The sequence below is a fragment of the Arvicanthis niloticus genome, chromosome 10, assembly GCF_011762505.2.
Source record: "Arvicanthis niloticus isolate mArvNil1 chromosome 10, mArvNil1.pat.X, whole genome shotgun sequence".
NCBI classification, from domain to species: domain Eukaryota; kingdom Metazoa; phylum Chordata; class Mammalia; order Rodentia; family Muridae; genus Arvicanthis; species Arvicanthis niloticus.
The window spans coordinates 43,251,852-43,313,647 of record NC_047667.1 but is presented as its reverse complement, the minus strand read 5'-3'; the positions used below and the strand labels follow the sequence as shown (position 1 = coordinate 43,313,647).

At 43.7% G+C, this 61,796-nt stretch overlaps 1 protein-coding gene across 6 annotated transcripts; it reads left to right on the top strand.

The window, feature by feature from the left end:
• The first annotated feature begins 1,087 nt into the window (after positions 1–1,087).
• Positions 1,088–55,224, top strand: Tdrd5 (tudor domain containing 5). Of its 6 annotated transcripts, none has more exons than XM_076941390.1 (18): positions 1,088–1,242; positions 1,862–2,097; positions 2,664–2,825; positions 4,994–5,187; positions 9,447–9,530; positions 10,594–10,650; positions 13,797–13,950; positions 16,682–16,890; positions 17,785–18,005; positions 19,446–19,658; positions 20,309–20,375; positions 31,345–31,545; positions 32,036–32,173; positions 34,514–34,672; positions 41,514–41,696; positions 42,160–42,303; positions 52,024–52,234; positions 54,705–55,224. In XM_076941390.1, exons 2-18 carry the CDS (start codon positions 1,866–1,868, stop codon positions 54,983–54,985), a joined length of 2,910 nt encoding a protein of 969 aa, XP_076797505.1. In that variant the 5' UTR covers positions 1,088–1,242; positions 1,862–1,865; the 3' UTR covers positions 54,986–55,224. The 6 variants fall into 6 exon arrangements, with proteins under 6 accessions (XP_076797505.1, XP_034368978.1, XP_034368977.1 ...); XM_034513087.2 differs by having other exon boundaries at positions 1,112–1,242; positions 5,048–5,187; positions 54,705–55,169; XM_034513086.2 differs by having other exon boundaries at positions 1,130–1,242; positions 2,664–3,056.
• The last annotated feature ends 6,572 nt before the right edge of the window (positions 55,225–61,796 follow it).

Here is a 61,796-nt window from a genome sequence, read left to right as displayed (position 1 = left end):
TGGCAGTTTAATTTCCAGTTTTAGAGACAGCTGTTTATACCTAAAATCTCTTGATTCCTTTTCTCCTAGGCTTTGTGTAAGAAGGGATTTTTGTTTTAGTTCCGAGGACTCAGTGGGCCCTTAAAAATATGAAGATGTGTTCCTTCTAAAACGTGTCATTGAAATGTTGCAATCTTTGGGTCCATTTTTTACCTTCGGATGTTCTGTTAATCTACTTATCAGACACTCCCACACTGCTATAAACTGAACATATAAATCTTTTCTAGTTTCAGTTTTTAACAGATTCTTTAATATTCCTCATTCATTGATGGAACATTTTGTTCTCTTGGAATATTCACTTATGGGTTTTAGGCAGAAGATTGTGCGTAGGGACCCCACCGCCTTTATGCAACCCAACCCATCTCCAGCTGGGACTTTTCCTCTTCCCACCTCCAGAGTGCCGGCCTCAACAGGTGTGCATCACCCCACCTAGTTTCCAGTCTCTTAATTTGAATCCTTTGAGACTGTTTTAGTTTGTCCATTTAAGAGTGCATAGTGTTAGGAAAAGGTATTCACATCCTGCGTGTCTACTTGCTAGTTTTTGAGGACTCTAGTTTCTCTACAAATCCAACAAACATATCCAAATGAAATTATCCTACGTAGTCTCCCACTTCTTTCCATTGGCCCTGGGATGTTCTTCATTCCAAAAGTCCATCCATCCATTCATTCTTCTCAGGAGTCAAAGTCGCTTCTAAGCTCAGCAGTTAATTCAAGCCAGAACCAGACTCGCTCTTAATCCCGCCCCCCGCCCCTCCGCCCCCCCACCCCCCCAATAAGCGCAGACCTTCGGGGCGGGGTGGAGGGCACCAGTCTCGGCTCAGCCGGATCCGCAGGTGCCTCCGCCGGTCCCCGCCTCCCTCAGGTGCCTGGGGACGAGGCGGCGGGGCGCGGGTGGAGAAGGTCCAGCCAAGCCGGGAGGAGATAGGCGCAGCAGGCTGCAGCGCCACCCGGGAGTGGGAGACGAGCCTCGGCCTCACCCGCACCCGCACCCGCACCCACACGACGGGGTCTCCGCTAACCGTCACACCGGCCGCGCCCCCTCGCGTGGAACGTGGCGCACGGGATCGGACGGCCCGCGGTGCGCAGGCGCACGAGACCCTCGCCGGCTCCGCTTCTCCGCGGCCCTTCAGGAGCGCCCCGGACTTGGGCGGCGCGCAACGGCAGTGCGGGTGCGAGGGAGCGAGGCGGGCGAGCTGTAGCCAGGTAGAGGCAGGCCGCAGAGGGATGCGCCACCGCCACCTCCGTCCTCAGCACGATTTCCCGACTCAGGTCACGGGAAGAGCACGGGGCAGACCGGAGGACCGGGCCGAGGGAGGGGACCCCCGCCCCTTCTCGAGCCCGAGCGAGGCAACTGGGCGGCCTGCGATCGGTTCACACTTCTTCCTGGTCGCTCCTGCACTGCGACCTAAATACCCTTGGTTCCCAAAGAGTGTCTGAGAGATTCAATCTGATACTGAGCTGCAGTGGGGAATGACAGCCTCTAATGAGCTTGAGATCGCCCTTTAAGCATCCTCATCAGCTGGGCCCAGTTGGGACTTATCACCAGCCAGCCGCAAGGATTGGGAGGGCTCATCCCTACAAGCTGAGCTTTGGAGTTTGTAGTGAGTGAGGGCTTGTGGTGCACGTGCCTTGGAACATTCAGGGTATTGCTTCAGCCTTATCGCCTATAAAACTCACATCTGAGTTTTTATATTCCATGGCTGGTCGTTAAAGGGTTTTTTGTTTGTTTGCTTGCTTGCTTGCTTGCTTGCTTGCTTTTGGGTTTTGTGGTGCCATGATTTAACCACTCTCAAGAGCATTTTCCCCCCCTTAAATCCTATAGCACAATGTCTGAACAAGAGCGTATACAGGACTGTCTGAGGAAAGAGATAAGGTCCCTTCTTATTTCCACTAAAGATGGTTTGACTCCACAACAGTTGGAAAAGGAGTACCTTTTGATGGTTGGCAACCATCTACCCCTCCGAATCCTTGGATATCGGTCCACTATGGAACTGGTGTTGGATATGCCTGATGTGGTCAGCGTGTGCCCCTGTGGGGATGGTACTGTAATATTGAAAGGTATGTTTAAGACTTTGGAGGGTCTATATGACCCTTTATAATTAAAATGTGCTACTCAGTAAAGAACTGCCCTAGCTCTTCAGTTATCCTGTATCCCAGGGCAGTGGATCTTAACTGGGGTGGTGGGTCATGGGTGCCTTTGAGGTTGCAGGGCAAGTGAGAGCAAAGGAAAACCAAAACAACTTCCCAAATCCCCATTCTCCAGAAGAATGGATATTCACAAAACTACATTTGCACAGTTTCAGATCACTGATTTTTAAGTTCCAAAGATTCATTTTAAATTTCATTAAGCACAAAAGAAGTCATGATGGGCAAGTTTCTTCAACTCAAGAGTCACGACTCTTTCAGTCACTAAGGAGCAGTAATAGCACATTTTCCAGCTGGTAGAGGAGTTAGGAAGCTATTAGTCAGAATGTAAGAAATGGCGAAACCAAGAGCTTTGTGTCAGCTACATAAACAGCTCTTTGGAGAGTTAAAAACTGCCTGTGTAATTGCAGATACAAAGGGTAAATGGAGTGTGTATTTTACCTGAAAGTGATTTCTCCACCACCCCCATATCTCCTTAGCCATTCCAGATGAATCCACCAAAGGAATAGCTAGTTTGGTTGCGAAGCAGAGAAGGAGCCATAAGGTCCGGAACTCCATGCAAAAGGGAAGAACCAGCGTTTGCTCTGGCCGGGTGCCTTACCGTGGAAGGGTGCCCCCTATTCTTCCAGCCGTAGTGAAGAGTGAGTTGAAAGACCTTTTGGCATTGTCTCCTGTTCTCCTTTCTGACTTTGAAAAGGCATTTGCCAAGCGTTTTGGACGATCATTTCAGTATATGCAGTATGGATTCCTCTCTATGTTTGAAGTGCTGAATGCAGCTTCGGATGTCATTTCTGTAGAGCAGACCAGAGCAGGTTCTCTGTTGACACTAAAAAAGAGTCTATCAGAGGAAAAGCAGAGAGTCTGGCCAGCAGGTAAGCTTGTCTGCCTTAATTGTGTCATGCCCACAAACTCTCGAAAATGTGGTTACCTAAACAAGACCCTGCACAAAGACAACAGCAATTGATCGGTCAGCCTGCTGGGGATGTCTCAGAAGGCTCCATCTACGCCAAGGTGAACAGCTATAGGCAGTTAATGGCTGCGGAAAGCGAATCTGTCTTCTCCAAGGATGAGCCCTGTGATGGGTTTTCTAGTCCCAAGCAGTCAGCCCTAAATATATTTACATATGAGCAACACCAGATGAACTGAGCAGGAGGGGTGTGTGTGTGTGTGTGTGTGTGTGTGAATGAACAGTAATTGAAGAGGTCACAAATTTGAGAGAGAGTTGGGGGACATGGGAAGAGTTGGAGGGCAAACAGAATTAGAAATGATATAAATACACCACTCATGTATAAAATTCTCAAATACTTTTAAATTAGAAACAATAATTGTGGGGCTGGGGAGATGGCCACTCTCCCGGGGAACTCAGTTCCCAGCACCCACAGGGTAGCTCACAGTTACCTATAACTCCAGTTCGAGAGGATCTGACCCCCTCTTCTGGCCTAGGTGGGCACCAGGCATGTATGTGTTACACAGACATATATTCAGGCAAAACACACACCACACAAAAAATATCTTTAAAAATGATTGTGCTGTGGGTGACTGTTAGAGCAGCTCTAGAAAGGGATTGAAGGGTTAAACCCCGTGAGTTTGTTACAGTCAAATCCTGTCTGCTACTTGCAAGTTAAATAATCAGAGGCAAGGTAGTTAGTCTGTGTAAGTCTTGGTCCGGACCTCTGCTGTAGATAGAATACGTGGGATTTGGAGTCGTAGTGAGGGGCCTTACAGGAGACGGGCAGAGGAGAGCCTGGCATTTAGTAAGTTCATACTGTGTTGTAGATGAGGCTCGAGGCTAAAGTGGTTATCACCCTAGACCCTGGACAGAATGGATACGCTACTCAGGGAAGGGCAGCTTGTTTGAGAGAATTTTATGTCTGTTTAGCTGACCTTTTTCTCCAAAGTCTGCCTGTAGATTACAGTAGGTGAGTCACAAGAATGTGTCATGAGTTTGCAAGGCAGTGTTTGAGCCCGTGGGTGAGGTAGTTCTGTAAAGATATGAGGATGTGTTGTGTTCAGAGACGGCTCTGGATGCCAGTGCGCGCTATGAGAGGCCTCTCAACCCTTTCAGTGTTCTTCCAGGGCTCAGCTGTGCTATGGAGCTTACAGAAGGGCTGGGTGTGTAACCAGCCCACTGCTAGGGCCCTTGCCTAGCGTGTGCAAGGCCCTGGGTGTGTTATTTCAGCACTGGAAGAAGAAAACAAACAGAAAACTTATTTTGTAAAGTAGTTTGCCAATCTTTATTGAATGCTGGAGTAGGTATTCTTCCCAGTGATGGGCTCGCTCACATTTCCCGTTCATGGCTCATTTCCCATATCTTCAGATATCTCAGAAGCAATTGATGTATTTAGTAAACTTGATGTTTGGGGTAAAGGAAACACTAGACCATGATGATTTCCAGGGGATCCAGGTACTGTGGAACACAGCTCCCAAGAGAGAACTTAGGTGTCCCTGTGCCATGTCCCGCTGGCTTTTCTTCACACCTACCGTGGGTAGCAGAGCTCCATGCAGGTTGTTTAGTCGGGCACTCTTGGTCTTTGAAATGAAATGCAGTTTTTAAGGTTTTTGTCTATAAAATGCTACTTCTCAGTTACAGTCAGGTGACCTTATATGGAATTTTAGAGAGCAACAATCTTTTCAGTAACAGTTTCCTAGTATTTTTTTTTAAAGAATGACTAATCACATAGTATATAAGTTTTATTGAATATATTCATTTCCCCTTCTAAACTGAGAGCAGTTAGTATACAGTAGTCTTTTTCTGTAAAACTCCTGGGAAATGACTTTTTCACTGTTTCTTCTTCTTTCTTAACAAAAGGTAAAATTTTTACTCAGCCATTTAGAATGAAACAACAGGGGTCATATTCTACAGGATTCCCAGTAACGAAGACACGCTTTCCACAACCCACTTCAAATATGGAGCCCCCGAAGCAAGTTCTGAGCATGGAGAAGATACCCACGTTTAACGCAGTGGAGACTTCAAGGCTGAACCACACTGAAAAATTAAACCAGGTAAGGTGCCCGAGTTCAGGGATAGAGAAATACCAAAACTATGTTTTCAAGTTGAGCAGTGTTATGACTTAGACCCAATGGGAAAGCTGATCTTGGAACAGTTGAAACCTGAGGCTAGAGAGTGGGTGCAGTCATTAAAGGCACTGGCTGCTCTTGCAGAGGACCTGGACCTGGGCTCAATTCCCAGCACGTGGTGGCTCACAGTCCTCTGGAACTCCAGTTCCAGGGGATCTGATGTCCTCTTCTGGCCTCTCCTGACACCAAGCCATAGACATATGTGCAAACATCCACCTATATACATAAAACAATAAAAACAAAAGTTTTTTTTAATCCATTCATTGATCATAGATGTGACTAAGCTTCTTGTCTGGTTATAGGGATTTAGATGTGAGAGGCAGCAGTTTTATCAGCTTCTGGTATTTTTTGGTAGATACCTTCTTGTCTGTACCTCCAGTTCCAGCTTCTGTTTAGAATTATGTTATTTGATTTTACCCTGGAGAATATGTCTAATAACCATGTTAGGTATCTTTTTGTGTACATAGTTGGCATTTGTATATTGTCTTTGGAATATCAGAGTATTTGGTCCTTACAAAATTTGCTTTTGTCATTTTATTGAAAAGGAAGAATTCAGTACATTCTGGGTGTGTCTTTTACATTTAAAAAATGCAGACTTTTTTCTCCTGGTTTATGGTTTGACTCTATTTTTTTATATTTATTTATTTTATTCTATGTGCATGAGTGTTTTGAATGTATGTATGGATGTGTACCATGACCATGCCTGGTGGCTATAGCATCCAGAGAGGACACCCAGTCTGTAACTGCAGCTAACAAATGGTTGTGAGCCAGCAGGTGGATGCTGGGAAATGAACCTGGGACTTCTGCAGGAGCAAATTCTGGAAATCACTGAACTTTTTCTCCAGCCCCACTTTTCCTCTTAATCTGGTCTTTTGTAAAATTGAAGTCCTTGATTCTGGCAGTCTAATTTTCTCAGAGATTTCTCTTATTGGTTCCTGTTTATCTAATAGGTCTCTATTCAATGTAAAATAACAACAATTTCTTCTACATTTTTTCTAAAGTTTTTGAGATTTAAATTATATAGTTAGAGTTATTACCAGTTTCACACTACTTTTTGTCCAGTATGCCAGGTATGAATTGACGTTTTCTGAGTAAGGGCAGCAGTTACGGCAGTGCAGTCTGCCAGACAGGCATCCTTAAACACATCCCAATCCTGTCCTGTTAAAAAGGTCCAGCTTTTGGGCTTTGTTGATTTTTCTTCTTTCTGTTATTTCCTGTTACTTTGGATTGGTTTCTTTGACTCTTTTTTTTTTTTAAATTTTTAATTTTTAGTTTGTATGTATGAGTGTTTTGCCTGCATGTATATATGTGCACCACATACATGCTTGATGCTGGGGAGGGATTCAAAGAGAAGAGGGAGGTACAGATCCCCTGGAACTGGAATTGCAATGATTGTGAGCCTCCATGTGGCTGCTGGGAGCTGAGCCTCGTTCTCTGTAAGAGCAGCAGTGCTCTTGATCAGGGTTCTCCAGCCCCCGTTTCTTCCTACGCTTGATAATTGATTCTGCCCTTTCCTAGTGAAACATCTAAGGCCAGGACTTTTTTCTAATATTGCTTTAATGACATCTCATAAATTTGATGTATTTTTGTTCTTCCTCCTGTGAAATGTTTTCTGAGTCTGTCGTGGTTTCTGTTTTGTCTCAATGGATAGTGCTGTTTAATTTTTTAAACAATTGCGTTTTTTTCCCCCAGAAATTGGTATTTCTGTTGTACTTTAATTCTATTATAGTCAGAAAACTTAGGTTTCATTTCTTACAAAATTAATGAAACTTACTATATAGCCCTATGCTTCTTTTGGTAGATGTTTTATAATTCCAAAGAAGGCATTACTATATTTGAGTAGAGCGTTCTGTGCCGGCCAAGTCAATTTAACCAGCATCATTCAGAATTTCTAAGTTTTCACTGGTTTTCTGGCTTTTTCATGAATTACTGAGGGAGGGGTATTGAAATCTTAAAACATAACTGTGAACTTGTCTGCTTTACCTTTCAGTTTCATCACTTTTTTCTTTTTTCTTTTGGTCAGCGTGAGCCTCTTCTGGCTGCAGGCATGTGTGGCATTCCCACAGCACTCAGAAGCCAGTCCGCCCGTCACAGTAACTGACTTGTGCTTTACCTGCACTGGTCCAGGGCTTGCTGGGTTTTTCTTTGTTTTTGTTTTGTTTTACAGGTCACTGGGTTTCCATTCTTTTGTTAGTCTTTCTTTTAAACCTAACCATCCCCATTCCCCCTCTACAACCCCCCCATTGTGTTTCATTTTGAATATTTTCTCTGGCTGCCTTCAGAGTCACTGATCTTTTATATTACAGTTGTTTATTGGGCTGTCAGTGTTGTAAACTTTTCATTGCCAAGTTTAACAAAGTTATTTGAATAGTACAGTAGCTGCTGTGGACTGAATTGCTATATATTTCCCCAAAAATGCTTGTGTTAAAACAGTCTTTTAGAGATGAAGCCCTGGGGAGATAGTTTGATAAAATCTTGAAAGTGGTCCATCATTTATTCCTCTTTCTTTCTTTCTTTCTTTCTTTCTTTCTTTCTTTCTTTCTTTCTTTCTTTGTTTGTTTTTCAAGACAGGGTTTCTCTGTATAGTCCTGGCTGTCCTGGAACTCACTCTGTAGACCAGGCTGGCCTCAAACTAAGAAATCCACCTGCCACCGGGCGGTGGTGGCGCACGCCTTTAATCCCAGCGCTTGGGAGGCAGAGGCAGGCGGATTTCTGAGTTGGAGGCCAGCCTGGTCTACCAAGTGAGTTCCAGGACAGCCAAGGCTACACAGAGAAACCCTGCCTCGAAAAACAAAAAACAAAAAACAAAAAACAAAAAACAAAAAAAACAAAAAAAAGAAATCCACCTGCCTCTGCCTCCCAAGTGCTGGGATTAAAGGCGTGCACCACCACTTCTTCCTTTCTTTCTTACCAGTCAAGTCCTCACCACAGGTATTACAGGGAATGAACTCGGTGGTCAGGATTTGCAGCAAGCATCTTTCCCTGCTCAGCCACCTTGCTAGCCCTGTTTTTATTTCTCTTGGCATTTTTTTCTGCTAGACAGTCCAGAGACTAACCTGTGGATTCATTTTTGTAGCTAAGCTGACCAACATGTTTATTAAATCTTTGTTTTTTAAATTCAGAAAAGATTAGCATGAGCCATCATTTCCCAGAGATTGCCTACCCTTCAATCCTACAAGGCTCTGGTATCTTTTTTATGTAACCAAGGGAAACTTCTTTGCTTGGAGGTTAAGGTGTTTTATAATACAACTTCCATCTACCAATCCAGGTTTATCTACTGATGCCTCTAGGTGAACAGTTTGTGTGTGTGTGTGTGTGTGTGTGCGTGCGCGCGCGCGCGCGCATCTGAGGTTAATGACGGGTAACTTCCTCAGTGACTCTCCATTTCCCAAATTCAGGTTCTCAAATATCTGCCCACCCTCCTCCTCACCTATGCTTTTAGGAGAGGACTTTGCATCCAAATTCCCAGAGCTGTTACTGAGTCTCCACCACTGATGACCCCACCCCCACCATTTCTTTCATCCTTTGCTTATATTACATAAAGGAACTTCCCCCTGCTGCTCTTTTAAAAGGCCATTCATTTCACTTGTGCTCTATCTCACACCCCTTCCTCCGTTTCAGGAACCTTCTATCAGCCTGTGTCTTTCAGGCATTAGTCAGTCACTAAGTATTTAGTAATACTAAGAAACTTCCGAAAATGAATGGCAAGTATCCTTTCTGGACAAAAGTATCCAAGACTTTTGGACTATTTGGAGACTGTAGAACCTATTGTAGATAATGCTTTTCATCTCAGAATATTCCTCAGTATCTAGTTTCATACAAATTTCATTTACATATGTGATACAATATAAAGCGTCTCAGTGTGGGATGGGATGGGGGTTTGTAGAGGGGAAACTGGGAAAGGGGATAACATTTGAAATGTAAATAAATAAAATATCCAATTTAAAAATTTTCCAGTGCTACTTAAATTTTTTAAATTACTTCATTATGTGTATACATATACTATGTGCATATACATATAACTTGTGTCTATGTGTGAGTATATTCCTGTGAATGCAGATGCCCACAGAGGTCAAAGGCTGGGAACTGAGCTGAGGTCCTCTGCAAGAGCAATGAGTGCTCTTAACCACGGAGCGGGATTTGGCCCATCTGACTGAAACACGTTTTGTTTCTTTTATTCACAGTTGGAAAGCACATTCAAATCCGTAATTGCACAAATTGGACCTGGAGGGACTGTTGATCCAGACCTAAAGCGCAAGATAAAATTTGTAAGTATTTTCCTTTTCTTGGAAACAAAAATAATTGGTTTTCATATGTGGTTTGATTTAATTGCCTACAGTGATTATTAGTTTTGTATTTATACCTTATTGTTTCTAAAATACTGAGATATGAACACCAGTTTTTATATAAAAAAGTAATAAACATATACTGAAGTTTCTGATGTAAAATTGTTTAGAAAATGGTTCTTCCAATAAATGTCCTCTTCCCTCTTTTTCCTTCCTTGCCCAACAAATCATTGTTGGCAGACAGTTGAAGATCTTTCCAGTTCAGTTTTCTGTCCTGCAGACGTAATGCTATTGCACATGGTTAGTGTGGTCCAAAGTGTTTCTGCTCCATGTCTCACCTGGGAGGATCTGGGAGGGGCTAAAGGTGGACTGACTTGGACCTTGGCTATTAAAAAAAATCCTGCAGGGAAGTCTCTTGCACATTTATGTAATCCAAGTTGCCATCAGAGGCACTAGACATTTGATTTCTTGAGGATAAAATTCACTCCATAGAAAGAATTGCATAAATGGACACTTCTGCAAACAGCTTTACCCCCAGCAACATTTTAAATAATAACATTTTATATTAGCTGCTTTTTTTATGTCCTTAGTACTGGTTTACACATTTGTATGGTTGGCCGGTTTTATTGTTTTGTATTATTCACATATGGAAACCCCTTGGCTGTTATGTAATGTGTGGGCCAGTGTCTGCCTTGAGGATTTTGGTCCTGATCTGAGTAAGGAAATGTCAGCATAGCTCCTCTGCCCTGAATTATCCCAGTCTAGGTGCTGTGACTTTGGTGGGAGACAGGCAAAAACCAACACACTCGGGCAGCAGAAACCAATACACTGGGGCAGCCTTCTCTTGTTTTTGAAACTTGAACAAGTGTCTGACCATTGTTTGCTCAAGGATGTTCACAATATAGCACCAAAAATAGAGGAAATGTATTCATTGATAAACAAACAAAAAAAAAGATAAAAATAAAAGTATTCATTTGTTAAACTAAGGATTATTATGTGGCTCTAAATCTTTTGATTATATCTTTGTTTCATTTCTGTTGATTAGGTCGTATCTAAGTTTCCACAAGGTTTGTTTATTTCTAAACTGCTTGGAGAGTTTGAGGTAGGTGTTTTCTTACTCTTTGCATTGCTTATTTTTCTTATGATAGACAAATTTTGCCATTTGCCTGGATCCTCTAGGTCTGTGCTATTAATACTTAAACCATCTTGTTTTATGGTTTAGTCACTTTTTCTTTATTATGATAAGGCTAGTTAAGAATATGGCTAGTAACAAATATCTGGCTATGAATAGGAAGAATGCTTTTACTACTTACTATTATAACATCATTGAAATAATGATTAACATATTTTTAATGTGATAGTACCAAGAAGAGATGTGGAAAAATAGAACCCCTCATATACATTTTTGATTTTATATCCAGTAATGATACTAAGAATGAAGGTACTATAAAAACACTTAAGATAATCAAAAAATAGAGAAGTATAAATAGACTCCATGGTAAGAAAAAAATAAATAATATAGTTTAAGCTAATGGAAATGATGCCAGATTAGAACTTGAGTCTTCACGAAGGGCTGAAGAACAAAGGATGAAGTAAACACGTAGCTGTGTCTGAAAGACTACTTGCTTTTACCAGTTAAAACATGCTACTGTCTAAAGCTAAATTGATGGCCTCTAGGTGGGTTTGTAACACAAAGCTGATGTACAAAGTGCAAATTGTTATACTTTCTGTGACTTGGAAAGTAACACTAAGTAGTTAAGGGTGTATATTATAATACCCAGAACAATCATTAAAGATGAATGATAGCCATAAAGCCAACAAATAAAACTATTTGTATAAATGCATAAATGCATGCAGTAAACTTGGGAAGGTGGGCAAAGAAAACAGAGGAACAAGATATGGAATGCAAGATACAGATGGGAAGATAGGGATGGGAAAATACAGATGGGAAGATATGGGTGGGAAGATATGGATGGGAAGATATATCTGAACTTTAAAAAGGTGGGAGGGGGAACAGGATATATATGGGGTCGACTTATGGAGCATGGTAGCTCTAAATCAACATAAATGGACTAACTGCTGTAATTAAGACAGCCTGTGAGCCTGGTGGTGGTGGCACATTCCTTTAATCCCAGCTCTCAGGAGCGGGAGGCAGGAATAGCTCTGTGAGTTTGAGTTCAACTTGTTCTATAGAGTGAGTTCCAGGACAGCCAGGGCATACAGAGAAACCCTGTCTCAAAAAACATAACAAAGAAGAAGACACCCTGTGACACAGCCTGTGATGCAGGATGAGAAACAAGACCCAACTATATGCTGCTTATGCAAATATAGTTCTCATGTGTTAAAGTTTCAGAAAGTTGTTTTTTTTTTTTTGTTTTTTTGTTTTTTGTTTTTTTTAAAAACTTGACAATAGAAAAAATTGCAGACAATGAAGGTAAGGAAAGAGTAAGATAGACTTTTTCCCAAATTATTTTATGTAGTTAACATAATAACCCAAAATAAATATGAGGGCAGATTGTGGAGTGAGTGGATGGAGCTCTGGGAAGGAAGGAAGGAGGGAGGGAGGGAAGGAAGGAGGGAAGGAAGAAGGAAGGAGGGAAGGAAGAAGGAAAGAAGGAAGGAAGGAGGGAGGGAAGGAAGGAAGGAGGGAGGGAAGGAAGGAAGGAATGGAGGAAGGAAGGAGGGAGGGAAGGAGGGAAAGAAGGGAGGGAGGGAGGGGCATGGGAGTAGAACCATGCCAGCCTCCTTACTGCGTGTTGTTGGGGACCAGTAGAGCAGAAATCCAGTTAATCATAGACTATATCTGAGCTGTGTTTCATATAGTAATGTGGAATTACCTTTATAGTAACTGAAAAAGCAAAATGTAAAGCTTATATAATCTTATATCGAAGCCCACTTGAGTTTTGACAAATTCCTCAAAATTATACAAAAATTGTTAATAGTTGTTTCTAGGGAGGAGGTCTCTAGGTGACTGACACTAGGTAACATTTCGGGTGAGCAGAAACTTGATTTTTTTTTTTTAATTTGTGAGTGTTTTCACCGTAATTTGGTTTTTACAATTGCTTTTTTCTTTCAGAATTTCATATATATGACTTTGAGAACCCCAATCATTTAGTTTCTCCTCTTCTTCCTCTTGCTGAGTACTTATCTGGATCTGTGGAATACACTGTTAAAAGTGATTGGTGTGGGGTCTGGAGAGATGGCTCAGAGGACCAGAGTTCAATTTTCAGCACCTGTGTCAGGTGGCTCCCAGTGGTCTGTACCACCAGCTCTAGAGGATCCAACACCTCTGGCTTCTCAGGGGACCCACACTTGTGCATGTACCCGTATGCAGACACAATTTAAAAAATTCTAAAGAACAAACACTAATTCCTTTGTATTTTAATCCTGCTCATCCTATGTCCAGCTAAATTGTTTTCACAGTTAATATAACACAATTATCTGAGAAACTACTAGAGACTGGTGAACGTAAAGAGAAGCTTTAACATGTACCATCTGAGGAAGTAGAAATAGGAATCGTAATTCCCTACCGCCCTGCCCTCTGCCAGCTGTTTCCTGTGCTGCGCTGATGGGCGGCTGTAAATATGACCTTGTGAATGATGATCTGCCTGATCCTGGACCCCAACGTGGATGACTGTTCTGTGAGAGGAGTCATAAAGAACTAGTGTGGTATTGGAGCATCATGTCACACACTGTGTGCCACAGCTGTGCTACTCTGAGTGGCCCGTCCTTTACAGAGCTGTCACGGAAGGCATTTAGTTAAGAAGCAAGCCTGCACGTTCTTAAAGCCTAGGCAGGAGAGAACTGTTGGTATCAAGAATAGCACAGAGGCTGGGCAGTGGTGGCGCACGCCTTTAATCCTAGCACTTGGGAGGCAGAGGCAGGCAGATTTCTGAGTTCGAGGCCAGCCTGGTCTACAGAGCGAGTTCCAGGACAGCCAGGGCTACACAGAGAAACCCTGTCTCCAAAAACCAATAAAAAAAAAAAAATAGCACAGATGTGTGTGCACATGTGTATGTGGCACCTCGATGTTGGCTTTGAGTGTTGTTCCTTGGCAGCTCTTTACCTTGTGTCTTGAGAAAGGGTCTCCCTAGGGCTGCCGGGTCAATGGCTAGGCTAGGTTGGCCGCCAGTGAAACGGGCTTTTACACTTTTCATGGGGTCTTAAGTATGTAGGTTGACAAAATCCAGATTAAAGCCTTGCCTAATATATCCAGAGTTTTCATGTCTTTCCATTTTTTTATGACAGCTAATTTTCAAAGAGCAACTTTCACCAAAACAATTAGGGTTCTTAAACGTGACAGAGCTTGTTGGTGCTCTCAGCGACATTCTCCGAGTTGAGTTCAGTGAAGAAAAGCAAGATTTGCTCGTGTTTGACGCTGACCTGAAGCCTCTGCTGCCTGGTGAGTTAAACAGCATCATACGGACACCATTTTTTTTTATTAGAGAAAGCATTAAGAGTCAGCAGTAGAATCACAAGACCCAAACACCTCCCATATTCGCCACAAAATGTTTGAATAATGACCTTTTTAGTGAGAATTGTAATAAAGTTAACCTGTATTATTAGTTTAAAGTTTTAAATTTTTACAGTTTAACTTACTTATTTGTTTATTTATTGAGACAGGTTTTTATTATGTAGCCCAGGCTGCCCTGGAACTCACTGTATAACCCAGCAGATCTTAAACTCATGGAAGTCTCTTGTTGCTACCTCCTGAGTGCTGGGATTTTAGGCATGAGCCACCACATCTAGCAATTTGTTCTTTTTTTAAAAAAATTTTTTTATTTTATGGGTGTTTTGTCTGCACGTGTGTCTGTGTGCACCATGCATGTGCAGTGCCTGCAGGGGCCAGAACTTCAGGAACTGGAGTGACAGGCAGTGATGAGCTCACACGTAGTTGCTGGGAGTCAACCCGGCCTTCTGAAAAGGCAGCCAGTGCTTTAACCACTGAGCATCTGTCTGGCCTGTTGTTTTCTTTACTGTCCAGTTGTTAGTAATTCTGAAGGAATGATTCTGAATTGGTTGTTTGATATGTCATGCTCTCAGGCTATGCAGCAAAGCTTCTTACAAATATGTGGAGAGTCAGAACATAGGACATATGGATGAGGAATGTACCTTTATATTTTACAATAAACTCCAAACCAAGTGTTCTCCTCTTCTCCCCTCTTCCCTCTCTCTCGGTTTTTCAAGACAGGGTTTTGTGTGTGTGTGTGTGTGTGTGTGTGTGTGTGTGTGTGTGTGTGTGTGTGTGTGTGTAGCACTGGCTGTCCTAGAACTTGCTCTGTAGACCAGGCTGGCCTTGAACTCAGGGATTCACCTTCCTCTGCCTCCCAACTGCTGGCGTGCACCACTGCTGCTCAATTTCTGTATTTCTGTATTTACTTTAGGAAAACATATTGGATCTAGGTCGTTATATTTTTGTTTTTCTGTTTTAATTTTAGCCAAGATTGGCTTTCTCTTAGAGTTTTGAGATAACTCTATATGATTGGGCAAACAGATTCTGTGCATCCTTTGCTCAGTCTCCTCAATGCTAACATTTTGCAAAGGCATGAACACTATGGTGCTTTTATTTTATAAAATGTATATAGGGGAGGTGTGTGTGTGTGCGCACACACACACTGGGAAACCAGAGTATAATCCCAGGTGGCATTCCTCGGGCACTGCCCACCTTTTTCTGTACTTAATTATTTTTGAAATAGGATTACTATTTGCCCAGGAAGACCCAGGAATCCTGCTGGCCTTGCTCCTCCTCCAGCCCTGGGATTACAAGCACATACACCCCAAGCCTGGCTTTGTTTTTTTTTTTTTTTTTTTTTTTTTTTTTTTAAATGTGGATTCTGAGGGGTTGAACCGAGATCCTTCTGTTGGCAAGGCAAGACTTCATTCACCACTGAATTCTGTATGTTTTTAAAAGTGGCTGTAATGGACATCTACCTTTCCAATTCTGTCATTGATTTATTGCCAAGATATGAGTGCCACTATTGTCCCTTTAGGGGTACCTTGTGCTGGTCATTGCTGTGGCTCAGGGGTGTCACAGCTGCATAGGACTGTTGATTGTGTCTGTCCCTTGGCAGCTTAAAACCCCAGTACCAGACATGAGAATCCTCCTCCACATTGTTGGTTAGGGTAGGCAAAGAGATGACCCAAAACAACCCAGTTTGCCTGCCTCACAGAGCTCCAGGACAAGCCCCTGCTGCTCAAGATACCACATCCTTTGAATATAGGACTTGGAAGATTTGATCTGATCTGATCTGATCTGATCTGATCTGATCTGATCTGATCTGGAGTCATAGAACTTCTTTTAACCACAAAAGCTCTTTAAACAACACAACACAGAGGTAACTAATGCTTGTGGCTTTAATGAGTATATTTCATGACCTCTTATACAAATTATATACTTAATTATAACATAATTTTCTTATGCAAAGCATTATTATCTATTGTGTTTTTGCTTTTTATGTTTAACATATTGTTTTCCATATTAGTATTTTTTCATTTATACATTTGTGCAATCCCTACATATTTATTTCATTTAACTAGTGTCTTGTTGGTGGACATTTAGATTGTGTCCATTTTTACTGTTGTAAAATGGTATTAGTATTTTAAACTTTTAAAATTTATTTTTGCTATTTAGGGGACAAAACTCCAGCCTTCATTCATTCTAGGCAAATATGATTAATTTTTGTGCCTACATCTTAATGTGTTTGTGAGTTTGTTTCTTCAGGAGCCCCTGTGGCTAATGGTAGATCTGAGGAGTCCAGAATGTGTCAGCCTCAGGTACTCAGATATGCATAAATTTTAATATAATATAAGGTTGGTTGAGAAATTCTCTAAGAGTTAGGACATCATATTATGGAATATTAAAGGGTATATGTTGGTTAGTTAGAAGAAGAAATTGGAGAACAGATGTTGAGAAAGTTACTCACCAGAGTTTGAGAAGTTGTACCAGCTCCTGTTTTCCCAGTGTGAGAATTTTACAGTTTGTTTCTCCTTTAGAACATCGTCCCTTGTGTCTCCATCTACAAGGTCTGCAAGAACAGATTCCCATTGCCAGTGTCTGTCTCTCTGGTGCCTGGCACATGGGGGCCGCTTAGAGGCAGTGGTCCCACCCTGTAACCGCTCTCTGGCTGTTTCAGGTGGACCGCTTTCATCAGTCAGAAATTCGTGTTTAGTTCAACCAGACAAGAAAACAGACGCTAACTCTTGGACCTCCAGTCCCTCTAGAAATTCACTATCCACTGTAGCAGTTAAGACGACCACATGGGATTGCCCTGTGAAGAACCACAAGGAGCCAGAACAGAAGATATACAAGAAGCCTAACCTGGTGGTAAAGCCTTTACAGCTGGTGAGTGGGCAGTGTGCTACATTGTGTAGTAGGCACAGTAACTGAATGAATGCCGCTTTAAACCAAGTGCTCTTTAGAAAAACAAAATTCTAGGACACCGGTCCTTGCAAAAGACCAGTTCTTTTATACGGCATTTTCTGTTTTACATTTCCCTCACACCTGATGTTAAAGTTTTTCAGGTAGTTGAAATGTAATTTCCCTGATGGCACTGTTGATTTCTCTATTTCTGAGCCTTGGGGTTGAGGCTGGAAAGCCCGGGGCTTTAGAGCTTACAGGAGCCTGCTCTGGCCCAGCCTGGGCAGTGGCCACAGATGGCAGATACCCGGTACCATTTATTTGGTTCATTTAATTTTTCTCCTTCATTACATCCTCCCACGTTTGTTTCTGTGTTTGTATCTGTTTCTGACTTTGTTGTTGCTAAGGATTAGTTGTTGCTGCTCACTCTAGCAGGCTCTTCAGAGGGATGGGCAGTTTGAGAGCCTGCTGGGTTTTCTTCAGGACACAAGGAAGGCCTGGAGGACAGAGAGATGTTGTAATGAAAGGGATGCATAACATTTTGATGGGAAGTTGAACGGATCCATCCTTAAAGTTCCGTTGACTGCGGGTAGTGTTAGGTAGGAGGACCTGCCGGACTCCGCCTCAGTGCCTCCTCATTTTGTTGGGGACATTTGCTTAACACTCTTAACTTTTTGCCCAATATTTACATAATAGAGTGCTTGAAGGATGTTTTAAATGGTGGCTGTAAATGATAGCTCCATTCTAAAGCATTCTGATCATAGTTTTAGCTTGAGCCCAGTGATTGTAATAAAGATGATTTGTGAAATAGTTTGAGGGATTTGAGATGTCCCTTTAATGGCTTTTTCTGGTTTCTTTCTCTCTCTGCCTTCCCTGTAGCAAATAGAAACAAACAAGTCACAGATCGGCATGTCAGTGCCAAACCATGACATTCCACCAGATGCTGTACGTGCCAAGAAATTGTGCAGACTTCCTCCATTAGACACCAGCACCCTTGTGGGGGTCTTCGTAGAGTATATAATCTCTCCTAGTCAGTTCTATATCCGGATCTACAGCAGAGATTCATCAGAATTACTGGAAGACATGATGATTGAGATGCGGTAGGTGCCTCTTGCCTTCCCTGTTCCTGGGTAGTGTTACTCAGGAGTTGTCAGACATGTTTGTCTCAGGACCCTGAAACTAACAAAAAGGTTTTTGCTTACTGATGCTTATCAGATAGAAACTTAAAGTACAAAAGTTAAAATACCAGTTTTAAAATCCATGTGTGGTATGATAAATAACATTTTAATGAAAAAATATTTTTCTACCCCAAACATGTATAATAGCCTTTCACATCCATATACAGTGTATATTCCAAATCCCTCTGTAGATACTCAAACTATGGATTGTGCCACGCTCTCTCTATATCTCTATGTGTATGTGACTTCCTACCTTTGTGCCATGGAGGGCAAGAACACATAATGATGTACTTCCTGCCTGCCTGTAATAAGGCACACAGTCAGTCTATGTGCATATACATATATCCTTCCTATGTGCAGCCAGGGGCAAGCAAGCTTGTTTAGAGAAGCAAAAACACTCCGAAGCTTAAGCACTCCAAAGAACCCAGATTTCTAAGGCAGCACCGAACCTATTAAGCATATGGATAAGGAAGGAATAGGAGAGAATTCTGGAGGCGAGTATCCAGGGGCATGAAGAAAGACAGGCTGGACAGACACTCTTACATTTGGGGATTAGTGAGCCACTGATGCTGTTTTAAGAGAATGTTTTTAATTGAACTAGAATTGCATCACTCCCCCTGCAGGCCCCCCATCCTCCCTGGAACCCCTCCCACCCACCCGCTTCTCCCTTTCAGGGTGATGGCCTCTTTTTCTTTGATTATTGTTTACATGCACATGTATATATGTATGTATGTATGTATATATGTATGTATGTATGTGTGTGTGTCACAAATATATATAAACACAACTTGGTTCTGTGTATGTTGTTTTAGGACTGACCACTCTGCATTGGATAACCAGCACTGGGGCTTATTCCTGGGAGAGGCCAGTTCTCCTCCTAGAAGTTATTGGTAGCCTGTAGTTCTGTGTGTAGGGGTGAGACACTCCCCCTCCACCCCCAAATTCTCCTTTTACATTAATATGTCCCTTGAAACTGCCACTGTCCCAGTCTTGTTTGTGCTGTGTGCTTCCCAACATACTTCCTGGTATTTATTCTGGGTTTTAGGGTCTCTCTGTCTGCTCTTCACACAGAACTGTGAGCCATACATGTAGGAAAGTATCCATTTTAGGAAGTTACGTGGAATGAAGTTGGATTATATTTAGAGAATGTAAGATAACAAAATAGTGTGTAATTTTCATATTTGGAAAGAGTTTATTGATGAAAAGAAAGAATTTGGATAACGAAATTGACATAAATAGGCATTGACAAATCAGAAAACTACATTTTTCCTTTTTGCTAAGACTTTCTTGCTCTTGATAAATCAGTAAAATGATCTTTTTTTTCTCTTACTCCATGGTTTTCTGCATTACGGGATTGTACAGACGCTGCTATTCCAACCAGCTGGTCTCTGATCGGTATATTATGCCAGAATATTTTATCCAACCAGGACATCTCTGCTGTGTAAGGATCTCTGAGGACAAGTGGTGGTACCGGGTTATTATCCATCGGATCCTTGGGAAAAAGGAAGTTGAAGTGTTCTACCCAGATTTCGGAAATATAGGAACTGTCCAGAAGTCCTCACTGAGGTTCCTCAAGTGAGTTGAATTTATCAGGAATGCTGGGAAAAGGAAATCCTGAATCATGGGACTTTGGGACTGGGATCTTTTGTCTCTCCATCTTCCATTTATTCTTCTTTACATCCCTTATCACAGGGGAAATGATCATGTCATATCTTTTTAAATGTTTACTTTTATAAACTGTGTGTACATATGTAATCAGGTGCACACAGGGGCCTGGTGCTGCAGTTGCAGGTGGCCGTGAGTTGCCTGAGGTGGGAGCTGGGACATGAACCTGGTCCTCTGCAGCGCACTGGTAATCCCCGAGCCCACATCACTTGCTCTCAAGGATGGACTGTAGCCTCTCTTGTCTTCTTTCACTTGATTATTAATTTAATGGACCATGAGAATAAAATTCTGTCTTTTATTAAGAAAATGACTTAGGTTCATGTTAAGAGGGATACTTACATGCCAGGGGATTGAGTGACTCCTTCTGGGACTTTCGTTTACATGGTTCTCTTGAAAAACTTAACTATGGTTTGTAATTTATTCTTTAAATTATTTTTAAAGTGCAAAGCATTAAATTTAAAGTGACACAAATTAATTGAAATGGCCTGAATAGCAAAATAAGAAATGGATCAGAGAGTCAATGAAAAGCATTGAACAGTCACGTGTCTGGCCTTTTGCAGATGCTGCTACACAAAGCTTCCGGCTCAGGCTATCCCTTGCTCTTTGGCATGGGTGAGGCCCGCAGAGGTATGTTTGCTTGTTTCTCATTAGTCAGCAAAGATGTAGGTACATCCTTCGTATCAATAATGGCTCTGAGTTCTCAGGACACACAGGTGACACGTGAAATGAACACATGTTATATGTGAGCAGCTATGGGCAGCAGCTGCATTGTGTCCTAATGATATCTATGTCTCTGTCCCTTTTGGTTACTCTGGGCACTGAATTTGCAAAGATGACTTTATTTAAAATTAAAACAGGTAGGAATGCATCTCTTCACATGACACTCAAATGCCTTTGTTGCCGATAAAAAGCATGGGGGTGGAGCATACCTTTACATAGTTGCTCTCATGGCTCTGGTGTATGAGACAAGCAAAAGGAAGTGTGCTTAGTTTTGTTCAGACTCATCAAGAAAAGCCTCTTCACACATGGGCAAAAGGAGCGTAGCACAAACATTGAGACATTTTAAGTCTCTCTTGTTGACACAAAATACAGGATAAGCTGGGGTAAGTAAATTAATCTGTAAACCAGTAGCAGTCCCTGTGTGTAAATGTACTTGATGTGCTTTCAAATGACTTACAGCACAGTTGATTCGTACCAGTACCACAAATGTGAGCATGTGTGCTATGGTGACATACAGTGTTGGTAGGCAATAGGAATTTTTGAGGTCCATTATAATCTTATTGAGAGCATTGTAGTGTAAGTCTGTTACTGTTCTAAAATAGGGCTATGCCGTTGACCACTGTGGGTAGTTACATAGACTCACTTTTGGGTCTTCTATTTTTTTTTTTTTTTTGATGGGTCTAATACCTGTTTTTGTGCCAGTGTTACGGTTATATTGCTATAGCTCTTTGATACAGTTGAAATCTGGTATGGTTAACCCTTTTGGCACTGTTCTCTATACTCAGGATTGCCTTCATTAATGCCCTGTATGCTTCCATATGGATTTTAGAATTTTTTTCCTTCTGTTTCTATGAAAAATGATAAGGGAATTTTATTGTAATTGAACTGAATCTGTACATTGCTTTTGTTGGGATGGCCATATTCACATATTAATTCTACTATCCATGAGCTCAGAAGACCTCTCCATTTTCTAGTGTCTTCCTCAGTCTCTCTTTTTTTTAAATTTATTTTTTATTGGATATTTTATTTACACTTCAGATGCAATCCCCTTTCCCTATTTCCCCTCCCTAGAGAACCCCTATTTCACCTCCCCTTCTCCTTTTTGCTTTTATACAATTTTTTAATGTTAACCAAAGGCTTTATAAGTTTGGTAATTCTCAATAACAAGATGTCCCCCAATACCCAATCTAGATATATCAACTATCTTTGACTGATGGAGACACTTGAACATTTGCCTCCATGTTCCCCGCCCCCCTCATTACCTAGCTCCTCCTCTTCTTACTCCTCTCCTTACTCCTCCTCTTTCTCTCCTTACTCCTCCCACCCTAGCTCCTCCTACATATCACCCTTCCTGTTAAAATAAAACTTTTCTCTCAAAATATAGAGCATAACTATATCAATTTGTGTCAGTAATGTCCAAGATAGACCTGATACCCAGTCCATCATTTTGTTGACTAACCAGTACCTCTGTCATCTCTCCTAACTAAGAGACTTAGTTCTGAACCTGGCCTTTTTTTCTTGGCTTTAGAATGAATGTCAGCTGAAAGCCATCCTCACAAATCTTTTCTCTCAAAGTAAATAGCCGGAATTGGCTATGAGACTATAAGTCTTCAACCCCATCAGAAATCCAGAATAACTGAGTTAACTGAAATTATGGGAAGCACAAAGCGTAGTTTCTAAAACTTAGTCAATTTATAAAGACCGCTGAACATCTGGATAGTCCCTATACTACAAAACGTTGGAGCACCCGATCTTTAGCCTTCTGGCCCAGGATCATCTGACAGACCTAGTGATGCAGAATTATTAAGGGCTGATTACTCTGTCTTGGCAGATATAATCAGTCAACTATTCCGCAAGTGTGTCCTTTTCTGGACAGTAATTTGTCTGTAAATGAAAAAAGGCAATTCTTGCCTAGTGGCTGTCTCACCACAACTGGAGTAACTCCAAAGATGCTTAATTTCTTCTTAGAATCCAAGACAGGAAGCTGTCAGGAGCAGACAGGTCTCTAATCAAAATGAACCTTAATACTGAAATGTTTGTAATGTCAATTTTGTGGACTTCTGACATTTTGAAAACAAACTATCATGTAAGGTAATCTGGACTGTTGTCTGTTAACTCCTCTCAGCCATTTCTAAATAAAACGTAGAAAACACCCTAACAATAAACTCAGAGGCATGAATTTGCTATAGGCCCTTAACTCACAGGCTAACCATCTCAAATCAGCTAAAAAAGTTAAAGGACTAGTTCTAAGCCTTGTATTCTTAAATGTGTTATATGGGCACAATGCCTGTGAGAGTAAGAATATTAATCTCACTTTTATATCAATAAGAAGCTCATACTAATGAAAACCTTAAATTTAAAATCAAAGTAGATTTTGTACCATTTAAGAAATTATAACTTCATCTTAATAACAATTATACTTATTTCTACCAATAGGTTATGGCTATGCAATAGGTCCTAGCTAATCCTCCCTGTTCCAACAACCACTACTTTTCCCTAGAAAGACAGCCCAATATTAACCACCTCAGTCTCGAAACCCAGGAAATAGGGGCGCTGACTCTTCATTAACTTCTTCAAGCTGATTATGGGCGTTGAGATATTAGAAGAGGGGCAGGGGGAAGAGTAAATTGATAAGCCTCTGACACTGTGTCTTCACTGCATCCAGCTGGAATTCCAGGACATCAGAGGTTTGAGCAAGTCTGCTCAGCTTGCTTGATGAGTAGATACACCAAGGCTATGTATTCTACAATATACAATTCTCAAAACAAATTTTAGTATCAAGATAATTTTTGTTTAAATTCTAGAATCTAGTCTTCTGGTGCCCTGCCTCTGTCATGTGTAATCCATATAATTCTGGGAGTTTCTATGAGGGTGTGCTCCCACCATCCTCCCATTCCCGCCTCCCTGCTCTCAAATTCCCCAACACTAGGGAATTCAAACTTTCAGGCACCAAGGCCCTCCACTTCCACTGATTCCTGGCAAGGCCACCCTCAACTACCTATACAGGTGGAGCCATGATTCCCTCCCTTTGTGTTCTCGGGCTGGAGATTTTAGAATGGCTACTCCAGCTTGTTTCTTAGGACCATTTGCTTGAAAGATTGTTTTCCAGCCTTTTACTCTAAGGTAGAGTCTGTCTTTGTCACTGAGGCGGGTTTCCTGTATGCAGCAAAATGCTGGGTCCTGTTTATGTATCCAGTCCATTAGCCTATGTCTTTTAATTGGGGAATTGAGTCCATTGATGTTAAGAGATATTAAGGAACAGTGATTGTTGCTTCCTGTTATTTTTGTTATTAGAGGTGGAATTATCTTTGTGTGGCTATCTTCTTTTGGATTTGTTGGAAGAGGATTACTTTCTTGCTCTTTCTAGGGTATAATTTCCCTCCTTGTATTGGAGCTTTCCTGCTATTATACTTTGTAATGCTGGGTTTGTGGAAAGTTATGTGTAAATTTGGTTTTGTCATGGAATATCTTGGTTTTTCCATCTATGGTAATTGAGAGTTTTGCTGGGCATAGTAGCCTGGGCTGGCATTTGTGTTCTCTTAGGATCTGTATGACATCTGTCCAGCATCTTCTAGCTTTTATAGTATCTGGTGAGAAGTCTGGTATAATTCTGATAGGTCTGCCTTTATATGTTACTTGGCCTTTTTTCCTTACTGCATTTAATATTCTTTCTTTGTTTTGTGCACTCTGTTTTGATTTATTATGTGACGGGAGGTATTTCTTCTCTGGTCTAGTCTATTTGGCCTTCTATAGGCCTCTTGTATGTTTATGGGCCTCTCGTTCTTTAGGGAAGTTTTCTTCTATAATTTTGTTGAAGATATTTATTGGCCCTTTAAGTTGGGAATCTTCACTCTTCATCTATACCTATTATCCGTAGGTTTGGTCTTCTCATTGTGTCCTGGATTTCCTGGATGTTTTGTGTTAAGAACTTTTTGCATTTTGCATTTTCTTTGACAGTTGTGTCAATATTTTCTATGGTATCTTCTGCACCTGAGATTCTCTCTTCTATCTTTTGTATTCCATTGGTGATGCTTGTGTCTGTGACTCCTGATTTTTTTTCCTATCTTGAGGGTAGTCTCCCTTTGTGATTTCTTTATTGTTTCTACTTCCATTTTTATGTCCTGGATGGTTTTGTTCAGTTCCTTCACCTGTTTGGTTGTGTTCTCTTGTAATTCTTTAAGGGATTTTTGTGTTTCCATTTTAAGGGCTTCTACCTGTTTACCTGTGTTCTCCTCAGATTCTTTGAGAGTGTTATTTATGTCCTTCTTAAAGTCCTCTATCATCATCATTAGAAGGGATTTTAAATCTGAATCTTGCTTTCCTAGTGATATGGGGAATTCAGGACTTTCTTGTGTGGGAGAACTAGGTTTTAATGATGCCAAGTACCCTGGGTTGCTGATGCTTATGTTCTTGTGCTTGCCTTTTGCCATCTGTATCTCCGTAGTGCTACCTGCCCTGTCTCTCACTGGAGCCTGTCTTTCCTATTATTTTGGTTGTATCAGAACTGTGTGGGGTGGGTGTTACTACTGGGGTTAGACCTGGGGCCCAAAATCTGCTCAGTGCTCAGGCTCAGACCAGAAGGAACCAGTGCTCCATGCCAGGAGTGACTTCTTGGGTCCTAGTGGGTCCCAGTTACTCCCTGTTTGGGGCGGGTATTGCTGTCTCCTTACCTAAGATACTGCCCAGGTTAGAGCTCTTGGGAGGCCCGCTTCCTCTGGGTTCTGTGAGACTAGGGCAGATCTGCCACCCAGGATCTGCTCAGTGTTCAGGCCCAGACTGGAAGGACCTCAGTCTCTTTCTTAAGAGATTTAAAATTTTCATTTTATAAGCCGTTCACATCTGTTTTTTTCCTACATATTTTATTTTTTGATCCTACACTGAGTGGATGTGTTTCCATAAGCTCTTTCTTACTGTGTCTGTTGTTATTACATAAGGTGACTGCTGAATTCTGTAAGTTGATCTTGCATCATTCCACTTCATTAATGGTGGTCAGTTCTAGAAGTTTTCTAGTGGGATTTGGAGACCTTCTCTATATAAATTCATACTATTTTCAAATCCAACTTCTTTGACTGTTTGAGTTCTTGAATTTTTCCCTTGTGTATTTCTCTAGCTGGGATGGATGTTAAGAACTATGTTGAAAAGGTTTGGGGGCAATGGACAGCCCTGACTCATTACTGATATTATTGATACTAACGGTATCGCTTTGAGTGTTTCCCCAGTTAGGATGATGTTGGCTGCAGTTGGCTTTATCTGGAAGTTGAAGGGGACAGCTCAGCATAAATATAATCAGTTTTATAAATGAACTTAAAGACAAAATCATTTGATTATCTCAATAGATACAGACAAGGCCTTTGACAAAATCCAGCATTACTTCATGAAAAAATTCCTGGATAGGAGTGGAGGGGCTGTCACAGCATAACAGAGGCTACACACCCTCAGATAGTTTACAGTGTGAGACCTTCATGGTGGAAGAACTAAACACCATGGAAATAAATGATAATTCAAGTTGGTTTGCTTTTCTTGTCTAGTTAGTTACTAGTCCTATGTTGACGCATACTAACATGATGCTTGGCTTTATATATTAGACAAGATAGTTTAGTTCTCAGTGTTGGATGGATCTTATAAGAAGAAGGAAGCACCTGTGACCAACGATAGTGATGACTCTGAAGGTGCTGTTAGAAGGAATTCAAATGGGAATAAATTAACACCGATAAGAACTTAAAGTTAATTTTCTAACATACATTAAGTAGATTGAACCTTTTAAACATAATCACAAGGTGTGCTTCCTCTTGGAATCCCCTTCCTGACTGACAGACAGCCTTAGTGCTCTCTTACCATTGGCAAAGCTAACACTACCACAGATCTTAGGAGTTGCAATCCTTCCTTCTCAATTTTAGGTTTATGGATGTCTTACCTGAGTGTATATATGTGTAACAAATATATTCAGTTCACACAGAGACTAGAACAGGGCATGGGGACCCCCCAGGACTGAAGTTACAGGCAATTTTAACCTCCCTGAGGGTGCTGGGAAATGAACCAGGGTCATCTGCAGGAGTAGCAAGTGCTCTTGGCCACTGAGCCATCCCTCCAGCCCCTCTATACTGGATTTGTATCTCAGTATAGAGGAATTATTTTGTCTTTGTGATACTATGTTTTGGTAGTAATTGTGAGCCTGTAGTATAATGCCATAATTATTAGTTAGAAAATGAATATTTACTGAGATAAACTGTTAGAACTGTTTCTAGACAAAGCCAGAAATGAATTCATCTTTTTCCTCATTGAGCTAGCTTAGGTGACCTCATAGGTCATGACCGAGGGGTTTGCGTGTGTGTGTGTGTGTGTGTGTGTGTGTGTGTGTGTGTGTGTGTGTTCTGTGTGTGAACGTGTATCCTGGCAATGCATTAAGCATTAATGTGTTTATTGTATTAAGCAAAATATATACAAACTCTTTTCATCTTAGAATTATTATAGTTGAAATAAAACATTAAATAATAAATAAAATGAGCATCATTAGGATGGGGCTGATTCTGTCTCCAGCTCTCACTGCTGACCTCTGCTTCCTTTACCTGACCTCACTCACATGCCTGCCCTCTCCCTTTCCCCCCTCCTCTCTCCCTCTCCCTCACCCTCTCTCTCTCCCTCCGTTCCGTCTCCCCCTCCCCTCCCTCTCCCTCTGTCTCTCCCTCTCTCCCTCTCACTCTGTCTCTCACTCTCTCTCCCTCTCCCTCTGTCTCTCCCCCTCTCTCCTTCTCCCTCCCTGTTTCTCTCCCTCTCTCCCGCTTCCTCTCTGTCTCTGACTCTTCCTCTGTCTCTCCCCCTCCCTCCTCCATTACTTCCCCTCCTTTTCTCTCCCTCTGTCTCGTCTTTCTTTTACTCCATATGTGAGTTCATGGAAAAAAGGAAGGCTGTCTACTAGCTAGGAAATATGATCTCACTAGGAAATAAAACTTTTCAAACCTTGAGTTAGCATTCTAAGACTGTAGATTCATGAACAACTAACATTCATATGTTTAACCTATGTAATTTTTGGCATTTTGCTAGATCTACCCAAATTGATTAAACTGTACATATGGAAGTGTTAACATTTGGAAGCTGCTGAGGTTCTCTTCCCTCTTTTGTTACCTTAAGTGACCTTTCCATTTAATGGAGCAGAGCATAAGGCAGAGCACACGCCACCCCACGTAACTGCAGCCTTCTGTTCCTGACATGCCCTCCTATGTCAAGCATTATTAACTTTATAGGCAGTTATTTTACAGTGTCTGACGTTCATTTTACAGTGATATGTTATATTTTTATCAAAATATTTATTTTGTGTAAATGCCTTACATAATACCTTAAAAAATGAGAGCTATAATTTTCAAGTAATTTAATGGGTCTAACACAATAAATCATATATGTTGCTCTTACACAAAATATATTTTATACTATACAGCATAATGAAAATGAACACAATTACCATTGTGTTAAGTGGATATTCAAAGAATATCTAGTTTCTATATGATCTAATATATAATATACACAGTAAACAGTGTTCTTAAAGGAATACAAGAAAAGGAAACATTAATTTTGAGGATGTTTATTTGGTTTGAATTTTTATTCTTTTTCAGAAAAGTTGTTTTTAATCAAAACATAAGAAATTGGTTACAAAAACTGTAATAGTGTCTATTTGGATCTAATTACATATTTCTCAACACACCGCCTATCTCACTGCCTGGAAACGCTTTTCTTCTGCTTGAGCTTTGTTATTTAGGGTTTTATCTCAGGGTCATGTGGTGGTATATTTAGTAGTGTTTACCAGGACCCCCTTTCTCTGTACTACTGTACCTGTGCTGGGATGGAGTGCAGGGCCTCAGGCTCCCTAAGCGTACGCTGCCTGCCTGCTGAGGTACAGCCCCACCCACTGCCATTTGCCTGGGTAGGCTGGAGTTGGCTCAGACCCAGTGCACTGAGGCTGTCCCTAGGTTAGCCTGGTCCTCTTCCCCTCAGGGGAGGGTGGCTTGTTCCTTGAAAATCCTTGACCATTGCTTTGTCCTCTTCGTCTTGAGCTGTTTTAAAGGTTCTGTTTGTCCCTTACATTCAGTGTAAGGATATGTTTATGTATGATGTGATATGTTTACTTGCATGTGTGAATTTATTATTTAACCTGCTCAGTTCATTGGACATTTTAAATCTATGGGTTATTAGTTTTCTTTAAACCTTGTGAATTTGAAGTCACTATTATTTGATTATTGCCTATGCCCCATACTCATATTTTTATTCTCTCTGTTTCTATCTCTTTCTGGAACAAAAATTAAAAGTGTTAAAGGTAAGTTTTCTTCCAGTTCTTCTAGCTGTATTCTGTATTTTTATGTCCCTGTCTTTACATGGTGGGCAACTGTTTCTCTAAATTATCTTCCACTTACTAGTTCACTCTTTACTCCTGTCTAATCCGCTACTGAATTAACCTATGAAGGTTTTAGTTTTTGTTAATTGTATTTTTACTTTCTGAAATTTAGTCTAGTTGTATCCAGTTTTAAATGAGAGAGAGAATGTGTGTGTGTGTACGTGTGCGTGCATGCATGTGTGCATGCGCGTGCATGTGTGTGTGCGTGCGTGTGTGTGTGTGTGTGCATGTGTGCGTGTGCGTGTGCGTGTGCGTGTGCGTGTGTGTGTGTGTGTGTGTGTGTAAAGAAGCAGAGGTGAGAGTAGACCACTTCAGCCACTTTGAGATACAGGTTGAACTGGATGGTCAGGCCGATGTACAGTGCCTCTACCACTGAGACATTTCACTGGCTGACCCGCACCAATCTTTATAGATTGCTGATCTCTTCAAAGGTTTCAAACAATGTTGGATAGCTTTATCTTGTTAATATTGCTTTAAGGTTGGTTTAATAAGTTGGTTTTATAACTGATTTTGAAATACAAATGTTCTAATGTTTTAGAGGTTTCTTCCATGTTGTTTCTACTGTTCTCATACATGGTTCGCTGTTTCTGCAGGTTTTATTTTAGATAAAATTTTTTACATTTTAATTTGTGTATGTGTATATGTGTGTACAAGTGTGTGTGTGTGTGTGTCTGTGTGCACACGCGCATGCACACGCATACATTGATGTTAGATAGCGTCTTACGAGAGTTGGGTCTCTCCTTCATCCTTCGGTCCTGAGTACCGAGCTCAGGTTTGTCAGCCTTTCAGGCAGCTGTTTTTACCTGTGGAAGGTCTCAGATGTCCTCCCTGTGCCTCTGCCTTTATCTTTGTACTGCTGCTGCCTTGAAACTGTGTCAGGATGGTTGGATGATGCCTGTTTCCACAGAGGCATCCACTTCGCTTTTACAAAATGCCTAGAACTCCTGCTACTGTGTGTTGTGCTGATGTAAATTAACAACTTGAAGATTGGTAGCTGACTTCAGTGGTGTGAAAATGGAACTGCAAATCCATGGGAAGCTTAGTATATCTGCCTCCCTTTTTTCTGGGAGTAGACTCCCAACCATGTCTGTCCCTTTGACCGGTTAGGATAATCAGAACAGTGGTTGAGACTTATGCAGATGAGCGGGCTCTCTGAAGACAGAAGTAGATCACATTTTCCTTCCATTTTGGCATTACAGTTTGTTACTATCTTTAAAGTTCTTTGGTCTTTTGTGATATATTTAAAATAATTTATCTAGAATTTAAAAATTGTTTCCCTCTGAGGTTAGCCTAATAATCTTTAACTGACTTTTGTTTTGTTTTTTCAAGACAAGGTTTCTCTGTGTGGTCCTTGCTGTCTTAGAACTCACTTTTTAGGAGAGGCTGGCCTCAAACTCATAGAGTCTGAGACTGCTTCCAAGTGCTGGGATCAAAGGCATGTGCCACCACTGCCTGGCTTTAAGTTCTTTCCTTCCTTCCTTCCTCCCTCCCTCCTTCCCTTTTTCCTCTCTCTCTCTCTCTCTCTCTCTCTCTCTCTCTCTCTCTCTCTCTCTCTCTCTCTCTTTCTTCTTTCCGTCTTTTTAAATGAGAGTTGCTCAGTGGATAATTAAATATTTTCCAAACCTTTTCATTATTTTTCTTTTTAAATTAGCATGTAGTATATAAAAATAAAGTTTTATTTATTACACTCTTATGCAAACATGTAATATATACTGTCATATCTGCCCCAGTACTTTTTTATTATGAGGTTTTCTCTTTACCATCAATATCTCTATTACCACTTTTACTACTAGAGAAAAACATGGCACACTTGTGCTTGTGTGGTTGTTCTGATCCACTTAATGTGGCTATTTCCATTCATTTTCCTGCAAAGGACATAGTTGAACTGTTCTTGATGCTGAGTAAGACTCTGCTGTGCGTGCACACACGTCTACTTTATCCCTTCATCTTTCCTCCACTGTAGGCACCTCTGCTATAATGGTGCCAGGTTGAACAGACCTTGATTCTGAATGTATACTAGAAGCAGTGCAGTTAGTCCATGTACAATTATTTTGAGGAATCTCCACACTGGTTTCTATGGTAACTGGACTACTACATACCCAGCAGCTACCCGGGCTCCTTCTCCTGTGCCTTCTCCAGCATTTGTTGTGGTTTTCCTGGTCATAGCTGTGTTTACTGAGTTGAGGTGGACTCTCTGAGTGCTTTTGATTTGCATTTCTTTTATTATTGGTCTTTTTATTTATTACAAATAAATAATATATTTCTGAAAATGTGTTTTTCATCAGATGATTTTTTTGTAGTCATGTTTTTTTTTTAACCATTTTTCTTTTAATGTCTCTCACCCTAAAATTATACATATTTTATGTTACTCTGGATTTGGGGAATTTTGGTTTTGTCACTTGAAACTCTAGTTCACTAGCAATTCATTTTTGTATATGATTACTGTGACTCATGTCTAAATCCTATCACATAAATACCCCTCTTGTATTTTAGGAACAGTGGACATCCAAAGCTATTTTGCACTTCCAGAAGCTGTGTGGTTTGAAGCCGTTAGTAGGGGTGGTAGATGAGTATATAGACGGAATCCTTAATATTTTTCTTTGTGATACATCCTCAAATGAAGATGTATATTTTCATCACGTCTTGAGGACAGAAGGCCATGCTATCGTATGCAGAGAAAATGCCCCATCCAAGGTAGAGTGCATATTTTGTTCAACATACTTTGTGTAAGTGCTACACTTTAGGATACAAAACAGTTTGGTATGAGCAGTCCCTGATTCACTCTTCAGTCTCAGGAAGGTCTGTTAGGCTCCTGGGTTCTCAGTACAGATGCCTTCTTTGTTTCCAGGTGACCGTTCCCACCACCGATAACAAACGACTCCACATGTTGCTAATGGTTCTTTATCCTCTGGTAAAAACTGTTTAAAACAAATGATCTAATCCCTCTAACCCCGAAGTATTTAGTTATCTAATGTTTTCCTAGAGGAGAAAAACATTCTCTTAGTTTGAAATTAGTGATAGTACATCTACACAATTTCTCGTCTTGCTGCAATTTTTGTTAACTAAAGCATCAATGTGGAAATTTTCACCTTACCAATGTTAGAAAATAGGCTTCAGTGTCAGTTGAAGCTGCCAGCATGTTCTCCTTTTCTAGCTTGTTATATAATCAAATGCTTCGTTCTAGGGCTTCAGGGATCTAAACCCGCCAGCACTGTATACTAACTCGTGCTCAGTGCCCGGTGACATGGTCCTGACAGAGCTGGGGCACCCTGCTCAGCAGCACTGTCTGAATGAAGACAGGGAGATACTGCAGCAACCCCAGGTGAGTGCCCTGCTCAGCCCAGGGAAAGCTCCTGCAAATAGAGTCACTCTCATTCGCTATAATAACATCCTCATTTTGTAGGTGAGTGAGATGGAGCTTTCTAGATGGAAAAGCTGGGAATCTTGCACAGTGGCTGTGACAGTGGCCTTGTGTCTGTGCATTGGCTCTGTTTCCTCCTGAACACTCTTCTTAGGAACCAGAGTCTCTAGCTCCCGTTTGTGGCTGTGGTCCCCCTACACTGGTGATGCCAGTGCTGGTCTTTTAAAAATATTTTGATTGCATTTATGAGTTGTGTGTATGTGTATAGGCATGTGCATGCTTCAGTGTGTATTTGGAGGTCAGAAGAAAACTTGTAGGGGTTGGTTTTCTCTTTCTACCATGGGTTCCAAGGGTCAAGCTCGGGCTGACAGACTCAGTGACAAGTGCTTTGCCCACTAAACATCTTACTACTTGTTGTACCACTCAGGTTATTGAGTGTTCTTAGCTCATACTCTATAAAAATGGCTGGCTCTCCCACCTTGGTAATGACAGTACTATAATAATTTTTCTTTAGCATGTATCACTCTACCTCTCCCCAAATAGAAACAGTTCTTGAACTAGTGTTGTATCACAAGCACTGTTGTGAGTACTTCTGTAGGCTACTTAGTCTTCAGAGCACAAAGGAAAAATGAAGCCCATAGCAATAATTTAATGCTTTTTGAACAAAGTAAGACATATCCTCTGACATTCCATGGCAGTGGATAATGGGCTAACAGTATTTGATGTTTTAAATTTAAGGCTCAAGAGTACTTTGTTTGCTGATACAAGGTGTTTTATTTCCTTTGCATGTAATGGGATATAAAAATATCCCTTTGTTCAGTAGGTACATCTTCATATTTTGGAGATGGTAAAATCTTTTTTTAAAGTATTTACTGACTGTTAAAAAAGATTGAAAGGCAAGGCCATTTTTACTATGCTTTTAACTTGCCATAAAAAAATGGGCGGTAGCACCCACCTCTAAGGCCAGCACACAGGAGCCCTAAGCAAGAAGATCACAAATGTGAGACCTGACTAACTACATAGCAAGACGTTGTCTCAGACAAACACACAAAAATATGAATGGCTCCTGCTGCATTTCAAAAAGCGGTAGTTTGGCTTGTGCGTGGATAAATGGCTCAGTGGTTAAGACCTCTTGCTGCTTTTGCAAAGGACCTGTGTTGGTTCCCAGCACCCACCTGGTGGCTCAGAACTGCCTGTAACTTTAGTTCCAGGGGATCCAATTCTCTCTTCTGGCTTCTTGGGGAAAAGGTACACATGTGGTACAAATACAGTCAAATCATTCATATACATAAAAATCATTAACAATTTTTGAAGGACACATTTATTTTATGAATGTTTTGCCTTTACATGTAAGTAATACACCACAGTGCATCTGGTGCTCATGGAAGTCAAGAGAGAGCATTGGATCCCTGGGAAGTGCAGTTACGGATGGTTGATTGAGAGTCAAACTTGAGTCCTCGATAAGAGCAGCAAGTGCCTTTAACCACTGGTCCATCTCTCCAGCCCCCTAAGATTGTTTTTAATTAATTTAGTTTGTTTGGTCTATAACAAGCCTGAATCTTTCTTAATCATTTTTACTACATTGGAAGAATTATATTTCATCATTCTTGAGTAGTGAATTGAATTCATTGTTTAACCTTTTTAGAATATCTTATTATCTGTTGCTATCTTCAAATAATCATAATTTGGTTCTAGAAATGAAATACCATCTTTTGTGCAAAAAAATAAAAAATAAAAATAAAACATGTAAACTCTCCTGATTCGGTTTGTATTTTGGTCCAGCCGAGCTCTGTGTGCTAGAGCTCTGTGTGCTATGCATACACACACCCCTGTGAGCCCGGCCTCTTGCCCACTGCTGTGGCTGAGTGTCCTGACTAACAGTGTGCACGCAGCATCCTCACTGCCTCCTCTCACTCCACCACCTTCCTGTCATCTGCACGCCACGTCTCTGTGATGACCGTACTGGGAAGACTGCACTGCTTTTACCTGGCCATGTCTCCTGGAGTTCTTTGGGTCTGGGAATTTTCGGTTCCTTTGTAGCTACAGGGTATCTTGTATCTTGATGATGTGCCCAACAGTGGTGGTTTTCTGATACAGTTGAACAGAATGGGAAGACTTAGAGAAATGGGTAAAATTAGAGAAAGAGAGAGAGAGAGAGAGAGAGACAGAGAGACAGAGAGACAGACAGAACACCTATGTGTATGTATGAACTATAGAGTAAAATTTCCATCAAAGTTTGCTGGAATGCAGATTGTGGAAACAGCATTAATGCAGAAAGTGTTTCTCTTTTATATCTACTAGCAAGATATTAATGATGAAAAGTCTATAAGTCACCTTAAACCCGCGTCCAGGGAGTTATTAAAGGATTCTAAATTGAGTTCATTGAAAACACATAAGAGCTGTGAAGAGGACCCACAGTGGTCCATCCTGCAGCCCAAGGATCCGAAGGAAGAAAATGAGGTAAGAGAAGCGGAGGTGGGCTTTACATTCACTTAATCATAAATGACAGTGCCTGGACATCAGTAGTCTGCAGGGCCCACTGCTTTTGTCTGTGAGTCCTACTCTGTGACTCTGAATTACAAATGATTTCCTTAACAGTCAGTCAGCAAAACCACAGCGACGGAACAGAGCCAGTTACAGTAAAGAAAAGCACTGCTGGGGCCAGATGTGTAGGCTACTATGACTAAAGCCAGGAGGCACAAGGGTTAGTCCAGGTGCTGGAGCTATTCGGCATCCTGACAACATGTTGTGTTGAATACATAAGGCTATACATGTATTAAAACTGACAGAAAAGTGCACCAAAATAAGTCAGTGCTACTGTGGTTAATTTAAAAGAAAGAAATATCAACATAAAACTCAGCCGTCAAGATTGAGCAAGAGTGGCAGAATTAGAGGTCTTGGGAAACAATATTAGGAAAACTCATCGGAAAATAAATTTCTATTTTTGGAAGAACATATTTTTATTTTAATAAGTTTTTATATGTGTATAATTTAGAGTCCCTCATGACACCTGCATTTTCTGTTTTCTAGAACAACCATTTTCTAAACCATCTTGATTAGCTGTTTTGAAATTTCCCTCTTAATTCTTTCATTAAATAATATCTTTATTATTTTCTGATTTTCTCGTTTAAGTTTCTTTGAATTTCTTGGCATAGAAGAAATTTCATCCTTCACCACACATGAACTTAACCTTCATTCCCATCCCCCACCATCTGTCGTAGGACAGTATAGTGACCTTTAATTAGACCAGTATTAATGCTGTTTTCTGCTGAGCCAAATAGTACACTAGGACCCTTTTGATGTATACTTTTAGTAATCATTTTGTTTATTCTTTGGAAATTTGATAACATACATTTATATTGTATACTTTCCCCTCCCCAATTCCTCCCGGTCCTCCCCACCCCCTATCCAGGCAGCTTCATGCTCTTTCTCTCCTAAAGGAAAACAGAGTTGAGTTTGTGTTGCCCAGCTACTCCTGAGCATGGGCCTGCCCGGACTGTGGTGTCAGTCCACTGAAGAAAAGCTCTCCCTCTCCTATAGGCTGTCAGTTGACATAGCTTCTTGGCAGAGGTGGAATTTGTTTCTGCTTTACCTCTTCCGTGCTAAGATTGTTGTCTGGTTTGAGTTTGTGCAGGTCTTACGCATGCTGGCATGAATTTTATGTTGATATTTCTTTCTTTTAAATTAACTACAGTAACTGACTTATTTTGGTCCACTTTTCTGTCAGTTCTAATACCCATATAGCCTTATGTATTCAACACAACAGTCAGGATGCCGAATAGCTCCAGCACCTGGAATAACCCTTGTGCCCCCCTGGCTTTAGTCATAGTCTCTCACATTACTGACCCATAGTGACTGTCACTTGTTTTGTTACTCTGATTGGTCCCTTTCGAGACTTATTTGCTATAAGAGAACTTTAAGAGTGGCCTTTTAATGCAGCCTATTACCTTTGAGTACTTTACATGTCTCCACATTGTTGACAGTGCAAAGCTTTTGTGTTCTCAGTGGTATTTGATTGCATCAGCTTCACCACAGTTTGTATATCCATCCCCATCCAAGGTTTATGTGAATTGTTTCTAGTTTTGAGTAATTGTGAGTAGAGTTACTATAAGTGTTCATACACAAGTTTTTGTTTTTGTTGGTGTGTGTGGGTGTGCCTGAGTTTCATTTATACAGAGAAAATGTCCAGAAGTAGGACTGGCTGTAAAAACATCCCACGTACAGGCAACAGCTTTTGAGATAGCCCCCATTCCAATTGTTCAGGACTTGAATGAAGACCGAGCTGCACATCTGCTACATATGTGCAGGGAGACCTAGGTCCAGTCCATGTATGTTCTTTGGTTGGTGGTTCAGTCTCTGAGAGCCCCAAGGGCCCAGGTTAGTTGACTGTTGATTTTTCTGTGGAGTTTCTATCCCTCTGGGCCTGAAATCCTTCCCCCTATTCTTCCATATGAGTCCCCAAGCTCCATCCACAGTTTTGCTGTGGGTGTCTGTATCTGTCTGAGTCAGCTTCTGGATGGAGCCTCTCAGAAGACAACTTGCCCCTGTCTTCAAGCATAATAGTATCATTAATAGTGTTGGGGATTGGTGCTTGTCCATAGGATGGGTCTCAAGTTGGGCAGGTTATTGGTTGGCCATTCCCTCAGTCTCTGTTCCATCCCCCATCCCTGCATTTCTTGAAGACAGGATATGTTTTAAGTTGCAGGTTTTGTGGGTGTGTTGGTGTTCCTATTGCTCCATTGGGCTTCTTGCCTGGCTACAGGAGAGGGCCTCTTCAGGTTCCATATCCCCAGTGGTATGAGTCACCACTTAAGGACACCCCCATTGATTCTTGGGTGCTTCCCTTATTCTAGAGGTCTCTGTCTCATTCTGGAGATGCCCCCCACCTCCTCACCTCTGTCAGTTGCAGATTTCCATTCATTCTCATGGCCATCTGGCCATCTCTCCTATCTCTCCCCTGTGTATAATTTTAAGTGCTTAGTTTAGGCTCTGATTTTTACACTGGATTCATAAGGTAGTTTACCACAGAATTGCATGTAGCTATTATTCAGTATGTGGCTGTCTTACTGCCAAAGAAATCATTTACCCTTTTTACCTCTTTCATACTAATCTATATACATGGAACACTTAGAATGTTATATTTCTGTTTTTTTCTCTCAAACATATTCTGAAATGTTTAAGAGGAGAACAGTGCAATATATTTACCCATTTTATTATTTTTTTCAAAAATTCAAGTTCTTGGTTTTATTTCCTTTCTGAAGAATGTCCTTTAGTGGTTCTTTTAACACAGGGCTGCTGATAATTCTCATTTTCTTGCTGAGAATAACTTTCTTCATTGTGAAGGCCATCATGAAAGATGTATTCCCCAGACAGAACTTGTGTACATAGGTTCCTTTCTTTCATCGTTTTAAACTTTTCATTCCACTTGTTTTCAGGTGCAAAATTTATAGGCATGAAGTAGTTTTTCCGTGGGCAATGTGCCATATTTATCTGGCTATATTCTGTGGTTTCTTAGTCTTTAACAGACTGACTATAGTCTGTCCAGGCATAGATTTCTTTAGGTCCAGACTGCTTCCAGATTACTCATCTTATACATTTACCATCCACTGAACTTAGGGAGTTTTTGAATATAGTTCCTTGTTTGTTTGGAAATGCTGTGGATAGAAACAGGGCTTTGTTTGTCCAGGTGAGTAGCCACCACCAGCCTCGACTGGAGCCCTAATCCCTGCGTTGTACTTTCTCTTAACATTGGTTATACAACTGTTAAGTGGTTTGGAATTGTCCCCCAAATTCCTGAGCTCATTTATCTTTTGGGGTATCTTCCCCCCAACTCTTTTCTATGCTGTTCAGACTAGATAATGTCTACGAATCTGCCTTCAAGTCCATCCACTCTTTTTTATTATAGTAAGACAGTAATCTCAATAAACAGCATAAAAACTGGTTTGGATCTGGGATATCCTGAAGATTCCTATATGAAGATTTAGTTGCCAGCTTCTGGTGCTGTTGAGAAAAAGGAGTTACAAGACATATTAATTAGAGGAAGTTCTGTGTGTGTATTGGGGGTGTTGAAGAATAAACTTGGACACTGGGACCCTAGTCCTTTACCCACCTCTCCCTCCCCTTTTCTGGCCAGTGCAGGTGAGAGGCTGTGGTGGTTTGAATGAGAATGACTGCCATAGGCTCATAGATTAGGTTTGGATGCTTGGTCACCAGGGAGTGGTGCTATTTGAAAGGATTAGGAAATCTGGCTTTATTGGAGGAAGTATATTACTGGGAATGGGCTTTGAGCTTTCAGAAAGCCCATTCCATGCCCAGAGTCTGTCTCTTCCTCCTACCTGCATATCTGAATATAGAAACTCATAAGTTACTTCTCCAGCATCATGTCTGCCTGCACGCTGCCATGAGTGTAATACACTAAACCTCTGAAACTGTAAGCCAACCCCAATTAAATGTTTTTCTTTATAAGAGTTGCCAAGATCATGGTGTCTCTTCACAGCAACAAAAAGCTGATCAAGACAGTAATAATTCATCAAAAAGAATTATCCGTTCAGAGCCAAGAACCTTTGGCAATAGATCATAGGGCCTAAGGGAGAACCTGATGGTATTGTCTGTTAAACAGACACAGAACTAAACAATTCCTAATAACTTCAGGGTTTTCTCTGCCACACCCTCCTCCCATGATGCCTCTGCCTTCTGCAGGCTTCTGTAATGGAGCTATTGTCCCTTAAAGGTTCTGCCTCAGATATTTCGTCAAAGTAATAGAAATAAGACAGAAAATGGATGCTGGCTATGAGGTCGTTGCTGTGGTTTTATGAAATCGTGGTTTAGAAACTTTTGGAATCACCACTTTATAGGAGGAAGTTGGAAACATTTGGAGAAGGAGGCTAGAGAAAGACCAGAATGCCGTAAGCCGAGCTCAGTGGTTGATTATGGTAAAGCATAGACCATCAGAATACTGGAAACTAACCATGCACAGTAAAGGTCGTGCTTAGTAGGTGTGGTGGCTGTTTTGGTGTGAACTTGAAGTGTGAAATCCCACTTCTGGATGCACATGTTTGAAGTGGGAAGACAGACACACCTTTACTCCAGGTCTTCGGAGGTGGGAAGATTCACTTCTAATCTTCTGGCCCCTGGACACCAGACATACATGTGGTATACATACATACATACATACATACATACATACATACATACATGCAGGCAGGCAAGACACTCATATGCATAACATTTTTGAGTAGTTAAATACTTTACATTAGGACAGTTGATATTCTGAGGGCCTCAGAAAGACTTCACTTGGAAACAAAACCAAACCTGTGAGTTGTGGCATTTCCGTTGTTCAGCCGTCCAGGAATTCAGTGGCTCTGGATACTGCTCCACTGGTGACAGGACCTGACATCAGATTCTAGCATCTTCCCTCATGTTGTCTTTCCAAGCATACAGAATGTAAGTCACAGAGCTGAGGAGGCTTTCTCTGGTTTTAAAGGAAAGTCCAAGAAAGCAGGCAATGCGGCAGAATCCCTGCGGGAAGTTCCCCAAAGCACAGCACATGAGCCTGAGTGAAGCCAAAGTGACAGTGGAAACCTAGGAAACATGAAAAATCTGCACAGAAAAGCTATAGGCAGCAATCAAAGTGTGAGCGAGCTGCTTCGTGGGTTGCATCTAGACAGTGGGACAGGGTCAGCAGAGCCCTTTCCCACCACCTTGTTCCCTGCATACAGTTTGCTTGCTGTTTGCCTGGTTGGTTTTGCTACTTTTCCGGTCCAGTCCTTTCTTAGTATTCTCCTATTTCTCATTTGGAATAGAGGGTTTACCCCTGTGCTATTATGAAGTGTATTTTTTTTTGATTGGTTTTTGCTTTTTGAGACAGGATCTCACTATATACCTCTGGCTGGCTTGGAACTCACAGAGATCCACTTGTCTCTGGTTCCCTAACTTAATTTTTTGTAGGGTTCATAGCGGAGAGTTTTCGAGATTTGGGTGTTGTGGCCCTTGGGTGGCTTTCATACTGAGTGCCCATGTCCTCTGGCATACCGTGTGACACAAAATAGAGGATCCTAGCAAACTAGTGGGATCTCAGAATGGACCCGGAACAGGGTGGTGGCTGCTCCCTAACCCCATCTTCACAGAAGTCCCATGGAATCCTGGCACTTTGGCATCTCCCCATAGTGACAGTGGGATAGTTGGCTACTCCAGAGCTCCTGTCGGTTCCCCATTGGTCCAAAGGCTGAGCATAACCACTTGTTGCTGTGCAGTAAGGTAGATCAGCCCCTCAGTGCTGGTCTCCAGAGTCCATTTCTGGGGTTGGTGACTCCACCTCCCTCACCCACTCCTGGTTCCTGGTTCCCACAGGTCTCCTTGGGGGACAAGCTAAAAGCTTGTACTTTTGAACAGTTAAGGCTTTGGGGACTCCTGAAGGCAGACTAGATGTGGTTTTGCAGGACATAAACAGAAGACTTGGATCTGAAATGTCCCTCAAAGGCCTTGTGCTAAGCTTTGGTTGCTCACATGTGGTGTTATTGTGAGGTAAAGACGCCTCAGGAGGTAGGCCACCTGGCTTTCCCTCTCTGTTTTCTTGCACCAGGATTCAGCAGTCTCCTCTGTTTCATGCTCTCACTGCTGTGATAATCTGTCTCCTCAGGTCCACACCTGTAGAGGCAGTTGACCATGGACTGAAACTCTGAAACCAGGAATCAAGATTTCCTTTGGAGTTATCTTAGAAATTTTATCTGAGTAGTGGGAAGCTGACTAACGCAAACCCTTCTTTCTTCCTCTTAATTCCATGTGTTTAACATTCCAAAAATCCCTCTAGCTGATGAAGAGAGCGGTTGCCTGAGTCCTGAGTGTAGGGCAGATTGTCTGGAGATGCAATTATTCTGCTCCGATATTCATCTCCTGCTCTCATACCCATCCCCCTTCTGCTCTTACCCAAAGAGCTTTGTTTCTCACATTTTATTCTTTAAAAGTTCTGAGATTTTATGTTATGGATATGCAGTTACCTCTCAGTTTTTCCCACTGTACCCTCTGTGATCCGTTAGGACTCCTTAGTCAGTTGCGAAGTGCTTTCCTGCACCCAGAGAGTAGATGGCATTGCCGCTTCTCCCAGTCTCTCTATCACAGGTGTGCCCCTAAATGTCTTTGTCTTTATTTCTTTGGCATTTCAGGAAGGAAATAGTAATAAATTATGTATTAAACTTGTATTCACTCAGAGCCAGAAAAAAAAATTGTGCATTTAAGCTTTAAAAATGTGTTTATGTTGGGAAATACAAATAACAGTACTTGATTGTCTTGTGATATATTTCAGGATGAGGTCCCCACTGGAATGCCATGCCTGGAGTCAGTGGCCATAGTTGATGATATCTGGGATGAAAACTGGCTACCTCTGCAGGCCAAAATGGGGAAAGCAGGGGGTGCTGCCTCTTATCTATTTACCTCAAACCATGTTGGGAAGAAACAGTATCAGACACGCGGAGAAATGACACAAAAGGTTAGAGTCTTGTGATAACAAACAACAAATCACTGTTGACAAAGGAAATTAAAACCCAGTAGACCAGGCTTCTAGAAAGTTATAAACGCTGGAACTCAAAGGAGTTGTCAGACTGTAGTTCAAAAGGATGTGTGATTAAGTATGTGTGTACTAAAGTGCTCAGGAGCCATCTAGCCAGGGGCGTGGCGAGTGTGCCACAGTGCCGGAGCCATCTAGCCAGGGGCGTGGCGTGAGTGCCACAATGCCATGTTTACGTTTATGAGTCCCATATGTGAAGGTGTTTGTTTGCTACAGACTTTGAGGAAAGATGTCACTCTGATGGAAATCACACACTCCTGGAGTCGCTTAAAACACACTGTTTCCTTGTCCTGGTGGATGTCAACACACCCCCTCGACTGCTTCTTCGCTGTTACCTTATCTTGCTTGGAAATTTTGATTTATTGTTGCACTTTTTTCTTTATAGGATTGGTGTTTTTCTACATCTAAAGATATATGGGATGATTCCTGGCAGCCCTTAGGCCTTGCAAATGATGTGAAAGAAGGAATTCACACACCAGAAGGGCCCAGGGCTCAAGAGAAAAATACTGGCACAACCCAAATTCGAAAGGTAGAGCCCAGTTGGAATTATTATAACCAGTTACATGATTTATCACTTTCATTCTTAGAAATTGTGGTTAATGTATATCCTTCTGCATCAGTTAGTCAAGATAGCCACCCACAGACATACCCATAGGCCCATCCACAGACATACCCATAGACTCACCCACAGACATACTCAGAAGCCCACCCACAGACATACCCAGAGGCCCACCCACAGACATACTCAGAAGCCCACCCACAGATATACACAGAGGCCCACCCACAGACATACCCAGAGGCCTACCCACAGACATACCCATAGGCCCATTCATAGACATACCCATAGGCCCATCCACAGACATACCCAGAGGTCCACCCACAGACATACCCAGAGGTCCACCCACAGACATACCCAGAGGTCCACCCACAGACATACCCAGAGGCCCACCCACAGACATACCCAGAGACACATCCACAGACATACCCAGAGGCCCACGCACAAATATACCCAGAGGCCCACTCACAGAGAGGCCCACTCACAGACATACCCAGAGGCCCATCCACAGACATACCCAGAGGCCCACCCACAGACATACCCAGAGGCCCACCCACAGACATACCCAGAGACACATCCACAGACATACCCAGAGGCCCATCCACAGACATACCCAGAGGCCCATCCACAGACATACCCAGAGGCCCATCCACAGACATACCCAGAGGCCCACACACAGACATACCCAGAGGCCCATCCACAGACATACCCAGAGGTCCACCCACAGACATACCCAGAGGTCCACCCACAGACATGCCCAGAGGCCCACCCACAGACATGCCCAGAGGCCCACCCACAGACATGCCCAGAGGCCCATGCACAGACATGCCCAGAGGCCCACGGACAGACATACCCATAGGCCCACGCACAAATATACCCAGAGGCCCACTCACAGAGAGGCCCACTCACAGACATACCCAGAGGCCCATCCACAGACATACCCAGAGACACATCCACAGACATACCCAGAGGCCCACCCACAGACATACCCAGAGGCCCACCCACAGACATACCCAGAGGCCCACCCACAGACATACCCAGAGGCCCACCCACAGACATACCCAGAGGCCCACCCACAGACATACCCAGAGGCCCACTCACAGACATACCCAGAGGCCCACTCACAGACATACCCAGAGACACATCCACAGACATACCCAGAGGCCCATCCACAGACATGCCCAGAGGCCCACCCACAGACATGCCCAGAGGCCCACCCACAGACATGCCCAGAGGCCCATTCACAGACATACCCAGAGGCCCATCCACAGACATACCCAGAGGCCCACACACAGACATACCCAGAGGCCCACCCACAGACATACCCAGAGGCCCACCCACAGACATACCCAGAGGCCCACCCACAGACATACCCAGAGGCCCACTCACAGACATACCCAGAGGAGCACTCACAGACATACCCAGAGGCCCACCCACAGACATACCCAGAGGCCCACTCACAGACATATCCAGAGGTCCATCCACAGACATACCCAGAGGCCCACTCACAGAGAGGCCCACTCACAGACATACCCAGAGGCCCATCCACAGACATACCCAGAGGCCCATCCACAGACATACCCAGAGACACATCCACAGACATACCCAGAGGCCCATCCACAGACATACCCAGAGGGCCACCCACAGACATACCCAGAGGCCCATCCACAGACATACCCAGAGGCCCACCCACAGACATACCCAGAGGCCCACCCACAGACATACCCAGAGGCTCACTCACAGACATACCCAGAGGCCCATCCACAGACATACCCAGAGGCCTACCCACAGACATACCCAGAGGCCCACACACAGACATACCCAGAGGCCCATCCACAGACATACCCAGAGGCCCATCCACAGACATACCCAGAGGGCTACCCACAGACATACCCAGAGGCCCATCCACAGACATGCCCAGAGGCCCACCCAGAGGCCCACGCACAGACATACCCAGAGGCCCACGCACAGACATGCCCACAGGCCCACGCACAGACATGCCCAGAGGCCCACCCACAGACATACCCAGAGGCCCACCCACAGACATGCCCAGAGGCCCACGCACAGACATGCCCAGAGGCCCACGCACAGACATACCCATAGGCCCACGCACAAATATACCCAGAGGCCCACTCACAGAGAGGCCCACTCACAGACCTACCCAGAGGCCCACCCACAGACATACCCAGAGGCCCACCCACAGACATACCCAGAGGCCCACCCACAGACATACCCGGAGGCCCATCCACAGACATGTCCAGAGGCCCACCCACAGACATACCCAGAGGCTCACTCACAGACATACCCAGAGGCCCACCCACAGACATACCCAGAGGCCTACCCACAGACATACCCAGAGGCCCACACACAGACATACCCAGAGGCCCACCCACAGACATACCCAGAGGCCCATCCACAGACATACCCAGAGGCCCATCCACAGACATACCCAGAGGGCTACCCACAGACATACCCAGAGGCCCATCCACAGACATGCCCAGAGGCCCACCCAGAGGCCCACGCACAGACATACCCAGAGGCCTACCCACAGACATGCCCAGAGGCCCACACACCGACATGCCCAGAGGCCCACCCACAGACATACCCAGAGGCCCACCCACAGACATGCCCAGAGGCCCACCCACAGACATGCCCAGAGGCCCACCCACAGACATGCCCATAGGCCCACGCACAGACATACCCATAGGCCCACGCACAAATATACCCAGAGGCCCACTCACAGAGAGGCCCACTCACAGACATACCCAGAGGTCCATCCACAGACATACCCAGAGGCCCATCCACAGACATACCCAGAGGCCCACCCACAGACATACCCAGAGACACATCCACAGACATACCCAGAGGCCCACCCACAGACATTCCCAGAGGCCCATCCACAGACATTCCCAGAGGCCCATCCACAGACATACCCAGAGGCCCACCCACAGACATACCCAGAGGCCCACCCACAGACATACCCAGAGGCTCACGCACAGAGATAACCAGAGGCCCACACACAGACATACCCAGAGGCCCATCCACAGACATACCCAGAGGCCCATCCACAGACATACCCAGAGGCCCATCCACAGACATACCCAGAGGGCTACCCACAGACATGCCCAGAGGCCTACCCACAGACATGCCCAGAGGCCCACGCACAGACATGCCCAGAGGCCCACGCACAGACATGCCCAGAGGCCTACCCACAGACATGCCCAGAGGCCCACCCACAGACATACCCAGAGACCCACGCACAGACATACCCAGAGGCCCATCCACAGACATACCCAGAGGCCCATCCACAGACATACCCAGAGGGCTACCCACAGACATGCCCAGAGGCCTACCCACAGACATGCCCAGAGGCCCACCCACAGACATACCCAGAGGCTCACGCACAGAGATACCCAGAGGCTCACGCACAGAGATACCCAGAGGCCCACACACAGACATACCCAGAGGCCCATCCACAGACATACCCAGAGGCCCATCCACAGACATACCCAGAGGGCTACCCACAGACATGCCCAGAGGCCTACCCACAGACATGCCCAGAGGCCCACCCACAGACATACCCAGAGGCCCACGCACAGACATGCCCAGAGGCCCACGCACAGACATGCCCAGAGGCCCACGCACAGACATGCCCAGAGGCCCATCCACAGACATACCCAGAGGCCCACCCACAGACATGCCCAGAGGCCCACGCACAGACATGCCCAGAGGCCCACGCACAGACATACCCATAGGCCCACGCACAAATATACCCAGAGGCCCACTCACAGAGAGGCCCACTCACAGACCTACCCAGAGGCCCACCCACAGACATACCCAGAGGCCCACCCACAGACATACCCGGAGGCCCATCCACAGACATGTCCAGAGGCCCACCCACAGACATACCCAGAGGCTCACTCACAGACATACCCAGAGGCCCACCCACAGACATACCCAGAGGCTCACCCACAGACATACCCAGAGGCCTACCCACAGACATACCCAGAGGCCCACACACAGACATACCCAGAGGCCCACCCACAGACATACCCAGAGGCCCATCCACAGACATACCCAGAGGCCCATCCACAGACATACCCAGAGGGCTACCCACAGACATACCCAGAGGCCCATCCACAGACATGCCCAGAGGCCCACCCAGAGGCCCACGCACAGACATACCCAGAGGCCTACCCACAGACATGCCCAGAGGCCCACGCACAGACATGCCCAGAGGCCCACCCACAGACATACCCAGAGGCCCACCCACAGACATGCCCAGAGGCCCACCCACAGACATGCCCAGAGGCCCACCCACAGACATGCCCAGAGGCCCACGCACAGACATACCCATAGGCCCACGCACAAATATACCCAGAGGCCCACTCACAGAGAGGCCCACTCACAGACATACCCAGAGGTCCATCCACAGACATACCCAGAGGCCCATCCACAGACATACCCAGAGGCCCACCCACAGACATACCCAGAGACACATCCACAGACATACCCAGAGGCCCACCCACAGACATACCCAGAGGCGCACCCACAGACATACCCAGAGGCGCACCCACAGACATACCCAGAGGCCCATCCACAGACATTCCCAGAGGCCCATCCACAGACATTCCCAGAGGCCCATCCACAGACATACCCAGAGGCCCACCCACAGACATACCCAGAGGCCCACGCACAGACATACCCAGAGGCTCACGCACAGAGATACCCAGAGGCTCACGCACAGAGATACCCAGAGGCCCACACACAGACATACCCAGAGGCCCATCCACAGACATACCCAGAGGCCCATCCACAGACATACCCAGAGGCCCATCCACAGACATACCCAGAGGGCTACCCACAGACATGCCCAGAGGCCCACACACAGACATGCCCAGAGGCCCACCCACAGACATACCCAGAGGCCCACGCACAGACATGCCCAGAGGCCCACGCACAGACATGCCCAGAGGCCCACGCACAGACATGCCCAGAGGCCTACCCACAGACATGCCCAGAGGCCCACCCACAGACATACCCAGAGACCCACGCACAGACATACCCAGAGGCCCATCCACAGACATACCCAGAGGCCCACCCACAGACATACCCAGAGGCCCACCCACAGATATACCCAGAGGCCCACCCACAGATATACCCAGAGGCCTACTCACAGTCATACCCAGCGGCCCACACACAGACATACCCAGAGGCCCACCCACAGACATACCCAGAGGCCCACCCACAGACCTACCCAGAGGCCCACTCACAGACATACCCAGAGGTCCATCCACAGACATACCCAGAGGCCCATCCACAGACATACCCAGAGGCCCACCCACAGACATACCCAGAGACACATCCACAGACATACCCAGAGGCCCACCCACAGACATACCCAGAGGCGCACCCACAGACATACCCAGAGGCGCACCCACAGACATACCCAGAGGCCCATCCACAGACATTCCCAGAGGCCCATCCACAGACATTCCCAGAGGCCCATCCACAGACATACCCAGAGGCCCACCCACAGACATACCCAGAGGCCCACCCACAGACATACCCAGAGGCTCACGCACAGAGATACCCAGAGGCTCACGCACAGAGATACCCAGAGGCCCACACACAGACATACCCAGAGGCCCATCCACAGACATACCCAGAGGCCCATCCACAGACATACCCAGAGGCCCATCCACAGACATACCCAGAGGGCTACCCACAGACATGCCTAGAGGCCTACCCACAGACATGCCCAGAGGCCCACCCACAGACATACCCAGAGGCCCACGCACAGACATGCCCAGAGGCCCACGCACAGACATGCCCAGAGGCCCACGCACAGACATGCCCAGAGGCCTACCCACAGACATGCCCAGAGGCCCACCCACAGACATACCCAGAGACCCACGCACAGACATACCCAGAGGCCCATCCACAGACATACCCAGAGGCCCATCCACAGACATACCCAGAGGCCCACCCACAGACATACCCGGAGGCCCACCCACAGATATACCCAGAGGCCTACTCACAGATATACCCAGAGGCCCACTCACAGTCATACCCAGCGGCCCACGCACAGACATACCCAGAGGCCCACCCACAGACATACCCAGAGGCCCACCCACAGACCTACCCAGAGGCCCACTCACAGACATACCCAGAGGCCCACCCACAGACATACCCAGAGGCCCACTCACAGAGAGGCCCATCCACAGACATAGCCAGAGGCCCATCCACAGACATAGCCAGAGGCCCACGCACAGAGGTACCCAGAGGCCCATCCACAGACATACCCAGAGGCCCACGCACAGACATACCCGTAGACTCACCCACAGACATACCCAGAGGCCCATCCACAGACATGTCCAGAGGCCCATGCACAGACATACCCAGAGGCCCATCCACAGACATGTCCAGAGGCCCACGCACAGACATACCCATAGACTCACCCACAGACATACCCAGAGGCCCATCCACAGACATGTCCAGAGGCCCACGCACAGACATACCCAGAGGCCCATGCACAGATATACCCAGAGGCCCATCCACAGACATGTCCAGAGGCCCACGCACAGACATACCCATAGACTCACCCACAGACATACCCAGAGGCCCATCCACAGACATGTCCAGAGGCCCACGCACAGACATACCCAGAGGCCCATGCACAGATATACCCAGAGGCCCACTCACAGAGAGGCCCTCTCACATACATACCCAGAGGCCCACCCACAGACATACCCAGAGGCCCACCCACAGACATGCCCAGAGGGCCACCCACAGACATACCCAGGGGCCCATCCACAGACATACCCAGAGGCCCACTCACAGAGAGGCCCATCTGATCTAAGCTGCTCTTCAGTCAAGGCTGCCCTGCTCAGTGACTCTAGGCTGTGTCAGTTGACAAAGCTGACCAAGACAGTGTTAGCTCACATTCTTTCTTGCTCCATATTCCTCTCTGGCTTTCTTTCACATCTTAAGACCTTCAACTAAGTTGAAAGCCTGCTGAGTTTGCTTTCCACCTTGGTGAGGCTCAGACTGCACTGTGTCTGCCTCTCAGCCTGCCAGCGGCTACTCCGTGAATTTTCATAGGTGCTCACTTAATGAATTGGCAACTTTGCCCTTGGCAGATAACTTGAGAGAGTTGTGAGCATGTTGGACTGTTCTCTAGTCCCTTTCTCTGGGTGTGTCTGTCAAGGCCCAGATGTATTGTCAGACTCGGGATCTTTCGTCCACAAGTCTGTAGCTTCTTTTAGGACCTCAACTCCATTCCCAACTGAAGACTGCCTTAGTTAAACTGCTGAGGTATGACTATACCTCATTTTCTGAAAATTTACCTGACTGTTTGCTCCCCAGGACCTTCAAATACTGTAAAATCGTAATTTGTCCAGTGCTTACAGTGCAGCGAAGTTATGTAGTACCATGGCTAAAACTGGAAGTCTCACTAACATGTTCTAGCTCTAGTCTTCACAGCAGGAACCAAGCTTTGAAAATGAGCTATGGCTGAGTCTCCTGGGCTTTAGCAACTGTGCTCTGGGCCTTTTCAGTTCATGACAGTTCATGTGCCACTGCTAGTCCGTAAAGCGCTGTGAACGTCATGGAGCTCGGTCTTACTGTTTACTGCCATGCTGTAAGCACTTCATACACATCCCTGTCCATCCGTTTAATCTTTCTTAAGAAGTAGTTAGTGCCATTTCAAATGAAAAAATCCATGGAGTAAGTTGCCAAAGGTTTATACTAAGCATTTGCCTTGGTCACTGTTCTGTTGCTATGGTGAGACACTGTGACAAAGGCAGTTCTTAGAAGAGAAAGCATTTGGGGCTTGCTTACAGTTTCAGAGTGTTAGTCTTGTCATCATGGCAGGGAACATGGCGGCACAGGTAGACTTGGTATTGGCGAAGTAGCAGAGAGGATTCCATCCTGATTCGCAGGCAGAGAGACACACACTTGGCCTGGTGTGGGTTTTTGAAATCTAAAGCCCATTACTAGTGACAAACCTCTTTGAACAGGCCACACCTGATTCTCCCAGACAGCTCATCAGCTGGGGATCAGGTAGGCGATGTAGATGAGCCCCACAGCAGGTAAAGTGTCCCACTAGGGTGTGTTTGGCAGATAGTAAGCACACACGGGTTTATAAAAGCAGCAACGATGGTAGCAGTGATGTCAATATTATTAATAAACCCAAGGCTAGGAACCATGTATTCTGGGGAAAGTCTTCATTTTAATTTGTTTTTAAGAAATTGTAATAATTTGAAGATAGGCCTGAATGTTAAAGTAGTGACTCTGAAGTGTTTGTGACGTGGTAATAATCAGGGTTATCTATAGGCAGACCTGTTATTTAGAGGTCCTGTAGAGGTCATTTACAGAAACTCTGCAAGGAAAATTATGACTATAATTTCTAACATTGGAGAGCATTTATTTAAATATCAGTAATATGTTAGGAGAATATATAGTCACTTCAGCAGATCTTTGAAAACATTGCCTACTGCTGTGGACAAGGTGGGTGAGAGAAAATTAGATGCAGGAGTTTGACTCCAAGGTCAGCATTAACTTGCAGGCTGTTTGCAGAAGGAACCATGCTCTATTGCTGTGAATTGCATGTGGTTTCCCCTTGTGTTGGGTGTGGTCTCGGGCATAGCAGCACTAAAATGTTGGGGACCAGGATACAGGATGTAATCAGGTCCTAAGGACACTACTATCAAATTGCATGTATAAACATATATATGCAATTTGTTCAGCTTTACATATCTTACTGCTTTAGTAGTCTTCCAGTTTGATTAGCAGAGGTCTTATACTTACGTCTGCTGAAAGAAAAGCTACCGTAACAGAGGGAGAAGTAAGAGAGCATCCAGGCTATCCTCTGAGGGAGAAGTAAGAGAGCATCCAGGCTATCCTCTGAGGGAGAAGTAAGAGAGCATCCAGGCTATCCTCTGAGGGAGAAGTAAGAGAGCATCCAGGCTATCCTCTGAGGGAGAAGTAAGAGAGCATCCAGGCTATCCTCTGAGGGAGAAGTAAGAGAGCATCCAGGCTATCCTCTGAGGGAGAAGTAAGAGAGCATCCAGGCTATCCTCCGAGTGCTAAGAAAGACGGCTCCTTCCCTCCTATGCGTAGCTGCTAATGTTGGTGTACATCATCTTCCCTGGTTCCTTTTTGAATCCCGATCTTCCTTTGAAGTGTGTGATACCACTTTTTCCTCCTAATATGTGGCATGATTTCTCAGCTGTCTGTCTGTCTGTAGAGTTCTGTCCTTTTACTCTTTGCTGAGGTTTTTATGTATCTTAGGCAGATAATCTGATAAGTATGTAATAACTCTTTGTTTAACATTTTGAGAAACTGCCAGGCTGTTTTCCACAGCAGCTGCATCTTTCTCCATTTTTGCCAGCAGTTTGAGTACTTCAGTTCATCCTGTCCATCTTAGCCATATAGACATTACTTAACATCAGACGATAGTGGTCCTGAGTTGTCAAATGCTGTGTGTATTCAACACTGGGTAGCAGTCAGTACCATACTTGTTCATAGAAATATCAAAAATAAAGACCTCTTAGGTTGAATTTTGATCTTCATTAAAACATAGAAGAGTTTACTTTTCCTAGAGTTTTACTTTTTACTTGTGATCTAAATAAGGAAACATAAAAGATGTGTCACTTTTCACGCCTTTGCCCTGTTTCTCCCGTTTTCCAGCAGCCAGATTTACAGTATCCTCTGGATTCTTCCACACTGCCCAAACTGGAAGAGTTCTACATCTCTCTGATCAAATCGCAGCAGTCAGCAGAAGGGAACCAGTCTGAACCTGCCAGCATTCAGACTCAGCCTAAGCCTGGGCAGGCATCCTCCACTGTACCCAGTCCAACCCCTCCTGTGGTTGACTCTCCAGAAAACCATGCTGGCTCTGGTAGGTTTGTGTGTGTGTCCTTGTGCATGCTCAGTTGACAAGTAGGAAGTTTGTCATGTTCTTTAGGAACACCTTGAAAGATGGCTGGTGCTGCCTTTCACTCCAAGGTCACCTTGGTGTGAGCTCAGGTTTCCTTAATGTTATCACTTTCTTTCAGCTTTTGCAGGGACTTCGAATTAATATAAAGTTTCAAGTACATGTTCTTTGAGTGTTGGCCAATGTATTCAGTCACGGTGTTCCCATTAGCCTGAAGGTAGCAGTGCCTGTCTATCCGTTGCTTGCAGTAGTAGACTGTCAGGATGTCAAACCGACTATACTGCTGAACAGCTTTAAATTCACCTGAAGTTTTTAAAGCAGGTTGATTTGTTTGGTTTTCGGTTTTCCCTTCCTTTATGGCCCATGCTGGACTGAATGTTGCTACGTAGTTGAGACTGGCCTGGAAGCTACTAACATCTTACTCTCCAGGTACATGCCCAGTATGCAGGACTTTGTAGAATAAAGCTAGGTTAGTTTACTCTTCTTCAGAACGTGACAGTTCTTACAGTAGGGTGCTACCTACTGTAGCACTGGCCTAGCAATCAGCTTCTTAAATATGTGAACATGTATATGGTAGTAAAAGGCTTTGAACATGCAACTACCAAAACTCAATTCAAGCCTTTTAAAGATTTATTCATTAATATACTTTATATGAGTGTTTTGTCTGCACATCTGAAGAGAACGCTGGATCCCATGAGACTGCGGTTGTATACACTGCCCTATAGGCACTAATAATTGAACTCAGAACCTCTGGAAGAGCAGCCAGTGCTCTTAAGTACTGAGCCATCTCCCCAACCCCTCAATTCAAACTCTTGATGAATCCAGGTTACTTGTAGTGGCTCCCACATACTGCCTCACAGTTCTAAACTTCAGCGTTTGTCCCTGTACACACTGCATGCTGACATGCCATGCAACATGACCAGGCCAACACATGCTGTCTGAAACACCGTGGCTCTAACTTGAGGTTGTCATGAATTGCAATGCTTTTATTGTACAAAGCTTTCTGCTCCTATAGAAACATAATGGTTTCCCAAAAAAGGTGGGGCTGGGAACTGGATGGAAGTCAGTTAACAGAGTGCTTGCCCGGCCCACACACAGCCCAAGCAGTCTGTGACCTCATGACCCGGTGATCTCAGCACTTAGACGTGGGGCCGGAGGATTGGAGGTTCTACAGAAGGAATTCCAGGGGATAGAATTTACCGTGTGGTACCCTGTATTTCAACAAACAAAAACCAACACAACATACTAAATGGTTCAGTGATAGAAAACAAAGAGTTGTATTTCCTATTTTCCAGTTGTTCTTCCTTACCATCTAAGGATCAAATTAGTGTCTCTTTGGATTGAATTGCATTTAATATTTGAGTTATTGATGAGTTTCATTTTTTAAAAATGAATTTTGTCTTTAAGATTAGGGTAGAATTTCCAACAATTTCTGAAATGATCTAAAACATAATTCTTGTCATTTTATAATACATTTTAGTGAAAGTGTTCTCAGTATTGATAACAAAGTGAAAATACTAATAAAAGAAAAACATTGAAGATGTTCTTTGTCCTTATAGTATCAAATACTCAGCTAAGATTCCATCCTTTTGTATAAAAAAAGTACATCTTATTAGTATGCAAATTTTATTGTGACAGCAAAATTACCAGTAAACATTTCATTTATCTGCCTGTTTTATATACCAGGCTCCTATAAAGTATCTTGGGCTAAAAAGGGTCTTCAGTGGGAAAGAGTTAGCACTGGTGTAGCCTGTCCACCTAACAGTGTCTACCATCTGCCCATCCGTGTCCAGAAATGCTCCAGGACTTCACTTCGTCCCCATGGTTATTTGTCCTCACATAAGTCAGTGGAGACGGTCTTGTTAACATCGGTCTTTTACAGCCTTGTTCTGACTCTGGCACAGACTTGGGATTGGAACCATTTGGCAATAGAGGGTACCTGTGGGGTATCCTTTTCTTTTGTGCTGAAAGGAAAGAAGGGTGTTGGTGAGCTCCTCTCTGGGGTTTGAACTTCATCCAGTTCATTCTTCTGACATCCCTTTCCTCACTCACATGGTCCTCCCTCCCTCTCTTGGCCCTCACACTAAGGTGGGATCCCCAAGTTCTGTCTTTCCTATCTGAGTAGCATCCCCTCTGAGTGGTGATTGCCATGAGTCAGAAAAGGCTGCACCCCTTGTTGGTGAGAACTAGACTGGGAGAAGCAGACAGTGAGTTGGAGAACTTTTTTTTTAAACTGGATATATTATTATTTACATTTCAGATGTCATCCCCTTTCCCCATTTCCCCTCCCTAAAATCCCTTATCCCATCCCGCCTCCTCCTTTTTGCTTTTATACCGTTTTACTTACATGCAAGTATTAAGTCAGTTCTAGGTTGAGGAACTAGCCACACAGAGTTGGAAAACTTGTTGAAAGAACTCTTTTTTTCTCTTTTAGTGGAAAGCTCTCCAGGGAGCCTACAGAAGGAAGAGTTTTCTAACAGCCAGGCTGACACGGTGGACAAGGACAAGAGTCAGGGGGCCATAGACCAGCTCTCTTTCATTTTGTCCCCCCAGCACCAGATTTCTCAGAAGCTCTACATCCCTCGAAGTACAGCCACGGCTGTCTTGGGAGCTGCGGCGCGGTTAGCCACATCCAGGAGCCTCCTGCACTGGTACCCCAGTGTGAAAGGACGGAAGCTTGAGGGACAAGAGGTGGAGAGAGAGGGAGTGAAGTAGTCTTGGGTAGGGGTCTCTTGGTCTTTCTGTGTGACCAGGTGCTAGCTTTGTTTTGTTAATTGACCACTTTGATATGTAAGTATTGTTATTTTATGTTAATTCTTATTTTTGTTCATAATTTTATGTCATTCTGAATGGTTTGGTTCACCTCTGTTTTAATGAAGTACTTTAAAGGAGTTTGTGTATATGTTTCTGTGAGTGTTTTTCTTGTACATATCATGACTGATAAATGAAAATTGAAAAACTAATGTTTTGTGATCTATATTTAGCAAGACAAAAGGTACTTTCACACACAGTGACCTCTCCAGGCTTCCAGGCAAGAATTCTGCACACAGCCAAAGTCACCAAGTTCTCCTGCTTGCTGGGCCCCTCCTTGAATTACCTTTGCATAAACTTTGCATTGTTCTTGTACACCTAGGAAATCCTAGGTCCTTTCTCAGTTCTTAGGTTGCTGGATTGGCTGGCTGGGGCTTGCCCAAGAGAACACCACTCCTTTTATTCCATTTAGTATGAGGCTTTTCTTAAACTTATCTCCATGAACACTGGGACGTCTGTCTTCTACATCACATTTCCTGGCATTCTTTTTCTCCTCAAACTGTACATTTTGTATTTCTCTTTGACCCACTTGTTCCTTTTCACTGTAGATCTGTATGAGTGATCAGAAATAAAACCATACCACACAGTCTATACCACACTTTCTTAAAAATCTCTTTAATTTGGCCTCAGGCAAATTCTTAGGACAGAGCAAAAAGCAGCCATGTTGTTTACCCAACTATAACAAGAATGGTTTCTAAACCAGCCAGTAATATTCTTTCCCTCTGAACCCTCCTGAGCTGGGCCTGCATATTCCACACCATCCGTCTCAGCACCACTCTCTTCCATGTTCCTACAAGGATGGCCTGTTAAACCCCACCTAGCGTGCTAACCGGTTTTCTAAATCAACGTCTTCCATACTCCTTCAATGCATAGCTTGCTCAGGCCCATCACAGCAGTAGTCACCGCACCACTTCTGTCTTTGTTACTGTTCTATGGCTGTGGAGACACCAGGAGAGGGCAATGACTCTTGAGGCATCATCCCCAACTCACTGAAAACAGTTCCTTTTCCACATCTCACTTAGATCTTGGCATTTGTCATTTATCAACCAAGATGTGTAGATCTGTCCATATACTTCCACTCCAGCACTGTTCCGCTTGTGTCGTTTGTCCCATTGACTCACCAATCGCCCTAACAAGGTTTTGATACTATTGCCTTACCTGAACCATGTACACAGAAAACGTGAACCATTGACGTAAGGTAAGGACTTCTGTAATCTTTAGTAACATAACACATGTGCCTCTTTCCATGTGAAACTAAATTCTTGGTCTACATCAAATTCATCTGAGAAGCTTTCTAAGCCTAGAGTAGTAGGGCGGTGCCTGTAATTCCAGCCCTTGGGAAGCCGAAGCAGGAAGTTCACAGAGAGTTCAAAACCAGCCTGGGCTACATGGTAAGCTCAAACCAAGCCTGGGCTACTTGGTGAGACCTCGTCTTACAACAGTGACATCTCTCTCTTAAATACAAATCTTATTTTCTGTTAAATATTTGTAATCTGTGGAAAATGGATATAAGTAAAATTGTTTATTTCTTATCTCTTTTCAACTTTGGTTACATTATAGACCGTACGATAAAAGAAGGAAGACCAGCTTAGTCTTTGGAGCTTACGACAGCAGCATTGTCTTTAAATTCTTACGGAATTTGGGTTTGTTTCATCGAAAGTGTCTAGATGCTTAAGTCTTTAAGATTCTGTAGGGATGAAATACTGACTTGAATGTGTGACCTAGATAACTTAGTTGAGTAAAATACAGAGTTCACATTAGAAAGTAGACTTGACCTTCTTTTTGTCTAAACTGCTTGTCCTCATTTTTGGCATGAGCTTTGCAAACCTTTGTGGTATTATAATCTTATCCCACGAAACTGGACATTCATTTGCCGATAGCACACTTAAGTTCCTGGTAGCTGTTCACAGACTAGTCTTTTATTTGTGGCAATGGGTCAAGCCCATGTGAGCACCATCAAGGCTTTAAAACTCCCCTTGGATGTCATCCTACAAACAAACAAGCTAATCTTTGAGCGGCCAGTCAGTATTCTTCCTTTGCTCCACACTGATCCCTCAATCCAGTTCTACCTGGAACAGATTGTCGCCAGGTGGTCTCACATTCCACTTCCCCTTCATCTGTCATCCCAGTGGACCATAAGTAGAAGCCAAAGACAAAGTCCTCTCATTTCTTACTAGAAAAAATCACTCCTTGACAAGGCCTTTTCCCTTCCTACAGTGTGGTTTCTTCTGCTGCATGTATGAAAACAGTAGAGTAAGCTTGTAGAACAGCAAATGGGAAATTACCTGCTCCCAGGATACCTTCTCCCTCCTGGATGCCTGTTTCCCTGACCATGTTGAAAACTTAAGCATATACAACATGGGCCAAAGTCAGAAGTAGAAAACTGGGCTTGGGTGTAACTGCATGGAACATTTGCCTGGTGTGACAGCACCCTGCCTTCTGTCCCAAGCACTGTAGTGTACGGAAATAAGATTGTTTTCCTGTCACAGTACAGAAAGGTTGAGAGTGGGTGGGTGGTGTGTTTTAACAGGTAAAATCTTTTATACTTTGTATTCCTGACAGTGGGGCATCTGCTTCTGGTCAGATGCTATACTCTTTGCAGAAATCTTTTCAGCATCTGATGGAAGTTTTCCTTTCCAAATACTTGAGGTTCAGAAGTATCTCCAGCAAATCTGCTGATGACTGTCTAGCTGTTAGTTATAACTGTACACTGATCACACCCCCACACACGGGGTTCAGCAAGATCACTTCTGCAGCCAGTCTTTTGCTCCTTTGTGGGTTCTTCTTCCACCCTTCTCCACCATTTTTTCCACCCTTTCAATTCCCCAACACTGGGTAGGAGAGAGAAAGAGTTAGAGGGAAAGGGGGCAACCTTATCGTTAGGCTACTTCTTAATGATTGGGGTGTCAAATTCCTTGGGGCAAGTTTGATATTTCCCATCAGTATATCTGATTTCTTCTTGTTTTTTTTCTTTGCACACAACCCCTTAGTAAACTGCGACTAACAACGACCAGCAGCAGACAACCAACAGCTCACCCTGCCTCTCAGGGCCTAGCATTTATATACCTTCTGAAGAGTCCCCAGAATTCCAAAGGTCACAGAAACTATCAGCCACTGGCTAAATTATACCCCTTCCTGAGTATGAGGCAAATCATAGCAACCGTGGACAATCTGAAGCAACCCCAAACCCATACCAGGGATTAAAATGAAAACATATTCTTACGCTGTTTCTGTATTTTTAAAGAAACACAAATTCCAAACTTGTCACTACACACGTCAAGCATTTTCTGACAAGTGGTTGCTGTTGGATCTCCTGTCAAGGACACCAGCATTTCCCTCACTCCACCCCCGTCTTCCTGCCAGTGTCTCCAGCATTACTATTTCAGCTGAAATCATAGTACATTTCTCTACTGAATCCAGAAAGAACCCTTATTATTTAAAGCCTAACTGTAAATTCCGGGTACCTGAAGGGTAAGTGGGTGCAAGTCTCTAGCCGTTTAGCACCCCCACTCTTCAGACTCCTGACTGGGCTCTTGCCCTACTCCTGGGGTTCTGGCCTCTCCTCTTTGGGCTCCTGGTTTTACTCTGCTGCTCTTTCCCTTATCACTGATAAGCAAGCCTCTAGATTCTGAGCAGCCTTGTGGCCAGCACTGAGCCAAGCTCCCTTCGAGGCGTGGATGAGTCCACAGCCCTGACATAACAGTTGCTGAGGGTGCCCCTCAGTAGCTTCATGGGGTGCCCAGACACATTCATTTGTTCTCTTGATCTCATCTCAGAGAAGCAGCTCTAGGAAAACCACACTCCTGTGACATTCTGGGGGACCTCACTCTCCTATTCAGAAGTGAGTGGGCCCCTCTCTAGTCCATGTGTTAATACTTCCAGACCATTGTCCACAGACACCCCAACTCACATGCATAACATACTCTGGATACCCAGGTACTAACCCCTGGCTCAGATCACCAGCTGACCACCTGGCATGGGATGAAGAGGAGGAGGGCTTGACCCACGTTCCTTAAGAAGTAACCAGAGCTGAAGGCAGTGCCCATACATCTTTTGGGCCCCACCTTCTTCTAACCCCTGTTCCATAAAATTAGTTTTTTTTTCTTAATTTCAAAGAGAATTATCCATTCACATGGATAATTAATATCCTACTTAACATCCTACTCTGGGTGGAACATGAAAAAAATCACTTTGAAGAAATGCCCCAAGATCCCATACCTAAGCTGAGCTTATTAGTGTTAACCTAGTATCCAATAAGCATAAACTAAACACTAACTGGACATTAACATACTAGGTTTGAGAGAAGGGCAGTGGCTGAGGCCAGAGAAAGCATCAGAGGTTGCTCAGGTAGGTCGGTATTGGGAAGAGGCAGTAAGCATATTCAGGTGAGAGTGATGTGGAACACTGTTCTAGGCCACTGTGGCCCAGGGCAGACTGATCCGGGAGGCCTGTGCCCAGCTGCAAAAGCCAGACAGACAAAACCTCAATCAAATGCTGGAAATAGTGCAAGCTTTACTGATAGGACTAGATCAAACAATTGAAAGACCAAGACAGGAGACGAGATTGAAGAAATACTACTTCATTAGGTGGCAGTAAAGGAAGAAAGAAACATAGCCAAAAATCTGAAAAATTGTATGAAATGTCAGCTGATGGAAGGACAGACGGTGGCACATGCACCCTGATGTAATGTATGGTCAAGAGAATGATGTACCTGCTCATGTATTATTAATGTATTAATGCAATATAATGATGTATTAACACCATATGTCAGTCTCAAAACTTTATACCAAGGGAAAGAAGCCAGGCACACAAGGCAGCACACCTCGTATGATCCCAGTTACTCCACTCCAGAACAAGAGAATCTACAGAAACAAGTAGATTCAAGGCAGAAGGGGGAAGGGACCAGCGGAGAGATAACATGTTTCTTTGAGGGATTATGGAAAGCTGGGTTGCTCTCATAGCTGCAAACTCTATAAACATTCTATTTTGAAGAACTTGGACAACCATATACTTTAAAAGGATGGATTTCAAACTGTGGTGTTTAGTAAGGCTATTATAAATACAGGAGAACTCTGTGACTTGAAACCCCTGATGGAATGTGGACTGAAAGTGAAGGGTAGAGAAACAGCATACTAAACTAGTGGAGCCAAGAGAAGTGGCTTAAAAGCCAAAACTAGGAGGCTGGAGAGATGGCTCAGCGGTTAAGAGCACTGACTGCTCTTCCAGAGGTCCTGAGTTTAATTCCCAGCAACCACATGGAGGCTCACAACCATCTGTAATGGGATCCGATGCCCTCTTCTGGTGTGTCTGAAGACAGCTACAGCATCCTTACATACATGAAATAAATCTTTAAAAAAGAAAATGGGAAGAAATGAAGGTCTCTACATATTAATAGAGAAGATGATTCTTCACAGATATAATGATTATAGTGTATCTTATAAAACAAACACTCTGGGACATAAAGGTACAGGTAGGTCAAGATAGAATGACTTTAGTACCCCCATTCTCATCAATAGATGGGCCATCCTTTTCTTAGTAGTAGGCTTTAGTTAATCTAGTTCTATAGTTTGTTCGGGTTGATATTCTTGCTATTGAAACAGTTTTCTAAATTGTTTTTTGTATATGTGTGTTTTGTTTGTGTTTACGTCTGTGTACCACATGATGCCTGGTAGCCAGAGACCAGAAGAAGCTGTTGGGTCCTCTGGTTCGTTACACAGAGTTGTGGTTTTTTGTGAGAGTGCTGGGAATTCACCCTGAGTCCTCTGGAAGAGCAGACAACACTTTTAACCAGAGCCATTTCTTCAGCCTCAACAGCCGTTTGCTTTATCCTCCCTGGTTGGTACTGAGTTACCATGAACATCAGGCTTCTCAATAAGAAGATACCCACATAAAACTAGGAGAGATGTCAAAACCAACAGACTGATACACAGAAGTACCAGAAGCAACACAATAGGATTCCCATAAGATCGTAACTCAGCTACTGAACTCAAACACAGTGAAACGATCGGACGGCTGATGGTTGTTAATGTTTCCTGTAAAGATGATCAGTGACCCTTTCGAGATGTAAAGCATGCAGAAGAATTTAGTCCAAGGTCTGGAAAAGTCAGTAAAATGGGTGAGAAGATACAAATATGGATAAAAAAAAAAAAGTCAACAGCATGGAAGAAAGCAAAGAAGTTAAGACTGTGTAGGGGAGGGGACAGGAGTCAGGGGAAGTGCGAGGAGGCAGGGAACATGAGGCAAAGGGAGGAGCAGGAGGCAGGGGGAGGGGGCAGAAGGTAGGGGCGTGTGTTGACAAATAGAAATTGGAGAAAGATGCAGTGAACCAACTTAAAAATACAATGTAAACATCACCAATGATCTCAACTAACAGAAGACGGAAGAGCAGAAATTTAAAAAATAAGATAGCATGGACAGACAAGGCCAAGGGAATACATTATGGGAATGGCAGGCCCTGGGTGTGATGAAGAAATCACACCTAAAAATTCATAGGGCAGAAGAGGGATCTGAGGTGAGAATTAAAATCATACTAATCTAGTCAGGGAAACTATAGCAGAAAACTACCAGGCACAGAAAAAAAAAAAATGTCATTCAAATTTCAGAGACATTTAGCACTGCAAACTGCTAAAGCTAATCAGAGCCACCTCAAGAAGAGAAAAGAGAAAACTATTAAAAGCTGTAAAGGGAACTCACCTACAGATGCAGACACATCAGA

Bases quoted from the DNA above. Each gene is read 5' to 3' on its own strand.
- Tdrd5 (XM_034513086.2), top strand. From the start codon at position 1,866: ATGTCTGAACAAGAGCGTATACAGGACTGTCTGAGGAAAGAGATAAGG. The intron at 19,659-20,308 runs GTGAGTTGAATT...GGCCTTTTGCAG, and splicing joins TCCTCACTGAGGTTCCTCAA to ATGCTGCTACACAAAGCTTC. The intron at 41,697-42,159 runs GTTAGAGTCTTG...TTTTCTTTATAG, and splicing joins GCGGAGAAATGACACAAAAG to GATTGGTGTTTTTCTACATC.